At 38.0% G+C, this 71,257-nt stretch overlaps 6 protein-coding genes and 3 long non-coding RNA genes across 11 annotated transcripts; 5 read left to right on the forward strand and 4 right to left on the reverse strand.

Annotated features, from left to right (window-relative positions):
* Positions 1–1,892: 1,892 nt before the first annotated feature.
* LOC126622572 (3-ketoacyl-CoA synthase 4-like) lies at positions 1,893–2,963 on the reverse strand (the record flags this gene model as incomplete). Its single annotated transcript, XM_050291355.1, has 1 exon — positions 1,893–2,963. A coding segment is annotated over one exon (1,071 nt), but the record flags the coding sequence as incomplete, so codon positions are not given.
* Positions 2,955–3,978, reverse strand: LOC126621958 (zinc finger CCCH domain-containing protein 23-like). The gene has a single exon (XM_050290592.1). It carries the CDS (start codon positions 3,765–3,767, stop codon positions 3,225–3,227), a length of 543 nt encoding a protein of 180 aa, XP_050146549.1. The 5' UTR covers positions 3,768–3,978; the 3' UTR covers positions 2,955–3,224.
* Positions 3,979–9,808: 5,830 nt separating this feature from the next.
* LOC126621957 (uncharacterized) lies at positions 9,809–16,667 on the forward strand. Of its 2 annotated transcripts, XM_050290591.1 has the most exons (5): positions 9,809–10,025; positions 10,094–10,191; positions 10,454–10,806; positions 15,930–16,037; positions 16,108–16,667. In XM_050290591.1, the coding sequence occupies exons 3-5, from the start codon at positions 10,474–10,476 to the stop codon at positions 16,384–16,386; spliced, it is 720 nt and encodes a 239-aa protein (XP_050146548.1). In that variant the 5' UTR covers positions 9,809–10,025; positions 10,094–10,191; positions 10,454–10,473; the 3' UTR covers positions 16,387–16,667. The 2 variants fall into 2 exon arrangements, with proteins under 2 accessions (XP_050146548.1, XP_050146547.1); XM_050290590.1 differs by lacking the exon at positions 10,094–10,191 and having other exon boundaries at positions 9,811–10,025.
* A 1,860-nt stretch (positions 16,668–18,527) lies between these two features.
* LOC126621962 (uncharacterized) lies at positions 18,528–19,325 on the forward strand. Its single transcript, XR_007623239.1, has 2 exons — positions 18,528–19,137; positions 19,230–19,325. It is a non-coding gene; the product is annotated as an uncharacterized LOC126621962 (long non-coding RNA).
* Positions 19,326–28,146: 8,821 nt separating this feature from the next.
* LOC126621963 (uncharacterized) lies at positions 28,147–29,928 on the forward strand. The gene is made up of 3 exons (XR_007623240.1): positions 28,147–28,364; positions 28,446–28,926; positions 29,016–29,928. It is a non-coding gene; the product is annotated as an uncharacterized LOC126621963 (long non-coding RNA).
* On the reverse strand, positions 29,908–39,832 carry LOC126621952 (uncharacterized). Of its 2 annotated transcripts, XM_050290583.1 has the most exons (15): positions 39,335–39,827; positions 38,553–38,958; positions 38,278–38,455; positions 38,044–38,183; positions 36,754–37,603; positions 36,496–36,596; positions 35,844–35,988; positions 35,679–35,747; positions 35,537–35,582; positions 34,099–34,463; positions 32,959–33,038; positions 32,100–32,235; positions 31,157–31,331; positions 30,460–30,542; positions 29,908–30,365 (listed from the first exon to the last, which is right to left on the reverse strand). In XM_050290583.1, exons 1-15 carry the CDS (start codon positions 39,432–39,434, stop codon positions 30,240–30,242), a joined length of 3,000 nt encoding a protein of 999 aa, XP_050146540.1. In that variant the 5' UTR covers positions 39,435–39,827; the 3' UTR covers positions 29,908–30,239. The 2 variants fall into 2 exon arrangements, 1 of the variants encoding a protein (XP_050146540.1); XR_007623228.1 differs by lacking the exons at positions 29,908–30,365; positions 30,460–30,542; positions 31,157–31,331 and having other exon boundaries at positions 32,102–32,235; positions 32,842–33,038; positions 39,335–39,832.
* A 2,857-nt stretch (positions 39,833–42,689) lies between these two features.
* On the reverse strand, positions 42,690–43,289 carry LOC126622573 (uncharacterized). The gene is made up of 2 exons (XM_050291356.1): positions 43,138–43,289; positions 42,690–43,023 (listed from the first exon to the last, which is right to left on the reverse strand). The coding sequence occupies exons 1-2, from the start codon at positions 43,287–43,289 to the stop codon at positions 42,690–42,692; spliced, it is 486 nt and encodes a 161-aa protein (XP_050147313.1).
* Positions 43,290–49,876: 6,587 nt separating this feature from the next.
* LOC126624117 (uncharacterized) lies at positions 49,877–51,330 on the forward strand. Its single transcript, XR_007623986.1, has 2 exons — positions 49,877–50,339; positions 50,652–51,330. It is a non-coding gene; the product is annotated as an uncharacterized LOC126624117 (long non-coding RNA).
* Positions 51,331–56,518: 5,188 nt separating this feature from the next.
* On the forward strand, positions 56,519–57,835 carry LOC126624295 (CCG-binding protein 1-like). The gene is made up of 3 exons (XM_050293332.1): positions 56,519–56,945; positions 57,103–57,176; positions 57,270–57,835. Exons 1-3 carry the CDS (start codon positions 56,702–56,704, stop codon positions 57,582–57,584), a joined length of 633 nt encoding a protein of 210 aa, XP_050149289.1. The 5' UTR covers positions 56,519–56,701; the 3' UTR covers positions 57,585–57,835.
* The last annotated feature ends 13,422 nt before the right edge of the window (positions 57,836–71,257 follow it).

The following is a 71,257-nucleotide window of genomic DNA, read 5'->3' on the forward strand; positions in this document are numbered from 1 at the left end:
GTTGGGGATTCGGTGATGAAGAATGATATGACCGCTGCGGTGGTGGCCCGGAACCTTGTCACTCCCAAAGATAACAGACTACTCTCCAGGCGGTCTGATGAGTTGGCTGTTAAGGAGTCTTTGGCTCTTAGTGTGTAGTGTGCGGGTTCTGTGTCCAACATGGCCCAACGCCTATTTGCTCGAACCCGTCAAGTTGAATCGTTGGCGGCTGAAGTGATGAGTCTCAAACAGGAGATTAGAGGGCTCAAGCATGAGAATAAACAGTTGCACAAGCTCGCACACAACTATGCCACAAACATGAAGAGGAAAATTGACCAGATGCAAAAATCTGATGGTCAGATTTTACTTGATCATCAGAGGTTTGTGGGTTTGTTCTAGCAGCATTTGCCTTCGTCTTCTTGGGCTGTACCGCGTAATGAAGCTCCAAATGATCAACCTTCAGTGCCTCCTCCTTCTGGGGTTCCGCCGAGTACTGAGGCGCCATCTGATCAACCTTGAAGATCCCTTCGTATAAATTTGATTTTTTTTTTTTAAGTATGTATAATGCAAATTTATGTAAAATTTCCAGAATAAATAAAAACTAACTTTATTTCTCTCAATGCATTTGCTATATACATACATATATTATGTACGTATATATATATATATATTTTTTTTTTATATTTTATATTTATTATTATTATTTTTTTTCACGTGGACTGATCCACCATTCCAAAACCCTTTCCCTTTCTTTTGCATGGTGCTAGCCACCGAGAATCCACCTTCTCTTTTTTTATTTTTTATTTTTTTATTTTTTTATTTTATTTTATTTTATATTATATATATATATATATATATATATATTTTTTTTTTTTCTGCTTTCACATGGTGCTGATCCACCATTCCCCTTTTCTTTTCTTGCACATGGTGCCAGATGCACCCCCATTTTTTCACGTGGTGACAGCACCACTTTGCTCCACCATCCTTTTTTTTTTTTTTTTTAATATATTTTTTCTGTATAAATTTGGGTGGTGGGTAGAGGAATTTGCAGGGAGCGGAGCTCGAGTTTGAGAAAGGGCTTCTCGGCCGGCTAGTCGTTTGACAGCGGTTTTTGAAGTTGTTGGCAGCTGCGAGGCAATAGACGGAGGAGAAGGAAGAAGGAGGAGCACGGAGGAGGAGGTCCGATCTGCCATTGATTCTCTCGCGGTGGTTCCACGCTTCGTCGTCCAGGGACCACGACCGCTACCTGTAGAGCAGAAAAGGTGGCGTTGAGGAGCTTGGTGGAGATCCTGGCGTCACGTTGCTTGGGGCGCGTTTCTTGCTACGACGGCGTCCTCGCACTCGGCGCTACTGAGCCGGGTCTTCCCGAGAGATCTGTCGCTGTCGCTGGCTCTTATGGTGGACAGACGCTGTGGCGGGTGGTCTTGATTTGGATCCGACTTGCTGCAACTTGAGAGAGGAAAGAAAACCGGAGCAGACGCCGAGGGAAACGATGGTTTGGGATATTAATGGCGCTGGCAGAGGATTGGAGGAGCATGACGGGCTCCTTTTGGATCTCATGTTGGAGAGCGTTGGGTCGACCAGACCTGAGACCAGCAGCGGCGGAATTTCTTCAGGGTTGCTTGCCGTCATCTGTGAGACCTCACCGGGGCCAGCTTCTGCTTGGGGACGATCCTGCAGTGATGAAGGTGGACTTGGTAAGACGGAGTGCCAAGACCGGCTAGTTGTTTTGACGGCAGTCAGGCGGATGATGCAGAGTTGAGATGCCTGAGTAGGTTCGAAAGCAACAGAGCTTCAGCAACGGAGGGCACGGCCATGAAGTTTAGATGGAGAACATGACGATGGCCGCTGTAGAAGACGAGCATGGATTGTGAAATATCTGATTTTGTCGGTTCTGCAGCAGCAGAGGCACCTTAGTCGATCCTTCCGGCGTGTATGCAAAAATGATCAAATGCCAGCTTGAAATCTGGGATATATGGCTTGACGTTGGACTTGAACAGCTTCTTAACCGCAAGTGATGAAAAGAAGAGAAGCTGCTCGCCTATAGGAAGCACAATAGGTCCCAAAGTGGTAATGTTGGTCTTAAGCGCCCCACCGACAATTGCCATTAAATCTTTCGACAAAGACACACCAGTCTTCCCCTTGTCAACCTGCTCCTGATAAACACAACGGAAAACTTTATCATTCGCGCCACGATGGGTCCTCACAACATGAACAAGCTTGTACTTAGCCCGCCTCCTATCAACGAACTTATTGGAAAACAAAACCGCGGAACCCCCAACACGAAACAAGCAATTGGGTATCAACATAGACTTCTTATTCCCAAAATACCAATTCTGAGTAATGTTCTCAGTACTAACAACAACAGCATAAGTATTCTGGTGGATTTGCAACAAGTCCTTGGCAAAATCAACAGCTATAACCCTAGCACTACAACCCATTCCCCCCAAATTGAAACTCCTAATATTACCCCCTTTTGAAGGTATCTCAGGAGGAAGTAAACCAGTGGGAATCACAAGCTTCCCAGAGTTGTTCTTGTATGCCTCCAAGTACTCTCCTTCAAACTCATAGCAACTCCGAATGGCGTAAACTCGACAAGCTGATAGAATCTTGGCGTGCCTTTCGGCATCACTTATGCCGAAATCATTCACTCCGTAAAGGCCCGCGTGCGTATGGACCACCTCGTGCTCTCGGTACGCGACCGTTGACTGAGAAGTAACCAGATCCGGCGGTGAAGTAAGGCTTTCCGGCGACGGCAGAATATCATCTGTATTACCATCTTTGCCAATCTCTACGACCCAATGAGCAGCAAAGTCGGTTATGATCCAATCAGGCAATCGATCCGCAATGGACTGCTTGATGGGTTTTTGCAGGAGGTCATATGCAATCTTCAAGTTGGCAGTGTTTTCAAAGGGGAGGTCCACCGTGGCCTCAGCTCCTTCCGGCAACAAGTCGGGATCTAACGGTGGAAATGGAATGGGGACTTATTGCACAAAGGGTTGTAAATCTGGTAAAGATTTTGGGGAGCTGCTTCCACGCGCTAGGACTCAGAAGTGGCACCTGAGAGAGGCTGTCGTCGTTTGTAGAGAAAGCTGCGGAAGAGATCGACGTCGCCCTAGTCCCTGTCGCTGAAGAAGGTCACCTCGGATCCCAATACAATCGTCTTCTCGAAAGTGGATCGAACCGCTCCGAGAAGGTTCACCAGACAGCCGTACGCGCTACTCCAACTGTATTGCGAGCTCTGATCAAGCTGGGGATGATGATGGCGGTGGAGACAATGGAGGTGACATCAGGATCGAGGTGGGGGACGAACCAAATGGATACGAGTCCAAAGCTCCCGACGCTTGGGTTCTCGGGCTCTGATCGGGCAGGACCCGGAGCTGTTCGGGTGTGTGGGCAAAGAAGCAGACCCGGCGGTTGCAGCGCAACCCATCCTTGCATGGCTGGGTCCGGTACCGGGCCGGGTGAAGCCAGCACTCGAAAACACCGTGAGCGAACTCGCACGAGTCACCCTTCGGGCAGTGGCCCTTGCGGAAGTCAGGGCATGCAGCGCCGGAGTAGTGGTACTTTCTCGGGTCGCGACGCCGGGCCTTCTTGCCCGGGTGGGCGTATGGACAGTCGGTCCAATCGTGCGACCTGCCGTGCGCGCACCTCCGGACCTTGAACTCGAACATCCAGAACTGATCGCAGGAGATCGGGTTCATTGGCATGTCCGGGTCCTCAGCCAGCGAGTCAGACTCATTAGACGGAAGGTAACGATGGAGAGCGGCGAGCGAGTCGAGGAACATTGGGGAGAGCGGGGAGTAGTCTCCTTCGTTGGAGGCATTGCCGTTAGAGTTACCGGAGTGAATAGGGATGGAGAGGGAGTAAATTCAGATCTTTGAGGCATTGAAGAGGATGATAGGGCCCTGTAACTTGAGGGGTGTATGGATCAAGAGAGGACCGGGCCTGGATTTGTTGTTGGTGGACTTGGGTCTTCTTCTTGGAGCTGGATTTGGACATGGGTTTGGGTCTGGTCGCTGCCACTTGGGTTTGGATGACCTCCTTTTGATGGGCTGGCTGGATAGAGGTCATATATACATATATATATATAGATATATATATGTATATGTATATAAAAGGAATCTGTATTTTTTTTTTTTTGTAAATACATAACATATGTATTCCATTTTTTTGTTGTAATAAAATTAACTCTATTTAATAAAACATTTTTTATTTATTTATTTATTTATTTTTTGATGTGACTGAACTTGAAATTGAATATTCAAGCTGCCTACGTACCCTTCCAAAGAAAGAGATCAAGTCAAAACGTAGTTCAAATACATAGATATTTTTTTGTATTTTCTTTTGGTGGTGCCGTTTGCAGTTTCAATTCGTGCAGGCAAGGAGCGTTGGTGTCATTTGCAGTTTCAACTCGTGCAGACAAAGAGCATTTGGTGCCATGTTGCAATTTCAGCTCGTGCAGACAAGGAGCATTTGGTGCCGTGTTGCAGTTTCAGCTCGTGCAGGCAAGGAGCGTTTTGCCATGCAGTTTTAGGCTCATCCAGGCGAGGAGCCTTGTGTCCTACAGTTTAGGCTCGTGCAGACAAGGAGCTTTGGTTCGTGCAGTTTAGGCTCATGCAAACAAAGAGCATTGGTTCGTGCAGTTTAGGCTCGTGCGAACAAGGAGCATTGGTTAATTTGTCAAGCAATTTTGGAGAGGCGTTCATCACAATCTTCATAGCAAGGAGACTTGACCGAGTGATTGAAGAAGTCTTCGGGCAAGAAATCGCGCATTGTGATGGCAACGGACGATCTTTGTGTTGCAATTTCATCATCTTCAGCACGTTCACGTTGCTTTGAAGGTTGACAAGAGCTGCTTTGCCCCCTTTCCGATTGGCAGACTTGTGGAGGAGACGTATGCTTCTTGTGCAATTTCTTAGGAGTGACTTGAGTCCATCCTTCAACTTTGCTTGTCTTGGAGGATGCCCCCAGCGGTTGAGGTGAAAACTTTGAGTCGGAAGAGCCAGAAGTGAAGGTGGTATAGTTTGACTTCACCACATCGTCAAGGTCTAGCTCGATGATTCCTTTATGAGCCAGCTTCATGATGAGATCTTTCCGCACGAAACATTTTTCTGTCGGATGACTGATGAAGCGGTGGAATTTACAGTACCTTGGACTGTCAGTGCGATTCATCTCTTCTGGCCGTTTGCACTCAGGCAAACTAATCACCTTATTTTCCAGCAAGTCTTCTAACATGGCAACCACATCAGAGTCGGGGAATGGATAAGTCATCTCTTCAAGCTCCTTCAAAGTGCGTCTACGCATCTCTTGATCACGAAAAGCTTCGGTTTGAATCGCCTTGCCTCGTGTAGGGATTTTGACGGGAGTTGTGTTGACCGTCATTGCTTCCTTGGTGGGTTTCCACGCAGTCTTCTCCAACTTTGGCCAAGAACTTTGTCGTTCTTGTAGTCGACGATCGGTTCTTTCTTCCCATGATGGGCGATGCTCAACTCCATGTCATGGGCGCGAATGGCCAATTCCTCGAAAGTCCGTGGTTTAATGCCTTGAAGGATGTATTGCAAACCCCATTGCATGCCTTGGATGCACATCTCGATTGAAGAGGTTTCCGAGAGCCTGTCTTTACAGTCGAGGCTTAGAGTGCGCCATCTGTTGATGTAGTCAATGACTGGCTCGTCCTTCCATTGTGTTGTGCTCGTTAGCTCTAGCATGCTCACAGTGCGGCGGGTGCTGTAGAAGCGGTTGAGGAATTCCCGCTCTAATTGCTCCCAGCTGTTGATAGACTCAGGCTCTAGGTCCGTGTACCACTCAAAGGCATTTCCTTTCAGCGAGCGCACAAACTGCTTGGCGAGGTAGTCTCCCTCCGTCCCCGCGTTGTTGCAAGTTTCGACGAAATGTGCAACTTGCTGCTTTGGGTTTCCTTTTCCATCAAACTGTATGAACTTTGGTGGTTGATAACCCCTTGGCATCCTTAGGGCATCAATCTTCTTGGAATAGGGCTTCGAGTAGAACAAAGAGGTATGTGAGCTCCATTCGTACTGTGCCTTGATGGTGTTGGTGATCATCTCCTACAGCTGCTGGATAGAAAGAGATCCCATGAGTGCCGCTGCTTGGTTTGGCTCCGGCTTCACATCGTTTTTCTCCACCTGAGGCTCCTCTTCTTCGTCATCTATTCTCTTTAGTTGATCATTATCTGGGTTGGGGTTCTCGTCGTCCCGTGGCTCCAGTCGGCTGACGAGTGCAGCGATTTGCAAGTCTTTTTCTTCCACAGTTCGGGTTAGCCTTGCGATTGCTTCATTCATTTGAGCCAGCTGCTTATCGATTGAAGTTGCTCCAATGGTCATGACTTGCATGGCTGAACTGCCGCTCGAATCGGCATCGGAGAGCATGGATTCGGAGTATTTCCTTGGACTTTCGCCCCTTGGTGCCCTTGGTGAGGCTAAGGTGATCAAAGGCTCGTGCCTTGGGTGCTCTTGTTCCCTTGGCAGAGTTGATGCAGAGGTGAAAGAGGCGGCAGAAGTAGCTCTTGTCTTACTTCTAGTCGTGATGCCTAAAGTGACACCACTTGCGACGATGACGCTCTTGTTCTTTGCGCCAGTTGCGGGAACAGTTTGAGCCTTCCTTGATGCCATTAATTTTGGAAGTGTGCTCGAATTTCTTGAATGGAGAAAGAGATGAGAGGTAGAGATGGTCCCACTGGGCGTGCCAATTTGTGAACACGGAAAATTCCTGAAACGAAAGAGACAAGAACAACGCGCACAAACAAATATTTGTTTTTGATGATTTTGGGTTACAATCTCTCTCTATTTTGATCCTCTGATTCGATCTCCGTAAGGTGTGTATTTGTGGATGTGTGATTGATCCAAAGGGTCGTTGGGCTTGATCTAAGGATGAACGTTCTTCAAGGGCCGTGGACTTGATCTTGAAGGTGGATTTGAGCGGATCTTTAAAGGGGCTTTTGGGCTTGATCTTTGAAGAACAGTGATGAACGGATCTCCAAGGGCTTTTGGGCTTGATCTTGAAGAACAGTGATGAACGGATCTTCAAGGGTTTTTGGGCTTGATCTTGAAGAACGGTTGGATGTGTGGATTTGTCGACGTTGTTGATCCAAAGGGGCGTTGGGGCTTGATCTTGGATGAACGGATGATGAACGATGGTGCTTTCTTTAAGGGCCGTCGGGGCTTGATCTTGAATTGGTGGATGGTTGTTGATCCAAAGGGCCGTTGGGGGCTTGATCTTGGAAGAATGATGAACGAAGAACGAAGAAGGCTTTCTTCAAGGGCCGTCGGGGCTTGGTCTTGAATTGGTGGATGATTGTTGATCCAAAGGGCTGTTGGGGGCTTGATCTTGGAAGAATGATGAACGAAGAACGAAGAAGGCTTTCTTTAAGGGCCGTCGGGGCTTGGTCTTGAATTGGTGGATGATTGTTGATCCAAAGGGCCGTTGGGGGCTTGATCTCGGAAGAACGATGAACGAAGAACACTTTCTTCAAGGGCCGTCGGGGCTTGATCTTGGAAGAACGATGAACGAAGAACGAAGAAGGCTTTCTTGATTCTTCGGGAACCTGGATGCTTGAGAGCTTCGGAGTTTCAGAGCTTCAGAGCTTCAAGGTGTAATATGAATTGGTTTCCCCTCAAATGAGTGAATTAGCCTTCTATTTATAGAAATTTCCAAGGCCTAATTTTGAATATAATATTCCAGATGAAATAAGTCGTTTCTGCCAGGTGTTGACACGTGTCCTGTTTGATGACTTTTCCAATTTATTTCAATTTTTGTTTAGACACATGCTACGTGTAAAATTTATGTAATACATGAGCGTTGAAACTTTGATTTATCGGTCAACATTTATTTACCGAAATTTCGATGTCTACAATGACGGCCACTCATAGTACAAGTATAAGGCCTTAAAGGCTGAACTCCGAAGAACTCAGAGGTACCTTGGTTAATATCCAGTTATTTGTATGACAAGCATTCAACTATAATAGGGTGCTTGAACAAAGTATGATCGTCAGTTTAGCAGGTTAATAATATAACTACAATAGTGTTTCCCTGTTTTAGACTAGAAGTCTAATTAAACAAACACACTAAAGAAAGAAAAGAAAACTTACTTAAGACTTGGAGATTGCTTGAATATGTACACTTGAACTTTTATTGATATATAGAATGTTTACAAAAAGAAGTGTTTACAAAGGAATGTTTACAAAGGATGCTAGGAAGGTTTTGGATACTTGAGTGTATGAGGATTGAAGGATGGTGTGTGTATGGTGTGTCTCTGCTGTGTTGTTTCATGTGTTCTACATGGGAGAAAAAGCTCCCTTATTTAGAAATCTAATTCCTAAACAACAAACTAACTTTCCATCTATTTACAACTTTTTGAGTAGTGACAGCACACTGTTTCTGAAAGCTGTCAGCACTGGTTCTAGAATCTAGCTGACTTGTCTTTGCTTTAATGAAGGTCATGTGAATCCATGTTGTCTTGGCTGCTGCAATATTTGCCACCTTGGTTTTTGTATTCCAATGTGATCTGAAAATGTCAGTCTTCTTTTCTCTTTTTTTGGATGCATTCTTTGGAAAAATCATGTGAACTTTGCTATGAACATTGCTGAATACTGAGCAATCTTGTATATATGTTTGAGGGGCAAGATCGGCATTTTTGCAAAATTTTGTCCTAATGATTAAAATGAATTTTTTTTGGGGTTTTTAGTTAGTTTTCCATTATTTGTATGGGATGTAACTTTTTCACTCTCGTTTCTCTTTATGAACTCATATTTTTCTTAAGCCGTTGAAATTAGGTTATTGAAAAAAAAAAGCCTTATAAAAAAAATAAACAAAGAGGGAACCCAGTGCAGAAAATAAAAATAAAAATGAGGGTGGGAAATCACCTTAAGTTTTATTTAGTACATATATTCAATTATTTACTTATTGTTAGACTTAATTACAAATTTTGTCCTTCAATTTTAGTTTTTGTTCCACTTTGATCCTCCAACTATTTTATCCCACCTGAAGTTCGAAAAAGTTGACATGATTAGTGGCATGCACATTACAAGTCGGTTGTTTTCGTGCGAACTGACCATGTACGGCGTCAACTATATTAACAATGAAACTTTTCACACCGGCACCAAACTGTGAGTGTTTACTCCAACCACAAAGAGAGATGAGGGAGAAAGAGATGGATGAAAGAATTAATTGGGTTCTAGGTTGATAAAGTGTTTAGTGAATCTGAAATTTAGTCAGTTTTAGTGGCAGTTATAAAACACAACTTCATACCAAACTGGCATATTTAGGTTGACTGGTTGGTTGATTTTGTTTGTTTTTAGCATAAATATGTACCAATTCGTTAACATACCACCAAGCTATTTTTTATTAACATAACGACACTGAGCTTTTATTGCAGCCTATGCTACTGAATCAGCGGCCGTGTTGAAGAGACAATGATTTCATTTGCAAACATCTATCGGCGGAATTAAATATATCACGAGGTTACCCGATATTGTAATAATCATTGATCAGCAAGACGAATATAGAAGTGATTCGTGCTAATAGATAAAAGATATTTTGGTCAAACAGTTGAGTTATCGAAATGTTCCATCAAAAGTCGATCACCTTTTGTTCCAATCCATCGAAAAACAAAAAGCAAAAAAAGTCGCCTTTTGTTCTTATTAGATACATTGTTAAAAATTCAGGCACCAACTTGGGATGAAATAAAGGATCAAAGTGAAAATAAAAAAATAAAAAAAAAACCCCAAAAATGTAGGGGAAAAATTTGAAATTACCCCTTTTTTTTCCTTAAAAATTTGGTATGCCTGCCCCGCATTACCAAACTTCCATAACCGTTTCATAGACAAGATCCAGGTAGTCTGCCGAAATAACCGTTTGGCGTGTATCGAATGAAAACAATTCCAAAGGAGCGCAATCCGAGGTTCTTCGTGGAAACCCTTATGAGAACTTTTGAATGCCTGTTTATTTTTCACATGTAATTCCTTACAATTGTTGCTGCAAAACTTTGTGAGGCATTGGAACAACATTCTTCACCATTTTGCATATCGGTACGTTTTATAATTTAGTCCTTTTTATATATTTGTTGAGTTTGTTGTAATCCATGCATGCCTTATAGGAGAATTTCAAGGTGCAAAGACGTCCATTCACACTGCTCTAATCAACTGGCTCAATCGGCCTCTATTGTTTGAGAATCTTGCAATGTATCATAATTTGGTATCATTGCGTTCAAGCATTTTAAATTCCAGATGTTTTTAACCATAAAAAATAAAATTCTACGAGTTTTCTTGTCTTTTTCATCCTGGATTGTTCATGATATCAATGTTATGACTTAGGAGCACTGTGCTATAATTAAACAGCAAGGCACATTGTATTAACCGTCACAAATGTATTCCTTCTTTGAAGAAGTCACGGATATTTCTTTACAACATTATTCCTCATGTTATTTTCATCATTTAATCGATTTGAATTGGTGAAGGTGATCAAGATCTGACCGTCATGGGGAAGATAACAATGGCGAAGAAGAAGAAGAACACGATCATGGTCACACCATTGATGATGGTAATGATGACGATGTATGTATTTGTTGGAGATGCAGCTGATACAAACAGTGTTTATGATCCATGCTCAGATGCAAAAATCCAGAGATTAGATGGGTTTACTTTTGGCCTTGCATTTTCAAAAAAAGACAAGTTCTTTTTTAATCAGACTCAACTTTCTCCGTGTGACAAGCGGCTTTCGCTCACCGGAAATGATGCCCAGCTTGCTGTGTTTAGGCCTAAAGTTGATGAGATGTCTTTCCTAAGCATCAACAACAGCACCTTCAGTCCGGTGTGTAATCCAACTACTTAGCTTGATTATCTGGTTAGAATTAAGATATGTGGCCTCTTTTTATTTTGTTTAATTGGTAATTATTGTTATACGATCATGCTATGGAAGCAGAGATACAATTCATGTTTCTATAGTTGCACTGAGAAAAATCTCAACTGCTTTCTGTCACATTCGGAGTTTATCGGGCACCAAATTCTGAATTTGCAATTATATGTATGTTTGGAATCGAAAAGTTTTTTCCGGTTTATGCTTCGTTGGATGTGTGGGCACACGAGAAAGGATAAGATTAGGAATGAGGATATCCGGGGTAAAGTAGGAGTAGCCGAAATTGAAGGAAAGATGAGAGAAAATCGGTTACGGTGGTTTGGACATGTGCAAAGAAGGCCTACTGACGCTCCGATTAGAAGATGCGACTATGGGACAGGGGTTCAGGGCCGAAGGGGTAGAGGAAGACCTAGGAAAACTTTGGAAGAGACTCTAAGAAAAGACTTAGAGTACTTGGATCTAACGAAGGACATGACACAGGACCGAGCACAATGGCGTTCTAAGATCCATATAGCCGATCCCACTCAGTGACTTGGATTTTCCAAGTCTCAAACCGAGAAGTTTTCCTCACTCAGGAAATTAAGGGAACACTACCTCAACCTACATGCTCCACTCACAAAGCTTCAACAAAAGAAAATTCAAAGAACTTAGCGAAGAAGGCTTTGGTGTATTTAACACAATACGTTGAAATGAAGGAAAGCTTATTTATTGATATCCCCGATAAGCTACAAATATGTACATATACATAAGTCAAAATAAACAAACAAGAGGGAGCCTTCACAAAGGTTGCTTAGGAGAAGTCTCAGCAGTCGGTAGAGCCCCAGAAAGAGAAGGCACCGGAGGGGGATCATTCGGAGCCTCAGTACTGGACAGAACCCTAGAAGGAGGAGGCATCAGTGGTTGATCATTTGGAGCTTCATTACGCGGTACAGCCCCAGAAGACGAAGGCAATAAATGCCTTTGGAATAAACCCACAAATCTCTGATGATCAAGTAAAACCTGACCATCAGATTCCTTCATCTGGTCAAGCTTCCTCTTCATGTTTGTAGCATAGTCATGTGCGAGCCGGTGCAACTGTTTATTCTCATGCTTGAGCCCTCTAATCTCTTGTTTGAGACTCATCACTTCAGCCGCCAATGATTCAACTTGGCGGGTTCGAGCAAATAGGCGTTGGGCCATATTAGACACAGAACCTGCACACTGAACACTGAGAGCCAGAGAATCCTTAACAGCTAACTCATCAGACCGTTTGGAAAGTAGTCTGTTATCTTTGGGAGTGAGAAGGTTCCTGGCTACCACCGCAGCGGTCATATCATTCTTCATCACGGAATCCCCAACGGTAAGAGGACCAGTAGGGGAGACGAAGGATGGACGCCATATGTTGTCAGGAGAAGGCGGGGCTGCCTCTTCAACAAGGTTCAAGTCAAAACGACGGTCGGAGGGGCCAGACATTTTCAAAGGTGTTGAAGAGAGAAGAGGTCGGACAAATCAAGATCTTAGAAGTGCAAGAATGGAGCTTCTACTGGTGGAGATTCAAGTGTGCTTTGGAACTTAATGCCAGCCCCTATAAAAATCTGCACTCGACGGAGCTTTAGAAATCGAAGAGGCGCCTGCTCAGAAATCGAAAAGGCGTTTGCTTTCTCAAAAGCAAGGCTGCTCAGATACCACGAGGGTCGATCTCAGAAATCGAAGAGGCGTTTGCTTTCTCAAAAGCTGGGCTGCGCAAAGACCACAAAGGCCGATCTCAGAAATCGAAGAGGCGCTTGCTTTCTCAAAAGCTAGGCTGCTCAGAGACCACGAGGGCCGATCTCAGAAATCGAAGAGGCACCTACTTTTCCAGCCTTGTCAGCACCTGTCACACGCACACTCAGCTTTGCGGAAATTATGGGTATTCGGTCGAAGACTTCTGGTGAAGTAGAAAGCACATGAGTTTTACTGTTCAATCACCCACTTCCCACACGCAACAGTAGCTCATGGGTACCACAGATAACTTTGCCAAAGCTCTCTGCCAAAGTTGAACACGTGAAGCTTGCAGTTCCCACTACATCGCTCTGACCAAGAAGGGTAAAAGAATAGCAAAGAAACAACACTAACAAAGTTTAGACACATAAATTTTGAAGGTCTAGCTACCATATTATTACCCACAAGGGTAAAGGAACAGTACCACTGCTGGATAATTGGAAAGTCCCTGTGTGTCAACCTCTGTGCTTCATGGCAAGGTAGACTAGCAAACATGCCCAACCTTTAATCACATTCGAGAAAACACTCCCAACAAGATTGCTTGCTCCAAAATCGAAGAGGCACCGTCCTCCGAATCTCGAGAGCCAGACTCCCAACATGACTACTTTCTCAAAAATCGAAGAGGGTAAAGGAACAGTACCATTGCTGGATAATTGGAAAGTCCCTGTGTGTCAACCTCTGTGCTTCGTGGCAAGGTAGACTAGCAAACATGCCCAACCTTTACTCACATTCGAGAAAACACTCCCAACAAGATTGCTTGCTCCAAAATCGAAGAGGCACCGCCCTCCGAATCTCGAGAGCCAGACTCCCAACATGATTACTTTCTCAAAAATCGAAGAGACACCGCTCTCCGAATCTCGAGAGCCAGACCCCCAGCATGATTGCTTTCTCAAAAATCGAAGAGGCATCGTTCTCCGAATCTCGAGAGCCAGATCCCCGATAGGATTGCTTGTTCGAAAACCGAAGAGGCAACACTTTCCCAACTTCAAGAGCCGGATCTCCTTGGATAAAGATGTCTGTAATCTTCACACGCAACATCAGCTTTCCAAATACCACAAACCACTTTTTCAAAGTGCTCTGACAGCGTTAAAACATGTGAAGATGACAGCTCCCACTACCGTTCTATGACCAAGTAGGGTAAAGGAATAGCATTACTACTTGTTGTTAAGGAGACTCCTATATATGTCGACCTCCATCCCCAACGGACAGGCAGACCTGTAAAAATGCTCAACCCTTCCTCATATCTAAGAGGGCACTCCCAACGAAGCCTTTCGAAATATTCAGCTTTCTTTCCCCCCGATAATCCCTCTGCAAACAAGCTATACTAGAGCAAGAATATCTCATATCATCAGGGTTAAAAGCAAGAGTATCCCATATCATGCTTTTTCCCTGTCTTTTCCTTGGACCTTGTTCTTACCTGCAAGACAAAGAGAAAGAGAGCAATCAGTCAGTACTTGGAATCAAGCTTCCAGCCAGGAACTGACTGCCTGGAACCCCGACATTGCTCTCGAGTACTCATCTTCAACATCTTATGCTTCCAGGGAAGATACCGCATCTGCCTGAGGAACAGATAGGGCAAGGGAGAAGGATACAAGGAAGCATGTGGAGACAAGCGTAACAGCACACGTGCCGATACATCCATTACTCTGTCAAAGCAAAAGTATCCCATATCAGCAGGGTCGAACGTACTCTAGATTTGATGGACTTGTTTTGACCCTCAAATTCTTCAGTCGGCCTTATACTCTGGAGGAAACCAGAAAACCCTCCAGCTCAGTTCAAGAATAAGCCTGTGGAAAGTTACTTCTTCAAAAGCAAAAGTATCCCATATCATCTCTTCTCATTTTCTTCTCTTTATCCTTCATGCTGCCTGCAAGATAGGGAGACTGTGAACAATCAGCCGGAGCTATGATTGCTTACCTTGTCTGTCACCTCTTTCAGCAGATCCCCTAGCTCGGCGACTTGGGGGACTCCTACTACATGGTTTGTATCGCGCTTGACCAAGCCTGAAACTACAAGTAAGCTTCAAGTGAAATTGATACATTACCTTGTGCATCTCCACCAGTTAAAGATACCACCCCGGGATGGAGGAAGAGTACTTCCAGAGAAGATGCCCCATCTACCTATGAGACAGATAAGGCACGTCAAGACGATACCACACTCCGATACTTAGAAGTTTCGTGATTACGAGATCATTCTCCCACAATATTTCCTAATGTCTTTTGTACTCACTAAAGGAGAGCTTGAACCTATGTACTTGTGTAAACCCTTCACAATTAATGAGAACTCCTCTATTCCGTGGACGTAGCCAATCTGGGTGAACCGCGTACATCTTGTGTTCGCTTTCCTATCTCTATCCATTTATATACTTATCCATACTAATGACCGGAGCAATCTAGCGAAGATCACAAAAAGCGACCGTTTTCGCTACCTAAGATCTATCGTGCAAGAGAACGGAGAATTAGATGGAGATCTCAACCATAGAATACAAGCTGGATGGATGAAGTGTAAGAGTGCATCCGGCGTGTTGTGTGACCGTCATAGGTCACTGAAGCTCAAGGGAAAATTTTATAGGACGGCAATAAGGCCAGCGATGTTGTATGACACAGAATGTTGGGCGGTGAAGCATCAACACGTACAAAAAATGGGTGTGGCGGAGATGAGGATGCTTCGTGGGATGTGTGGGCACACGAGAAAGGATAAGATTGGGAATGAGGATATCCGAGGTAAAGTAGGAGTAGCCGAAATTGAAGGAAAGATGAGAGAAAATCGGTTCCGGTGATTTGGACATGCGCAAAGAAGGCCTACTGACGCTCCGATTCGAAGATGTCACTACTGGACAGAGGTTCAGGGCCGAAGGGGTAGAGGAAGACCTAGGAAAACTTTGGAAGAGACTCTAAGAAAAGACTTAGAGTACTTGGATCTAACGGAGGACATGACACAAAACCGAGCGCAATGGCGTTCTAGGATTCATATAGCCGACCCCACTTAGTGGGAAAAGGCTTTGTTGTTGTTGTTGTTGTATGGTAGCCCTAAGATAAGGGTTGTGGAAATGGATTATGAAATTGCTAAGGGGTGTCAAAATCTTTGAATTTTCCTCCCTGCAATTTTGATTGCTTTAAAGTAAAATATCGCTTGCTTCTATAAAGGTTGAAAAGACTCAAAACCTACTGGAAACCCTAAATTTACATATATATAGTCCCCTTCTATTGAGGGTTCCCTTACATAACACCTTATGGTATCTATATATACATACATATAGCCTCTAAAGTGAATGTGGTAGTTTTATCTCCTGCATGAGTCAAATTAATTTTGATGATTTTCCATAAATTCCTCTACAGATCAAGGCTGGTGGGTACATGGTAGCTTTTGCCGGACGGAAGTATGCAGCAAGATCACCCCCAATATTGGTTGCTGATGACTCACACACCATAACAAGCTTCACCTTGGTACAATCTCTCTCTCTCTCTCTCTCTCTCTAAGCATCAGCAAGCATTGAACTTGTGTTTCGTTTTGCAGGTACTTGAATTCGAAAGGGGGACTCTTCTTAATTTGTATTGGAAGAAATTCGGGTGCAAGGCATGCTCCGGGGACTATTCTGTGTGCCTCAACGATGAAGATTGTGCTGTTCCAAATTCAAAATGTAAAGGCAGTGGTGGATCTTTTGACTGCAACCTAAGCATACAGTTGGCCTTCTCAGGAACAGACAAGCATCTTCAAGTGCTTAACTCCTGGTATGAGGTGAAAAATCTTCGGAAGTACTCACTCTATGCCCTATTCTCCAATCTTCTGCAGTAACAATGCAACTTAATATGTGGTGATGGGTTCAAGCTTGCAAGCTTGAATGTGGTGGTTGTATCGAAGTGTTTCGTCAAATGGTGTCTAACTGCTTGTATGATAGATATTTACCAGTTCACATTTTCTAGGCGCTAAATAGTTAAACCTATGTGCGACGTCTTGCTTGGTACTCCCCGAGTAAAGAGGGCCTAGAATCCAAAAAACTCGGTGCTCAAATGGTTAAGGGATTTGTAACCCAGTTTTACAACCTGATAAGTTTAACAAATTTAGTCATTACTTCATGCTAATTTGTCGCCTTTGTCTTTCGTTTTCATTATGTACCAAAATCACCGTGCCAAAACTATGTACTGAAAAAAATATATGTAGGTATATATGAAGTTAGTGTATGTGGGTGTGTGAGTTTGTGCCTGTGTTCTATATATTTCATGGGAGTAGCTCATTAAGGTTGAGAATAGACCTGGCAGTTTATGACACAATACGATAACACGACACGAATATAACGGGTTTTGGGTCAACACGATAACTAATCGGGGTCATTATCGGGTGACACGGTAAGAACCCGTTAATAACGGGTATACACGCGGGTAACAGGTAGGTAACTTGTTTCAACCCGATAAGAAAAAAAATTATTTTGATAATTTTAAACTTTAATTACTAAAAGATTTATTATAAAATAGAATAGCCATATTAATATATACAATATATTCTATATTAAATATAGATTATATAGTTTTGTATTATTATTCTATATAATTTTAAAAAAAATGTTTTGGTCATCATTTATTTTTAGGGTAAATCGTCAAAATGGTCCCTGAGATTTGCATAACTCATCACTTTGGTCCCTGAGATTCCAAATCGAGAAAAGTGGTCTCTGAGATTGTCCACCATCCATCATTTTGGTCCTTCTGTTAAAAATTCCGTTAAATGTCCCAGAGCTCTTGGCCGGAAGTTTGGGCAATTTTTAAAGCTTCGTAACTCAATCATTTCTTAACCAAATTCAACCCATAATATATCAAAATGAAGATAGGAAAGTGTAGAATAAGATTATAACTATTTCAAAGCCCAATAGTTGCCGAAGATGGCCAGAAAATAGCCTCAAAGTTGACTGGTCCGAGTGAAAACTTGAAAAAAGTTTTGGTCATTATTTATTTTTAGGGTAAATCGCCAAAATGGTCCTTGAGATTTGCATAACTCATCACTTTGGTCCCTGAGATTCCAAATCGCTAAAAGAGGTCCCTGAGATTGTCCACCATCCATCATTTTGGTCCTTCCATTAAAAACTCCGTTAAGTGTTCCGGAGCTCTTGGCTGGAAGTTTGGGCAATTTTCAAAGCTTCGTAACTCAATCGTTTCTTAACCAAATTCGACTCATAATATATCAAAATAAAGATAGGAAAGTATAGAATAGGATTATACCTATTTCGAAGCCCAATGGTTGCCAGAGATTGCCGGAAAACTTGAAAACTCGCATGAAACTGGGTAAACTTTAAACGTTCATAACTTCTTCAATACTCAACAAAATCATACTTCTTGATGAGAAAAAGAGAACGGTACCTTTTTTGGAGGCTAACTCGCTGTGGTTTGGCCGGAAAACAGCTCAAAAGTGGCTGTCTTGGTCTCGAGTTAGCCACTTTCGAGCCGTTTTCTGGCCAAACCATAGCAAGTTAACCATAAAAAAAGATACCATTCTCTTTGTCTCGTCGAGAAGTATGATTTTCGTTTCGAATTACTTGATTTCGTTGAGTATTGAAGAAGTTATGAGCGTTTAAAATTTACCCAGTTTCCGGCGAGTTTTCAAGTTTTCACTTGGAACAGTCAACTTTGAGGCTATTTTCTGGCCATCTCCGGCAACCATTGGGCTTTTAAATAGGTATAATCTTATTCTACACTTTTCTATCTTCATTTTGATATATTATGGGTCGAAATTGGTTAAGAAACGATTGAGTTACGAAGCTTTGAAAATTGCCCAAAGTTCCAGCTAAGAGCTCTGGGACACTTAATGGAGTTTTTAACGGAATGACCAAAAAATGATGGATGGTGGATAATCTCAGGGACCACTTTTATCGATTTGGAATCTTAGGGACCAAAGTGATGAGTTATGCAAATCTCAGGGACCATTTTGGCGATTTACCCTTTTATCTCCCTACTCCCGTTACCCTCTCTCCCAACCCGCCGCCTGTTCTTCCTAGCCCCTCTCTCCCGTCGTATGTTCTTCCGATAACCTCTCTCAGTATCTCTTTTATCCTCCTTCGTGCAGTGGATGCTTGGACGGAATCATTCTTGATCTTGTCATCTATGCTCTGGTCGTCTCTACATCTTTGCATTCTCCAGATTCCACTCCAGGTTCGATTTTGTTTCTACATCTCTACATCTCTGTTCTTTTTATTTGTTTAATGTTGTATCTTCATAAAACTTATGTTTTTGTTTCTTATTTTTCATTCGAAATTATGAATTTTCATTTCTTGAAAAAAAAACCCATGTTTTGTTTTTAAAATCTGATAATCTTTTATTTGTTCCAACATGCAATGATTTAACTTTGGATTATATGACTTGTTAATTGATATGGGGATTCTGGATTTTAGCTACTGATATATGATTTACTTTTTCTGTTGAAATCTGCTCAGGGGGTATTTGAGTTTCTGCATTTCATTTGCTGAGTCTGTGTTTACTGCTTGTTAAGTACATGATGTGCACCCTACTGCTTGATGTAAATTTGTTTAAAACACAAGTGTTTTACCAATCTCACAGTCTTGTGTTGGACCAATTTGGCACATCTCCGTGCATAGTAGCTCGTTTAGTTTTATCAGTATCATACTTATCCCCTTATTTGGTTTTTCATTTCAGAGATTTCTTCTTTCTATGAGTACATTTTTCATGAATTACATAGCTATTATGTGGTCAATTTGAAATGAAGCAACAAAACATTATAGTGTTGTTATATTTCGTTTGCCTATGGATATTGGTCTTTAAACATTTACCTTATATGCTGTATTGAATTGGAAGACCATAAGAAGGTCATGTTTACACTGCATGCCCCAGACCTAGAGTCTCGTTTGTGTCGTAAACTGAAGAATTTTGTGACATTTTTCTTGTGCCATCTTTTTTTATTTGACGTCTCTTCATTCATACGCTGTGAACTCAATTTATTGTCCCTTTTTTTTAACAGGGAGAGATCTATAATTATTCTGGATGCGGTAATATTCAATTCAATTGCAACCATCCTGTTGTGCGCCAGTTTATTGTAGATGCTTGAGGTAGAATTTCCTGCATGTTCAGTCTCAATTTTATCAAATAGAATTTCTTATCATTTGAAATATGCATTGGTGAATTTGATGTGGAACCTATTTATAGCTCCCTGAGATACTCTGCATTGCATAATTACATTGTGAGCTCTGAGATCTAAAGTTGTGTAATAGTCATGTAATAGTGTCATTCCATAACCCAAGTGTGCTTCTAAATCATATCATTTTGTCTATATGACAATCTTCCTCTGTAATTAATAATTATTATGGAAAGGAACTAGCAAATTGCTGTTCTTATAAGCTCAATTATTCCCACTGGGCATGGGCTTGCAAACCTTTTTTTCACTCAAAAAAAGTATTATGTTTTTTATTTGATTATTTATTGGTTTAAAATATATTTTCGTTAATAGGTAACAGGTTAGGTCATATTACCCGTTAATATTATCGGGTCGATTTCAGGTCAGGTCATTTTACCCATTTATTTTAACAGGTGTTACAGGACACGACCCGTTAAGATATCGGGTATGACACGAAAACAACACGAACACGGGAAACACGACATTAATGCTAAGTCTAGTTGAGAAGGTTCACCTTTTTACACATTACCAGTGGGTTCCCAAGCTTTCGCTTGACGGCAGCAATTGCAGTTGCAAATGCCCTGACAAAATTATTAACGTGCTTTTTTTTGTCGAACAAAATTATTAACGTGCTTAATGTGGTCTTTTTGTCAGTTTTCCTCGAGGTACATGGTGCATGTACAATCTTTTCATTCATTGCACGTTTTAAGAAAGAATTGGAACTTAAAAAAAGTGTTACTTTCAACAGGTAAGTTATGAAAAAATTTACCTCGTGTATAAGCAATCTCCACAAAACTGCCCTTGGACCAAGTAACACTTCCAGCCCTGTGTATGATGACCAAGAGTTTTTTGCCTGCAAGGAAATATGTCATTTCGGAACATAGTTTAACAAGAGGACACTTTTGAGTCACGAAAAAAATCGAGGTAGTTTTTCCCGCAAAGGTATAAAAATTGTTGTACTCTTCACCAGCTTCATTTTGACATATTATGAGTCAATTTTGGTATTGATCGGTTTCCTGCGAGTTGTGGCTGTCGGTCGCCGCATAGCGGTGGCACATGGTCACAATGACCTACTTTCCCTTCTTAGGCTATTTTCGATGCCCTGAATCTGTTTTTGGCATCTGCTTGACGTAATTCCACTGTTTAAGCCTAGTTTCGTAAAGGTCCTTCACTTGACCTTTGTGGTAGATGAAATTCCAACTGTTGGATCGTCATGAAATTATACTATGTTGTTGTGCATATTATTGGAGGATCTTGGGAACTTGTGCATCATAAATTTAATGTGCAGCTCATCAAGATTGAATTACGTTGGGTTGTTGACCCTACCATTGATTCAGAGTTGAAACTTTTGGTCAATATATCCTAAAATCATTATTGAATGTTGTAGTTGACGTGTATAACCTAGAATTAAGTGTTTTATCAATAGAATTCTAAGACGAACTTGGACTTTGTTTAGGCGGTAATTGTTTGTAAGCGCCTTGATCTTTGTGCTAGCAAAGATTTATAAATGTGTTTTGCTATGGATAATTGAAATGTTTGTGAAATAAGAGGGCTAGTAGAGGACTGTTGACCCATGGTTAAGGAGAGTTGTGATACCAAACTTGTTTATACCATATTTAGGGCCTCGTATTTAGACCTCGTATAAATACTCGAGGGACTTAAATGTAATTATGTAATAAAGGAAGGGGCAAATATGTAATTAGGGGAGGAGCCCTTATTCTATAAAAGGGCCTCCTTACCCTCACAAACCCTAAGCCTCCTCACATCCCCTAAGCTCTAAGCTCTCTCTCCCTCTTCAACAGAGAAATATAATACAATCAGTGTGGACGTAGCCCAAACCTTGGGGTGAACCACGATAACTCTTGTGTCATTTACATTTCATGCAGATTCACGGTCGGATTTACGTTGTACCAAGACCATCCGGTTTTGTGCATCAACATTTGGCGCCGTCTGTGGGAAACGACACAAAAAATTATGTCGGTTCTCTCTCAATTTTTCATCTCACCACCGTGAAACCTTCACAACCTCACCACTGTCCACCGTGAATCTGCAAAACCCACATAGAAACACAAACTTTACACACTATGTTATTTACTCTGCACGCCCATTCAATATCTTCACCGACAAGATCATCCACGCCGTCCTTGACCACCTAGACGACGACTCATTTACCAGAAAGTTTTTCCCTCTCATCAGAGTCCGAGCGCATGGAAGCAGCTGCCCTAAAGTCTCATCCGCCGGAGTCTACCATCTCCGTCGAGATAGCTGGAAATTTACCGGAGCTCACTGACAAGCCTTTGCTGGAGTTTCCCATTAAAGAAGAGTTGATTGAGGAGGTCACGCAAGAGCCCTACACGGAGATAACAACTACTTCTGATTGCGCCAAATCATCTTCACCGGCAGCGACATTTCCGACGCCGTCTCTGGTGGTCGAGATGGGAAGAGCGAGAGCTGCGGGGCATCCGTTTCTGACCAGGCGTCAACAGTGATGGTCGGCGTCCAAGATGCAGAAGACATGGCGACAGCCACAGTCTGTCTCTCTCCGTCTCAGAGATTGAGATTCAGATTCACACCAGGCGTCAACAGTGATGGCTTGCCTTCACCTCCTCCTCCTCCTCTTCTTCTTCCTACCCTCAATCTGCTCCACATCTTCTTCTGCTCCCACCTTCACCGTTAATCAGTCCAAAGTCAAACAGATCTCATAAAACCCTGGTGCTTTCGTGTACGAAGATCTGCTGACAGACGCCGAATGCCATCCTTTGATCTCTATCGCGAAATCGGAGCTGAAGAGATCTGTTGTCGTTGGTAACTTGTTCGGTCAGAGCAAGCTCATCGAAGTCCGGACCAGCTCCGGAATGTTCGTCCCCAAGGATAAAGATCTCATTGTTGCTGGTATTGAGGATAAGCTCGACAACAAGGGGCTGATAAGATAGCTGTGTAACGGGTTCTCAACTGTGATGAGCGCTTCAGGTGTGAGCAGGATTGCAGGAGGGTTCTCGTTGAAGCCTAGGTTTTGCCAGCTACTAAGCTAGCTTTTGCTACTGATCAGTGCATGTTGCTCGTCTCTAATCGCGGGAATCAGTTGGTCTGTTTGATCAGTCTCGAGCTGGATGACTGCTCTGGGACTTTTCCATCCAAAGCTTGGTGCAGTTTTTTGTCCGGATTTTGGGACAAGTAACTCGGCTCCAGCGCAATGTCACGTGGAGTGGTCCATGTCTTCCCCCGAGTCCCACCATGTGCTAGTGTAAAACCGGGCCCAGATAGGAGGAAGGTGTTTAAAAGAATCAGGAGCTAGAAATGCTGTATTTAAATGCCGACATCCCACTATGTCTTCACAGGCCTCATAAGCTTTATCAATGCTTTTCTGAAATTTGGAGGAAGTGAGAGACTGAAAAGCAGAGGGAGAAAGTGGATGAGATGATTGAGGGCTCAATGGAGGATGTTATCCTGCCAGAGAAAGTGGATGTAATAATTTCGGAGTAGAGAGATAAAAGCAAAAGGGTGGTGTCTGTCCAAACAGCTATCATTCTAGAGAAAAGCAAGGAAAGCAATGGCAATTAAAAGCTTAAAGTCAGATGGTCTCTAAAGGTCATAGAACATGGGTGGACAGATATAATTGCGGAAGACTAGGGATAATCGTGGGGGACTCGTGGACCAAGCAGAAAGCAAAAGTACACCGCCCCCCTCTGAAAAATCCCTCTCTCTATCTAGTTTGTTTCACAACCTTCAAACAAAAGCTTTCACTTTCTCTCTCATCAGAAGAATCTCCAGAAGAGAGAGAACAGAAAAAATCCTCCAAGCATTCTCGATTGAAAGTTTGAATCTTTTCACATGGGTTGCTGTCTGGGCACCGCCGTCGCTAGAAAGTCCTCAACTTTAGGTGATCAGAAGCACGAGGCATTGTTGGCTGGGCTGTAGAAAAATTGATACACTGCGATTTTTGCTTTTAGGGGTTGAAGATCCGTTCCTCCTTCGCAGCGTGTGCTACTTCTAGTTGAGCGTCATTTCAGATTGAGCACTGCCTTATATCGAACATCAGTTCAAGAACAGCATCTAGTTACTTCGGCCCACATATGGACTGAATTTCAAGTCTCCAACCAAAATACTCTCTTGACTGAAGACTTGGGGGACTACTATTTATACCATATTTAGGGCCTCGTATTTAGACCTCATATAAATACTCAAGGGACTTAAATGTAATTATGTAATAAAGGAAGGGGCAAATATGTAATTAGGGGAGCAGCCCTTATTCTATAAAAGGGCCTCCTCACCCTCACAAACCCTAAGCCTCCTCACATCCCCTAAGCTCTAAGCTCTCTCTCTCTCTTCAACAGAGAAATATAATACGATCAGTGTGGACGTAGCCTAAACCTTGGGGTGAACCATGATAACTCTTGTGTCATTTACACTTCATGCAGATTCACGGTCGGATTTACGTTGTACCAAGACCATCCGGTTTTGTGCATCAACAAAACTCAATCCTATCTAGTTCCTTTGAGTTGTTCAAAATTAGGTTTTTAGAATGCTAGTTGGTTCCGTTGAGTGGTCAAGAACCGTCTTCCGCTTTTGCCTAGATTTCGTTGAGTGGTCCAGAATCCCTATTTCTATGTGGTTCCGTTAAGTGGTCCGGAATCGTGTTATGTTTAGATTCCATCGAGTGGTCCAAAATTCCTTTTCCTATCTGGTTCCATTGAGTGGTCTGGAACCGTATTATGTTCGGATTTCATTAAGTGGTCCAGGATCCCTTTCCCTATTCAGTTCTGCTGAGTGGAACATTGTTTTGTTCAAATTCAGTTGAACGGTTCATAACCCTATCTTCATTGGATTTTGTTGAGTGGTTTGGAATCGCTTTCCCTCTTCGGTTTCATTCAGTGGTCTGGAAACCTATCTTTGTTGGATTCTGTTGACTGGACCGGGATCCCTTTTCGTGTTCGGTTCCGTTGAGTGGTCCAAAATTCTGTCTTTATTGGATTTTGTTGAGTGGTCCAGAATCATTTCCCTATTTAGTTTCGTTGAGTGGTTCAGAACCCTATCTTTGATTCGATTTCGTTGAATTGGTTTGGAATCCCATTTCCTATTGGTTTTGTTGAGTTGGTACGGGAACCCTAGGTTCTTGTGAGTAAAAATTGCTCAAACCTATGCTTATGTGTGTAACTTAAGGTTATAATGATGTTATTTGGAATCCTAATAGAGAATTACGGCAAGCCTTATGGGAGTTTAGGTTTATTAAACTTAATGAAATGATATTTGATCTTAATGGTTGATTAACATAGTTAAATGTTTGTGCATCTTTGATTTATTGAATCGATTATCTGTTGTGGTTATGAAATTGTTGTTGGAAAATAGTGTGATATATGTGAAAGATGAAATGGCAATCCTGATTGTTAAATGGTTTCGTTAAGTAGTCTAGAATCATGCTTGTCGAGTTCTATTGAGTGAATCTAGAACTCTATGTTCTTTTGCTACGAAGCACCATAAGAAATGTCGGAGTTTAACAAAGGGTGAACTACAAATGGCTTGATCTCGTATTAGGGTACGTATGTAGTCTAATATAGAGGTTAGATGCAATCATGAAATGAAAGAAAAAGTTACTATGCTTTTGAAGCATTGGGTTGTCTTTTATCATGTCTCGGAAGTGAGGCATAATAGTTAAATAGGTACTGACGTCACATGTCGGTCCTGGAGGTTTCTCAGGATCGAGGCTTGACAATACTCACCTACTTCTTAAAATGTTGAAAACCTCATACCTATACCTCGTGAAATATACCCAACACATCCTAGAATGATCACCCATGAAGGTTAGGACATATCTGTTTCCAGTCACTATTGCAGTTTGTATTGGACCACAAATATCTGTGTAAATGTTTTCAAAAGGTTGTCTAGCTCTCCAAGATTTTCCTATCTCAAAGCTATCTCTATGATGCTTGCCAAAAGCACATCTTTCACAATTTTCCTTGTCTTTTTGCAGTTCTGGTATTCCTTAAACCATTTCTATTTTCTCCAGATCTCTCAAGCTTTGGAAATTTAAGTGACCATATCTTATATGCCACAGCTGATAGGAGCATATTTATGCGACTTAGTTAGCTTGTTTTTTTGCATTTATGTTGTTAGTTCATTGTTATTTATGTATTTTAAACTATTTTCGTGTGTTTGTAGATTCAAAGGGCTAAAGTAGCAAGAAAGTGCATTTTGGTGCCTTTTGGAGCATTTTTTGGCTTGGAATGGATAGCACATGCTTGGAGAAGAAGGATGGACAAAATTGAAGACCAAAGGAGGTTAGGAATGAGCAAAGAGATGAAGGAAATAAATTCAAGGCAAAAGAAGACAAGGAAACTCAGCAAGAAAAGAGGAAACATTAAGTTAAGTTACCTTATTTTGATTTAACCTTTCCTAAATCCTAAATTACAAAGGTTCCAGCCACAAGGAGAGTTCCCAAAGATGTTAGGACACCTAATGTAAGGTTCTAGAAGACCTAATCCCAGCAACAAAGGGATGCCGCAACACCTTTCCCTTTCCCTTGCCGTGCAAGGCATGCACTTTCCTTTCCTTTTCCTTGTTGCACATACCCTTTCCTCTTTCCTAAACCCTTGCCGCATATCCTCTTTCCCTTTTCCCTTGGATTCTGATTTGACTTAGCCTTTTTCCTTGTGGATTTAGAGTTAAAGTCCTTCTACAATAATTAAAACTTTATTATTCCTTTCCTTTGATTTTCTGCCGCACCCTAACCTTAATTCCCTAGGGTTTTGACATACTTTGCTATAAATAAAAGCCCTTGCCGCACCATTCAAATCATCCATTCACTATCATTCACACTTTTAGCCATTCTTCCATACAATTCATCAATTCAACCTTCACCCACACCTTGTGCCGCAGCAAAGAAGAAGAAGGAGCAGCCTTGGACATATTGGCTATTCAAGTTGGATTGCTGGACGTTCTTAGGTGTAATCTATCTTAGTTCTCAATGTTTAATTTAAATTCTCTTTGTTTTGCTATGAACATGAGAGGCTAAACTCGTTTTAGCTAGAGGAGACTTTGAAACCATGATTATATATGCAATATGAGTTGGTTATTTCCAGTTATAATTTGTGAATTGTGAATGCAATTGACTTAACTGTTTGATTCATAACTTATTCTTGTATGTTTATTAAGGAGGCCTACTTAGTTTGCATGCATGAATTTGATGGTAGGATATAAGGGAATTTCACATAATCGTTACAAACTTATATTCACAAGTAGTGAAGGTCGCTGGTCACGATCGTGTTAAGGTAAATTCCTGACATGGGTATCATGATGTCATAGTTACGAATGCCTTGTCAATGCTTATGATTTTCACAGAGCTTAATGATCTTTGCTTGTGTCTCTATTATGCAGTTCATGTAGGGAACTTGGGAAGAATAATTTGGTTGCCGATGCATTGTCCGTCCAATTCAATGACTTAAGGAAAATCTCAGGGTTAATTAGTGATGACACGGTTAATCTGGGGCATTGTCGTTCATGGTTTATTGAAAGAGTAACTAGAAATCAATTCGTATGCATATGTGTCATGTGTGGAGAAGGACCCTCTAGCTAGCCCATCATCCATTAATTCACCCAATTTCGTCCAAACTTTGTTTAAGTTTACAATCTACTTGTTTTAACTTTAATTTCGTCCAAAACCAAATTCCCCTTTACTTTATTGTGTCAAGTTAGTTAGAATCTGTCCGATTTGTGTTTTTAAGTGTTTTGAGTCAAGTTAAAATCAATTTTCGTCCAAATCACCTCTTAGTGTCTAGTTTGAGTTTATTTGATTGTTTTGTGCTATTTTGAGTCTTTTTAGTTTATTTTGAGTTCTTTGAGTCTAATTAAGTGTTTTCGAGCCTAATTTTATGTTTTTTTAAGTAAGTTTTAAGTAGATTAGCAATCACTCCTAATCCCCGGCCTAGAACGATCCCTACTTACATCTTTACTACAATTGTCAATAAGAGGGTTTAATTTGAGTGCTGTTTTATATCACATCAACAGCCAATGGTCTCTGTGACACTTGCTCTCACTGAGATAGAATTATGATAACTTACTACCAGTGGGAGGCTCCTATTTTCAGTCATTTCAACTCTAGTGACTAAGTTTTCCAAGCTTCTGTCATTGAAGATTTCAACCATTAAATCACAAAAGAGTAAGAAGCCATGCAGTATCATTTGGCGTACACTCAACAAATTCTCATCAAGTCCAGGTATCACATGACTTCTTTGATGTATCTCTTGTCTTTCTTTGTTTCAATCACCAAGGTACCTCTACCAGTGGTTCTCACAAGTTGTCCATTACCCATTTTAACTCTACCAGTGAAGTCTCTGTCAATATTGATGAGTAAAGACTCATGTGCAGTCATGTGATTGCTGCCCCCACTATCAATGAACCACATATCCTTGTTCTTCTCAATTGTAGTGACGTTGCAGGCATAGAACACATTCGTCTCCTCCTCAGCCTTGTGTGCGTAGTTCACGAGTTGACTTCCTTTTAGAGCCAGAGTTTTTGGACAAATGACCAAATCTGCTATACTTGTGATATTTGGTTTTTCCCTTGAACCAACAAATACCAAGATGACTTTATCACAGATTTGCAGAGAGGATTTGTACCTTTTACACTATTATTTACAACACCATTGTTTCTTGCAGGCAAGCTTGGTATTTCTTCCGACTTTTTACCTTTCCTTTTCACATCCTCTTTGAAATTACTAGACTAGTTGTTTGAGTTGCCCTCTCTAGGATTGGTGCTGAGAGACCGAAAAGCCCTTTCTGTGGCTGCATCAACATGCCTTTCTAGTCTTTGTTCAAAAGTTTTCAGGGAAGCCATCACTTCTTGCGCATCAAGTGTGTCTGTGTCTTTATTTTCTTCTATCATATTCACTATTGAATCCTAGGGTCTTGTCAAACTAATTAAAAGTATATGTACTAATCTCTCCTAGGTAGTTCTTCCCCAAGAGTTTTCATTTGATTCACAATATCAAACAGTCTAGTAAAGTAATATTTGAGGGGTTCATCCTCTCTCATGTGTGTATCTTCAAAATCACGTCTAAGAGATTGGGGTTTTACTTCAGTCTCCTTCTCATCACCTCTGTATTCTCTTTGCAGAACTTACCAAGCAGCTTTAGCTGTTTCTTCGTTTGATATCTGGGAACAGTTGCATCCGAAACTGCTCCTTGCATAATACCCAGAGCTTTGGCATCTCTCATCACATTCTCTCTCAGTGAGATTTTCTGAGCAACTGAGATTTCTTCTTCCTGTGTTTCATCATCCGACTCTGACAATTCATATCCATCTTGAACCATTTTCCAGAGAACCTGGGACTCGAAGATGGTTGTCATCCTTATCCTCCGAAAATCGTAGTTTTCTCCATTGAACTTCGGAGCTCCAACTTCATTGCTGCTCGACCGAGACATCCTTGAAGCCTTAAATCGATTTCTGGGATTTCAAGTATTTGAAATCTCCCCTGAAAAACAGCTTTCACAAATGCCTGGCTGTTGTTAATCGAACCTAGGCCTTTGACGCTATGTTAAAGTTTTTAATTTGCGTGTTTCTGTGCAAAGAAATTCGGCAAACAGAGAATAAGAAATCGGTGTAGAGAATGAAGGAATGAAGGTCACAGCTGTAAACATTGCAGCCTTAGCACTATATAATATATATATCATTAAAACAGTATTGCTTAGTCCCATTTTCAAATCATCAATCTTTGGGTTTGGAGTAGTGGGGTTTTGAGATTCTGTTGTTGGCGGGAGTGATGCCAAATGCGAAACAAATCACTTCCCTGATTGCAATGTGAATACAGAGGCAATCGCATACATGAATGCTGCTGCATTCTGTTTAGCACCTGCATTCATTCTTCTGTTTCACCCTCAGAAACAGATATTACTGTTTTGGGTTGCACAAGGGTGTCAAATGAATTGGGACTGAGCAGGCAATACGGAGTCTTCCTGTCGAGGGGTCTAGGGTTCTTGTCGTCCTTTGTCGAATCTATTGATAACAAGACTGATCGACTTTATATGTCATTCCGGATGTTGTTCGAGTACGCACAATTGGCTAGAGTTATACGAACACTATATCTGTCGACCAAAAAAATGCATACACTATATTTCGATGTGTTCCTTGTTTTTGATATTGTTTATGTTCGATGTAGTTGACAGTTGGGTAATTGGATTACTTAAATAGTAACGTAAAATGACAAGTTCAATGATCAATACTCATTGCTGCATTATGTAATGATGAATGCACCATCACTGGTCATATTTTCTTCAAACACAAATTATACACAAAGAAGACGACACCTGTACCCTACAACTACAATTTTGTACAGTTGAAATGCGAGAGAAAGTGAAAACACCACTATTTCTCACATTCCGAAAAGAATTTTCAGAAATTCTACAAAAACCAATACTACAGGGCAACGCCTGAGAAAATTGAGTCTCGTATCTTGAAATATACCTCGGTATATTGAGGTTTGTGATCATTGGGAAGATAACCAGCTACCATCAAGAGCAAGGATGACACAAATATATCGATCCACTATACAGTTTGATCAACACCCATCTTTTGATGAACATCAACAATAAGATCCCGCAGCTCAGGAAAAATTGAAACGAGTGACAGTTCAAGTATTGCGTATGCAAGTTGCTTTATGCAGATGGTAGACTGCACACCAGAATAATTCGGAACCATCACGTTTGGCTTGAAGGAAATGACGAACTAAATTTCAGCAGACAATATAAGAGGATGAGAGACTAACCTGAATGAAATAATAGATGTCTCTTGCACAACGTCTGTACTGCTTATGCCCAATTAAGCTAACCAAGGGCGCCGGAGTTCCATCTGTTAAAGTGGGGATCAGTTTGTTGTTTTTCATGTATTAGTCAAAGGAATTTATTAGATAATTAATTACACACATAATTCTATAGTACTCACACTAGTCGAACAATCATGGAATACTATAAATATGATTGTGTGTGTGTGGGTGGGTGTGTAAGAAAAATGCATGTACACCTGAATCAAGCCAGAAAAAATGTATATACTGAGAAAGTAACAGAAGATTCATGAGTTATGTCAAATTGTAAAGTTTCGCATGGAAAGTGATGATAAATTTACATCTAAAAGCAACACCAATATTTCTCAGTTGAAAAAACAGGGTCGAAATCTCAAACCATACAACTCTTAGAATCCGAAGTTTTAAGCGTACAAAAGGGCTGCTATTTTAAATAAATATAGTACAATAAGTTACAGAGAAAACAACAGATAGTACTTACCTTTGATTATGTAATCACAGAAAAATAGTTTACCTGAGCCTAAAAATTAAGTACCAACTTCTGGAACACAGATGTTTGACTAATAAAACACAAGGCAGTAACATTACCAGGAAGACTAAGGTAGCCACTTCAAACTAAAACACAGGAACACTAACCAGAAAATAGATAACGTCAACTACTCACCAAAGAGCATTTTCTTGATATCACTAGCTCTGCGAGCAGCCTCAAGCTGCTGCTCAAAAGACCCCGGTTTACCAGCCTTACTGCCGCCAAATTGACTTATATTTTGAAAAGGGTTTTGATTGCCGTCTTGAACATTGCCGACTCTAAGGAAGAATGTGCCATTTGGCCACAGAACCTAAAAAAAACACATGGTTTTATTTTTTTGTCAGAAAAAAACACAAGATTAGAAAGCAAAAATAAGCAACTCTTTTCCTTTCAAATTTCTAAATATTGTTTTTCCCTTTGACTGCAAGGATAATTATACATTGAAAAGAAATCTAGGAAAGACATGCCAAAGTTATGATGATGATTAAGAACTCGGAATTCACAGAAATTAAAACTGAACAAACAGGAGTACATTACGTCCCTCATTTCAAATGTAAGCAAAAAGTCTTCAAGCTTTGAGAAAGACAATTCTCAAGAAACAAAGAAAAAAATAACACCTCTATGTGTGATTTGTGCAGACAATACAGACGGTAAATTAAAAACAAAAACGGACTTTCAGTAGGAGTTTTATCTTTTAATGCTCAGCAATAGTCCCTTTAAGCAATGTAGATTTATTTTCTGTCGGGTTCTTAAGTCACATACAACCAAAATACAATATAAATAATTAATAGTGGGGCATAGTTTTGCACAGGGACTGAACCTGAAGAACGGAATCACCCAACGGGCCTCACCCCTCTCCCTTTCAGAAACATACTGAGGAATGCCCAAGAAAATGCGACTCCATTCACATATGAAACACAGTTACCATGATATAATGTGGTAGACAAATAAGCACCAACAAACGATTTGTATAACTATTCTATTGCAGTATTCATTTAAGATTTGAACTGTTACACCACTAAGGTTGTCTATGTTTTTTCAGTAAAATGAAGATGTTTATAATTGGTTCAGTCCTTACATCTTTAAGCCAATAAATTCCCGAAGCAATAATATCCTCCCTCCGAAGCCAATGAATCTGCCTCATAAGCCAGTCATCAATAGCATCGTCCATCATTAACTGCAATATTTGTTTTGACATCCAAAAGACCTGTCGTCTGCATGGACAAAAGTAAGCATGTGCGAAAGACCAGTTATTTAATCTAATTACACACGTTCCAGCACTACTCTTTATATAAAATTCCACCCGTAATTGGGACATTGTCCGCATACTAAAAGGAATAAAGAAAATAAGCTTATAAAGCTATAAACAGCTACTCATATATACCCAGGGAAAAGAATATAATACGTTCAGCAAACCATAGTTATTGAATAAAAGAGAAAAAGAAAAGTAAAATTAAAGAAGAACCACGCTAGAACAAACTCAGGAATAGAACATACTAAAGAATTATAGAAAATTGTTCATACACTAACAAGAAAGCAAAAAGTCGTTAACTTGAAAGAACAAATTCAATAAATGAGGAAATAATTGGGTGAGATGAGCAACCGAAAGAAATATAAGCACAATAAAGAGAAATGGGACATCGAATAACCAATCTACAAAAACTTTGCCCGGATGGCATATGGTGTTGGTTACTTTCAACATTTTCAAGAAAACAGGCTGGATGGCCGAATATTTTATTGTTTATTGGAAAAACGGGATAACAATCATGCATGTTCCTAATCTTTTATCCAAGATCAAGTTACAGGAGACGATGACATACCTGAAGTACAATCAGGCAAACTAAAATGATATCAAAAGCATTGATCGAGTCAATAATGAATACAGAATCATGCCTCATCAGGATTTTCCCTAAACCATCAAAGTATGAACAGCTCACCTCAGCCAGCCCCTTCTCTTAAGTTGAAATACCTTGTCCACTAGATTCAACAGAGGCACGCTAACATTGGGTGGAGTCCACTGAAAGAAAACAAGTTGTAAAGATGAATATCAGAGAGAATCAAAGATGTCTCTAAAAAGAGCTGTGATAAGTAATTAAAAAAAAAATATTGACTAAAACTGTGATCGTCAGATAAACCAGTAGCTTTCACTGAAAGATCTAAAATTAATACATGCAATTCACAATTACTTTGACAGCAACCTTTCACTAGTCAAGATATTATTTTCTTATGATTTACATGTCCATATAAATTTACTGAATCGCATTTCTAACTTCGTCTTTATACTGAATTTCCATGGGCAATCGTCAGTTAGAACCTTGAGTATGGTTGAACCCATCTCAAGGTTGGAAACTTTGAGAATCTTGGTGAACTAGATTAATTATTCTGGTCAAGCTGTGAAAAACTTGTCTAGCTGTTAAATTCAATCTATTATCTACTGGGCTAAATTTCTTGGTATACTTAATATTCATTCAGTATAAACGTGTCCTAGGTATTTACATTATAACCAAAGATAGAGAATGTGTTAAAATAGGAGAATGAGACCTATACTTTCTAACCAAAGATAGAGAATGTGTTAAGCTTAAAACAGGAGGATCCAAAGTCTGCATAGAGAACATTGTTAAAAAAAAATAACAAAGTGAAAAAGTGGATAACAAGATAAACCTAGTAAATAATTCATGGTATAAAATGATTAAAGCTATGAATAACTTGTGAGAAAAAGAAAATGAAACATGCCATGAAGAGGAGATGATGAAAATAGGAGAATGAGACACAAGATATCGAGAGTGATGAAAAAGGTCAGACATAAAGCCAATGCTATTGCATATAGCCGGAGCTTTTTTCCTAACAAATTGAGTCTACTACGGCATACTTCAAGATGATTTTAACCTGATCTATGTTGTACCTTAACATTCAGCCTTATCAAACAATATTAGCACTCTAGTGGCTTACATACCAAAAGAAACTTGAATCAATAAGAAATTACATACTGTAATCAACTAACGTATATTCGGATATCAAGTATCATGATAGTGACTATAATGCTTAAATAGAATGAACTCGGATGACAGTAGTAATACCTCAGGTGGCATTCCAATTGGATCCTCCAGAAAGCCACCCTTGCCAACTAAATCAGCTTTCTTCTCCAAACCTAAGGTCCTTGTATGTACAACCCGAGGTGGATAACCCTTGTAGTTCAATTCATTGTCTGAATGCCACCCATTTTCTAGGGTACCTTCCTCGTTATCTGAAAAGCTATTTGTTGACTCTGCTGTATTTTGCCTAAAAGCAAGGACACCTGTCTCATCTGCATTCCCGGACAAGTTCCATCCAGGAAATAAAGACGAGGCCTCAGACATGGGAGAACCAACAACCTTACGCATTAACCCATCTGAAACCCCTTTGAACTGGCGTACAATGTCATCCACAGCGTCATCCACATTGACTGCTTGAATCAAATAAAATATGAACTTAAAAAATTTACAAGGCAATAAGAAAATATGAGAAATCTCAATAGTATTAACAAAACTGCTAAAGAAACAAGCACATATATTACAATCTAGGACCATAAGCATTCAGGAGTGTCGACCAAAAGTTTTTGGAATCTTAGAAAATGCCTTGTTGAAGTTCTTTAACATATGTCATATATTGCTTTCTGATATGTACTTTGGTAATGGAGACTTTTGTTCTTAGTTAATAGAAGAGAAAAAGTTCGAACAATTGCCTTCTAAAGAATATCCTATAAACAATGTTGAATGGTCCACAACATATGAATTAAAAACCGTTCTGGGCCTCAGAAAATTAAATCTTGCAGGTAGCACAGCAACTCTCGGTTAACCCCTAATTTATGAGGAGCCTGTTCATCTCAGATCTCCATCCATGTAAAGTCCTCCTGATTAACCCCCATTAAAGCCTGATTTACCTTCTATACTCAATCACTAATTCGCACTACCAACCTTCCTCCACAAGATAACTTGAAACACCTTTCAGCATGATTACCCTTGCGGCCTAAGTAACCATATATTACAAAGCACTACACCTTTTTCTCAAATTATGGACAGCCTTATAAGTCCTATGTATATATATATATCAAAGCACAACTTAGTTTTTATACTGGGACTGACTACTAACAATCTATCATAATGTAACTGGGTATAACTTGTCAACAATATTTTTTCCTTGGGACATCGCTTAATTTCTTAATGTGCCTCAAGCTGGCAATCATTAATTATTTCAATAACTTTTAATGTTTAAATAAAGAAAAGGTGAACAAATTTCTGTATCTCTCATCCAACTAGCAGAAATTGATAGGGAGCATCCAAAAACTAAAAACAATTATATTGTATCAAGAATCAAACTAAGTTGATAACTTGCATTGCCAGCCACAATATGGGTGTGGGTGTGTGAATTGTGTATATGGAATTGGGTGTAGTGGGTACAAATTTGAGAGTAAAAAGAGACAACCCCAAAAAATATGAACGTAGTATGCAAAACAAAAAATTAAAAAAAACCACATACCTGCAAGAGTTCTCATCACTGAAGGAGATTTTCCAAAAGAGTAATTCTAAAAGCAACACAAAAGAAAAAAAGATACTGCTGAGAGAGAGAGATAGCAGAGACGATCATCTACTCAAAAATTCTATGTCAAGAAGATGAATACCTTTGATGAACCACTTAAAAAATCCCAGACTTCATGCTGTTCGGCAAGATTAGCTATTGACAACAGATCCTGGGAAAATACAGCAAATTAAAGCAACGACAAGAGAAAAGACAGTGAGAAATGGGGGAGGGATAGAAAAAATACAGTGAAGAACCTACATCATACCTGTAGATATTTGTCTAGCTGAATACATCGCTGATGAACAAAAGCATCCTCTGTGCTTGACGAGAATATTCTTTTGGGTGGTAAATGTAAAGTGTAATTTGGAATGTCTTTAAGATGGCGATGCAGTCGTTCAAAATTCCTATATCTGCAGAGAGAAATCAAAAATCAAAAATAAAAAATCAAAGGATAAACAAGAAAAAATCATATATGGAATATGGACCAAGTAGAAATAGAGACTTCAAGAACTTTCTTAACCTATGTAAGAACAAACAGACACTCGTCTTTCTCTAATGAGGATGCCTTCACTTTATCAAAAATAAGGACCAAATAATGGTACCCATCCAAGCAAGGATAAATTAACACTTATAAATCCCTTTAGCCATCTAATTGTCATCAATCAAATAGTCAAAGACAGTATTCCTCGTGAATACAGAAATGAACACGATGATCTAGGGTCTAAAAGATTCTGTATAGGAAGTACGTGTTTGCATCATGGGATTACACTGCAAGGTGGGGTCTCAATAATTTGGTCCTTACTTTTCTCTAAATGAGGACATCCTCAACAAAGTGAGTGCATGCATGTGTTGTGCAGACATGTGACTCTGCGTAATAAAAAGAAAATTGAAAAAAATAAAATAGATGAGAACGAAACCTTCTTTTCACAAACCAAGTTCTGTTTTCTGAATCTGTAACTGCAATTGAATAAACTGCAAAAGATTTTGACCCAAGTTTCTCAAAGTAGGCTCCCATAACCTACAGACATACATATTGAACAAAAAGTCAACTCAGATTCAAAGAAAACGTGTGATTCAACATATTCCAGCACTGAAGAAGCTGCAATGGTTGGCATCATGAAAACCTACGATATCTACTAAACATTTTAAAATTTACATAAATGTAAAATGCTTACCCGGCACCTGAGCTTGGGAACTTGTTGTCCCACACAGTGGACTAACATATCCGAGGCACTCTTACTAATATGGTCTTCTCTATGCCTGCCAAACTCAGGGCTATAGAATTCTGATATGATAGACCCTCCACCTTCTGTCAATGTTCTTTTTGTGTCTGGCTGGATTTTCAAAGCAGAAGTGCTATTTGATCTTTTAAGCCTGCTTTTATTTCCATCAGCAGCAAGGTTTCCAATGTCCTCCAATTTATTAACAAGATGCCCTTGATCCGCATATGATTCTTCGCTGGGATCTAAAGAGTAGTGTAGTTCCATTTTGGTCCCACCACTTAATTGAGTATCTAAACTTAATTCACTTCTTAGCTTCACAATAGATCTATCTTCCATTCCTGTAGAAATTTCATGCCTGTCGGCTACCATTTCGTTGCCCAGATTTTTAGCAGGTACAGCACTATCTATTCCAGAACACTCAGATATAGGTTCCTGAACTCTTCTTATCCTTTTCTTGTGCTCTTTTTTTTTGTAATTTCTCCCTTTTGTCCACATATTTTCAAGATTTTCAGGAGCAAGAACTTCAGTCCTTCTCTGTGTTGCAGCCTCTAAAACTCGTGCCCAATCAGCAGGCCGTGGCTGCAAAGGATCTTCCTGGAATTTATTATAATCTGAATACGCTTCTCTCTGGTGGTCACCTTTAGCCAATGTCATAACAGTGCTTTGGTTAAAGGTTGCAGATTTCCTCAGTGGAGAATCTTGATCATGTACAACCCCTGCAGCTGATTGGTCCCCACTTACCACTTTACTGATTTCCTCTTTAATGGCTAGCAAAATGTATTCAATCAATTCGTTGATATACCTGATTAAAGAGAAATTGTAAGTTAAAATGGCTAGGTTTCTTTAACAGAGGGAAGATAAATGTAAACGTATGTAACATTTCAACCAATTAAATTGATGGCGAATTTCATTATTACAATGTTTCTACGCATGCACAACCATTGGTATGATCACATGTTCCATAAGCTCTAAACAATGACATAAATAGTTTAGGAGGATAATAACAACAATAATATTACAACACAAGATTTGTACCACAGTTTTGTAACATATTTTAAAAAACCAGGACAAGAAATAAGGATTAACCCAGGCCATCGTCTCAATAGATACTAAATGCTAGATACAAAAGGTCAGTTTGATGCTTGACAATCCCTTTAAAAGAATTTAACACCCTCTAGGCAAATATAATAAGAAAACACAACAAAAGAATGATAACTCAATCATAAATATAATATAACATACCCAGGGCTTGCAAAACTCAAAACAGGTTGAATTACTAAGCTTGTTAGAAGTTCTCTGGCAATAGATCTAACCACTGGACATTGAGCTTCTCGTGGTCTTAACACCACAGCTAATACCCCACCCATTAGCCGCTGAAGAACCTATTGAAGATATAACCATCAGCCTATGGAAGACATATGCAAGAGATAAAATCCAAAAATAAAACTAATTTCTGTTGGAACAATCCACTCACACCTTGTACTCACTCTCGGGTGAAATCATTGCAGGATGGAGCACCTTCGAAGCCATGAGATGATGTTTTAACCTTTCATCTCTCTCCTCTGAAGACAACGTTTTCATAACATCAACACCTATAGCAGCTTGGTTTTTTCTAAAAAGTTCTATATGATCCCCTATTAAATCAATAATATCCCTGAAACATAAAACAACCATTAATTATGTTGCCTTAACGATAAAAGCTTCATAACAACTTGCAAATGGTTCACTTCTACAAGAAACAGAAGGGGTACCTTGTTAGCAAGTCAACAAGGTTTATCTCTTTAACTCTTCCGGATACTTCACCCAGAGCATCCATGATTATCGCGCGTATCTGCTCTGGCGCCTCCTTGTCCGGCGTAATATCTGAATACCACAAATCAATCACAAAATCCTTCAAAAGTTTGTCAATGAAATCTTTAACTGCATCCTCTACGATTGGAGAACCAATTTTCCTTTTCCATTTTGGTGGTGGAGTCCCAGTAGAGAGTCGTGGATCATTCAATGACAACTGTTTCTTCTCCAAATGAGACAAATATGATTGTGGACGAACAAGTTTTTGACTCTTCCAACGGAATTCCACGTTATTCATTAGAATACGTAGCATTGAAACCAATAAAATTGATATGGGTAAATTCATCCACATTGATTTACTCGAATCTGCAATGAAGGACAAAAGAAATGGAGTCAGGAAAAACACTTCTGAGAGTGAAAATCCAACCACATTGATTTCGCTAAGTTTACTATATACATGTTGAAGAAATCAGGAAAAATATAACCAAAATCAATGCATTTTCACTTAATTTTTTTCTCTCCGAAGCGAAACGGAGAATCGTCAGTTAGCACTGATTCCTAATTCTTGGAACAAAAAGCTATCATCTTTTTGAACCACACAACTTCCATACAATGAGAAATCATCAAACTCCTCCCCCTCCCTTCTCGAGAAAGCATCAAATTTCATAAATTACATCAAATTTGTAGAAAAATATAAACACAGAATCCAGAAACCCAAATTCTATGAAATTGGAGCACTTACAGGAAAGAAAGTATGTAACACAGAAGACAAACAGGGCCCACCAAACCACTCGAATCTTAATCTCCTCGACCAGATCCTCTATGCTATTCAAGGCCTTCATCTTTGTTCCCGGAAACCCTAGAATCCCAACCCTAATCCACTAAAAGCACAACGAAACTCCGACCAAAATCAAATTACCGCAAAATCCGAGTCAAATCCCTTGAAAATTCAAAAGCTTCAGCGCCAAGCAAGGTCGAGCGTGGACCCAGGCTGCTAGGGTTTTGTCTGGTTTGCCGAGCTTTCAGAAATTGCTTACGGAGTTACAGAGAGAATAAGAAGAAGACGACGACGACGACGAAGAAGAAGAAAGACTAACCTGGGGGATTTTTGTTTCGTTCAATAATTTTGTTTTCAATTTTGGTCAGCTGTTGGTGAGTTCGTTAACCGTTGGGCCGTATGTGTGTAACCGTCCTGGACCGGTTCTGGCTTCTCTGTGCTATCCGTGTTGCCATGATACAAGCAATTGGTGGGACAAACAAAAGTGTGGGCCCCCTTTCATGCATTTTAATGTGAGTTTAACCATTAAGACCATCTAAATATACTATAATTTTATATCATCTTATGCGGTAATTGTGGATATTTACGATTTTACTCAACGATTTTTATTAATAAAATAATTAAAAAATAATAACAAAACCTTCTTGCTCCAATTTTCAAGCCTCACCGTTGGAACTCCTCCCTCTTCGCTCTCCAATTTCACCATCCTTCACCGACGATTGATGGTGCTCGACCCCCTTCATCACTGCCAACTGGCCGAGTATCACTGGGAGCACCATCAGAAAAATTCTTTTTACAATTCTGACCTTCAAAAAAATTCATTTTTAAAATTTTGAATTACACACTCAGTGTGTGTACTGTGTACTGCTTCTAGTATTATTAATAAATGAAAGTGGTCCCTTCATCCAAGGAAAATGGAGTGTTAGTGGCAAACAAAGTCAAGGGTGGAGATTAATCAACAAAAAAAATCTAAACCATCCATGTACAAATAAATTAGCCTCTCACGCACTAATGTGCGTTTTTGCATCAGGGGTACTACACGCCCCTAAATGTGTATTGTGTTAGTTTTTTTCCATTGTAATTGTCAATGTATATGTTCGCGTCAGGAATTTCCGTCGGGGATGTTTCCTGGCCGACAAGCACACAGCTCCCCGGGAGGTTGGCGCCGTTTGAGGGCTGCTGTCGGGCTTCTGCTTCACTGTCGGGCTTTGTCAGGCAAGTCTCGTCGGGCAAGTCTTGTCGGGCAAGACTCTTCGGGCAAGGCTCGTCGGGTAAGGCTGAAAGAGAAGGACAGAGTTAACTTTGAGAAGTGCCTTTGTGGGGCCTTAGGTGTAGGCCTTGAGGCTCACAATCAAGGTTAACTTTTAGGTGCTCAGGCGTGCCACTGCCATCTTCAGCATGGCAGATGTAAAATGGATGTCGAGTTTTAGTTGTATATATGTATATATCCGAGAAACCGTGTTAGTTATAACAGGTGCCTTTGTGGGGCCTTAGGTGTAGGTCTTGAGGCTTCCCATCAGAATTCGTTCTTATACTCAAACTCTCTAGATCGCAAAACGGAATGAATCCAAATGGGTGCCTTTGTGGGGCCTTATGTGTAGGCCTTGAGGCTTCCCATCAGAATTCATTCCATGCTCAAGCGTTCTATGATAATCATAATATAATAGAAATAAAACTAAAGGGTAGGTCGATTACTTGCGCCCCAAGTAACTTCGGACTTCTCGTTTATCAAGGACTGTCGTGGATGGGCTGACTACAGCTTCGTTTTGAAGGCAAATCTGGCTTTAAGCAGAGTTTATGCTTGCATTTGTTTGTTTGATTGAGTGTCCATAATCCTTGTGCTTGGGCTCCTTTATATAGAGGTCTGGAGGAAACCCTCCTGCTGAGGTTTTGTACTTGCTCGAAAGAAACTTGGGCAGCTTGCATTTCATTGCTTGGGTAGCTTGCATTGCATTTGCCAACTTGCATGTAGAAACAATATTAAAAGGGGAATTTGCATCTCCACCACATGTTTTTAGCACATATTTTCCCACTTGTAATAGACTAACAATTAAAAGAAGCAAGTTGGCTTCTTTCACATGTTCTTTGCATCCACATCCGTATGTTGCCTTCCAACCATTTTGCAAGCATGCAATTTGTTGATTAAACAAAGGCTTGACAAACCTCCACCACCCAAACAAATTGGAAGAACAATATTATAGTGTCAAACTCCTCCACTTGCATCTAAATATCTTTCCAAATTAGCTTTCTTGCATATTAATCCTCCAAATGCCATATTTTACCCAAATTGCCCAAATAAGTAAAAATGGGTATATTTTGAGTGCAAACAGTATATGCTTTAGAAAGTATGATATTAAGTATGAAAGTGAAGCATGAAATCTAGAAGATGGCTACACATAATTAGAAGCAATAAATTTGAAGCTGTTGACATGGATACTCTCTCACACACAGCAGTGCCTATTACGGTGTTCTCACGTGCGTGCAAAAGATACTTTTTTAATCACAGTTACACATTTTAGATGTATTTATATGCGAGGATTGGTTCAATGTATAAAGACATAAAATAAAGGCGATTATCATCTCTAATAATACAGGCAGGAATTAGAAGTATTTTGTCTAGAATATGTTAAAAAAAAAAGTAATAAGTAACAAAGAAGATCCTTATAATTTAGTTGCAACTAAAATCTAAATAAAAAGTATAAAAACAATCCAAGAACTTCAATTGACCCTGATACACTTGACAACAAAACATATCATGAATTCATATCGTTCTGTCCTGTTGAAAATTTAATGTGTTTGGTTAAAATCAAATATTAGCATTTTTTGTAATTGAATTGCATTAAAAGTTGAAAAAGGGAATTAAACGTTGAAAGAAAGAATGTAACCTTATGTTGAATTCGAGGGAAGCAAAATATCTTTGTACACAATATTTCTTGCGAAGACTCCTTCGTGACCGTGTAATTCTCCTTTCTTTACCAAGACTTTTGTTGTAGACGCTGAAACTCCTCTTGATAAAGCCACGTACAATTGTCCATGACTGAATATGTGATATGGTAGATAAATACCCACATTTGGTATTGTCTGCCTTGTGATTTATTTATAGTTAGTGCAAAACTCAATTTCATTGGAAACTGTTTTCTCATCATTTCAAATGGGAGTCCTGTGCTTTATGTGGTCTTTAAAGAGATTCTTGGTAAAAACACTCTAGTTCCAACAAATTGTCCAGATAAGATTTTGGCATCAATTAGATTATTGTAAGCTCCATGGCAAGCCAGTCTTGTACCATTGCACAACCCATCTTTGGATTTTTCAAAGTTAACTAATGAAGGGGCATTCCACCAGATGAGATTGAATTCAAGAATTCTTGTTGATACAAATTTCTCACATCGTCCTCAACTGAATCGAAAGAGTATAAGATATGTTCAGTCCCCGAAAACTTATCGATGATCATTTTATTGAGTTTGTCAGCATCCTCATTTTTTGGTGTTATAATTGCTCTTTCTACCAAGTATCTTGCATCACATACATGACATTCTAAATCAAGGAAAACTTCATTAACCAATTGGACAATGGATTCTTCACCATTCCATGGAATGACCATAGATGATGGTAATTGCATCATGTCGTCTATCATAGTTTCTTGTTCCCCATTACTGACATGAAGTAAGAACTCTGAAAAATCTTAATCATTGATGGATCTCATGTTGTGCCTAAGACGAATGATTTTCACGTGTTCCCAAAATGAAGCATTAATCATACTTGCTTACATCAATTCAGACCTTGTACCTTTTGGAACAACTGGAACAACTTGTCGAAAATCTCCTCCAAAGATCATGACCTTTCCTCCATATGGCAGGTTAACGCCTATTATATCTTTGAACGTTTGATCGAGAGTCTCAAATGCAAACCTGTGTGCCATTGGTGCTTCATCCCAGACAACAGCTAATGTTTTTCTTATCAATTCTGCCAAATCTGGCTGAATACTAATAGAACACGTGGAAGATGCATCTAGACTGAGGGGAATTTTAAATCTAGAATGTGTTGTCCTTCTGCCTAACAATATGGTTACTGCAATTCCAAATGTTGTTGTTGCCAATATAATATGACCTTTGCTCCTTAAGGTTGCTAACAAAGCACGATATAAGTATGTCTTTCCTGTCCCTCCGGGACCATTCACAAAAAAATATGGCATTGTCTCGTTGTTCAATAGCAGACACAATCGAGTTATATGCTGCCATTTAGTCTTCATTTAGATTTTGTACCACATTGTGGTCTGCTTCAGAGATGTCAAGTGAAACTTCATCTTGTATTATCCTTGGAAGTGTGTTGTCTTTAACATAATCTTGTGTTATTTGGGGTAGATCATAATCAGATACAGACTTACTATGTTGCACTAATAGCCCATTCAAGTCTTGCAAAAGCTTGTTCAAGATAGAAGTATTATTTGTAATACTTGAAACATAATAATCTTCTACCATAAATGAATGAAATTCATCCCACAATCTTCTTACTCCATGTGGATCACAATAAACTAAGATGGTAACAAACAACCTTGGCAAAGCTGACGGCATTCGAATGTTAGAGGCCTCACAAAGACATCGTCTAATGCTATCATCATCTTCTAGCAAACCTCGTTGTTGTACTGCCTTCTTAAATGTTGGTTGTACGATGTCATTAACTGTTCTTAAATTCTCAAATGATGTTGGTCCTCTAACATGATTAAGAAGGATGCGTAAGTGGAATTTTTCACCCTCATTCGGCGAGACTGCATATATCCAGCCAATAACTTTATGGTTATTCATCCTCTCACTCCAGAGTTTATCTCTTTGACTCCATTTGAATTGTTCAGGGAACTCCCGGTATAAGTATCGTTGTGCTTCCGGGCAAGTGGTATTCTTGGTAAAAAAACTTTGTCAGCATAGTCATCGAGTTTGTGTCATCTGCCAAAATATCTACTACTCTTTGGTGAGGGTAAAAATGAATAGTTTGTCCTTCAAGAAGATGAATTTGTAATCGTTCCACTGATGGATAAAGTCGATTAGTTACAAATTTGAATATTCTCCATAAAGCTTCAGGTGCACAAACCCATCTTGCATCAACAAACTGCTTTATTTCATCTTGAATAGGTTCATGATGGACTTCAAAAGCTACTCAGTCAAGACCTTTATAAACATATTTGTACAGATACTTAACACTCTTAATGCTGCAACAAATCTCAACATTAATATGACAATCGTATCTGAGGATAGCCATGAGTTATACGGAAAGACCTACCGATTATCCACCATTATACATGCATTATGATCTAATGGGACTGGATCATGATTGCCTCTTCTACGATAGACTGGATAAGAATCATTTCCTTGAACTGTAGTTGGTGCAAATGGCTTAGGATAATTTCGTTTACAACTACCACGTTTCATACAGGGTGACCGTGAATTGTGTATTCCACATGGATCATGTATCATATGCCTTAACACGGCACCATACAATTTAGGCTCTTCATTTGGATTTGGTATTTCAGCCCGTACCACCTGATCATAATCATCTGAACTATTAAGCTTATCATTTTCTTCTAACATGAGAAGCATGTGAACATGGGGGAGACTGCACTTTTGAAACTCAATGACATATACATATGCAAGAACTCTACCTAAAACACCTTTTTTTTTATAACATCATTCTTCAACTCTTCAAATTTTGCACGAAAAACCCTTGTAAACAAATCTGGTCGATCTTGTGGTGCTTGGCCAGGTACTAGTTCATCACTTATTTCTTCCCAAGTTAGATTACATATCATTGTTAGGAAAATATCTGGTCTTCCATATTTTTGAACCAAAGTCATTGTATCTTGATACCTTTGATACATGTCACGGGGACTACCAACAAAAGATATGGTAATATAGTCCTAGAACAACCAACATCTCCTGTATATGTTTTGTTATAAGTCATTAATAAGTCTAAATATGTTTGTTTTGTTTCAACCCATTAATAAGTCTCATTTAATGTGACTGAACATGAACATGAAGAATATATGTTTTAATTATAAACTGATTAGCTTCCTACCTGCATTATTTTGTCCTGCAATTAATGAGTCTTGTAGTCCTCGATAAAATTCAAATCGAATTGTGTGTTGATTATCACACATCCATCTAAGCTTTTGTGATTCGATCTTTACGCAGTTGTCAACTACATATACCTATAATAGGCGGCCACCACAAAGTAGAAGCGATTTATCGTGTTGACGGATCTAAAATGATAAAATTCATTGTTCAACATAATATAAGTTTTAAAAATTAATATTGTATTGATAGAGATGAAGGTCTTAGGTTACCTGAAGAACATACGAATAATAGTCACAAACATCACTTTTTTGCTGTTGTTATTTCAAGTATTCACATCCCATCCATACGTTCCATAAGGTAACAACAATGGATATTGTAAGGGGTCATAATAGCCTACACAGTCTTTGATACTCTTAAGTTGACCATCTGTAGTTTGCACAACAATGTCTCAACCTTTAATGTTCTCTGATCCTTCACCACCTACTATGATTGCAGCAACCTAAGATGCAGACGGTATACAATATTGTCGTTGATTCGCGGGCTGTTCCTTGATAATCAATCTACAACCTTGCAAATCTTGACGTTGCACAAGGTGGTGAAATGTTTGCACAAATGGATTATATTGATTCAAGATTTGTTGGATTTTTTCAACCACATCTCTGTTTAGTGCTTCACTTTCTCTCATCTGAGTCTATTTCATGAGATGTGTCATATATATACATTTGTAGGAATCTCGGTCTACTATCTCTAATAGGCAAGAGACTTCCAATCTTTTGATATATGGAACCTTAAGCACGAAATGTGTAAATACCCATCTTCCTGTTGCTAGGTTTTCGTCAACATGAACTCCCATTAAAGTGAAGGCAAAAATGTGGTTGTAAGCTCGGATATTCTGCCTAAAATGTCTTCCCTCGGCAGATTGGTTGCAAAAGAGCTCAGTCATCTCAGGAGGGGACAATGTTAATGGTAGAGCAAGCTTTCCACGTAAGCAACACATTTCAGATGTTTCATGAGAGAACAAACGAGCATGACAATCTGGATGATGAATCAATTTCATATTGTATATTTTACCCTATTCTTAGTATGTTTTGGTAATTATTTTGGTAGAATTTTGATACTTTGATTTATATTTTCAATATAGGACAACCGACTTTCTCTGGAGCAAAACATGATTGAATAGAGGAATTTTAGAGTAATTCTAGTTGGAGGACGTTCGTGAGTCAGTTAGCTTGATCGTATCAAAATATCAGATTCGTCTACCAAGCGATGATTTTTTGGCAATAAAATAAAGGAGCAATGCGCAGTGTTGGAATAGTGATATTTTGGGCTTGACTTGCGGTTTTGGAGTCCAAGATGACCTCGGATGGGTTCGTGGCCTTCTAGAGATATGTTCAGAATGTCCCAATCTTCAAAACAAGCTATCATGGGCCAGATTTGGAGGATATTGAGACTAAAACGTGGCTGGACAATTACTTGGCAGATTCTCCTAGCTTAATTAGAATTTTATTTTCTAAGATATTTTATTATTATTCTTAGTTTCCTGGTTGGAATAAAGGACTTGGTTTTTAGGGTTTGTGTGATGGCATAGCAACATATATTGCTTTGTCATCCACAGTTTTTCTCGACGCTTTCTTTTATGCAACTTTGGAGACAGAGATTAATTGCTAGGGTTCTTGGAGATTTTCTACTTTAAGGTGTTTTCATTCCTTTTATTCTTAATAATATTTTATATGACTTCAATTATGAATATGCGTCACTAATTCCTTTTGCTAGGGCTAAGCCTGGAGCCTTAGCATGAATATGTAATTTTTATTTAATTGCTTATGATTGATTGCTTGCATACTTTGAATTCTTAATCACCGTGGTTAAAACTATCTAATTGTCTTAATATCTTATCACCATTAGGATCTTTAGAAAAGTAATTTGATGCAATTTTGGTCGGAAGGTTCCCTGAAATTGACGCTGGCTTCTTGTGGTTAATAATTGTAATTTCACTTAAGATGAATATCACGTCTTAAAGGTTGTATGGTTTTTCAAAGGGTTTTCATAAACCATAATGAGTCTCTCATGTTCAAATTTGATCCGAACGTCCGGACAGGTTGCATGGTAGATATACGTTCTATGTTGGAGGTTCCAAGTAGAATATAAATTAGGAAAACCTAACCTTCAAAGTGGCATGTGTAGATCATAAGTGATTGGTAAAAGTTCTTAGGATTGCTAGGTGATAGTGAAACCCTAGTGCTTTCTTAATTTGATTTCTCCAAAACTTTTCTTTTTCTTTCACCTTTAATATTGCAGATTGTTTTATTTTTATTAATTAAATTCGTTTTATTAAATTAGGTCATAAAAATCAATTATCTCAAATATCTATTTTACAATAATTAATTGGAATTTGGTTTGTTTCGAATTATTTAATAATCCCTGTGGAGAGCGACATTGCGAGATCCGTTTATACTACAATAACCTTGTCATTCTTGCAAGTAATATAGGAGTTTTTAACCCATTTGCGTGTGTGGTAAAATCCCTAACACTGGACATGTGGTTGGATTTGGCATGTGAAATCTTGGGATTTCGATGTTTTCATTAAGGTTTCTAGCACAATTATGAATTGGTATTGTTCTCATAGTATGCTATTGAGGTGGTACGTCCTCGTTAGGCTGGATCTCATTTTCATTAATGAGATTCAAATCATCTGCTTAAAAAGGAAACATTAAAGGTGTTTTATGATTTAGTGAGCATAGTTGAAATTGTAGGTATTAATATTCAAAAACTGATACCTTCATTGATGATGGGTGGATAAAAATGATTCATTGGAGTATTCAAATTGAATGATTGCGTTGTTGTATTTTCTGTTATAATAAAATGAAATGGAAGGTAATAAGTGGTGTTTACAGTAATGATGATACTGCTAGTTATCTTTTTCAAAGTTGTACTATGGTAGTTTATGCGATTACCATTATTAGTGAAACTTTGAATGAGTCCATCCTAAGGCAAGTGTTTCCTATTTGATCGGGCAATTTGCCTTATATGAGTTAAGCGCATTGTTCTTGGAACTTGATTGTTGTTGCCTTCTCCAAACGGCACTATGTTGAGTCGTTCAACATGATTGCTATTGCCTTCATTGAATTGTACTATGTTAGGGTGTTGAACTTGATCGGTACCGCCACCAAATAACATTATGTTTGAACGATGAATTTGTTGAACACGATAATTGGATCGTCACCATGCTAAATAAACGTGTCTTTGCCTTGAACTCTTTGAATTATGTCTCATACGTTGTTGATCCTGCCATTGCTCTCGTTGGCTTTGTCTCTCATCAGTAACATATGCATGTTGTTGCTGTAAGCCAAGAAACGTAATGGTGCACGAAAAATATTAGTAAGCATATAATATTATTTAAGTACCTACATACTTTTTTTTTCCTTTTGTTTTTGTAATTGAATCAATGATATACATTACTTTTTTTTTTCTTTTCGTTTGATTGAGAAGTTCTATTTTTGAGAAATGGGGCCAGCTTTTCGCGATTTATAAGATTTGGGCGAAGGAGGGGCCGAAAAAAGAAAGAAACTGGTGAAGGAGGGTATGTCCATGATGTCTCTCCACGATTCAAATTCCTCATCCTGCGTAACTCACAGAATAAGGTGATTAAACTTATCTCTGAATCTAGGGTTTACTAAAATTTAGTGAAGGGTTTAGGGCAAATTAAGTATGTAGGTAATCTAAATAAATTCAAGGAGAAATTAGGTTCAAATCCTTCTTTTTATTACTCTATTGATTAAAATTCTATTCATTTTTAATTTTTTATCAAGGTCTTTGGGTATTAATAACATCATTAATTATTTGAATAATAAAATATTTATATTTTTAAATATATTCTTTTAGTGTTAAAAATGTTACAATTAGTATATTTATATTTATGGCTAAATTTTTTATCATATATTTTTATTTTTAGTTTGTACCTATTTTTAATTTGCAAATATTTTTTTAATTTGTACCAATTTTCTTTTTATTTTTAATTTGTACCCATATATTAGTTTCTTTTTGTGCCCATATTTTTTTAAGTTTTATTTGTATTTGTACCCATATATATACCGTCACGTGACATTGTATATTTAATTAATGATAGAAAAATTATATATGGTATATTTCTGTTTCATGCCTAAACTTTGTATCATATATTTATATTTTTAGTTTGTACCCACTTTTAATTTGCAACATTTTTTTTAAAATGAAAACTAATGAAAAGGGCTTCAAAACTTTAGACTTTAACCAAAAACCATATAATAAGTTTATTTAATGGTTAGGACAAAGCCCAATACTTAATCAGTCCAATCAACATGGCCCCGATGATTTTTTATTTTTTCTGTTTGTTATTTGTCCGTTAGTTTATTCATGTCATGAAACTATAATTTGCGAAGCATTCGAAAATCTCATAGCTGGATCATTTAAGAGAGGAGAAAGATAACAAACAACTGCTAAAATTGCCGCCGATTGCAACCAACCCATGTATGCAGTTAAAGCCCTTCAACTCCTTCAACATTGCCTTCATGATGAGCGGCGCATTCTCGATCCTCTTCTTATGCAGCTTCCTCGAATTCCGCACCTGACCCGTTTACCCATTTAATCGGCGCATTTAGGAAGTGGGGTGCCAAAGTGGGTTGCTCCCGTTTGAATGAGAAGCACAAGCAGCTGCAGTTCTGCAACAAATTCACTGCGAATCAGAATGGGGGGAGTCGAAACTGGAGCATGTTAGCGTGTTGGTGAAGGTGTGGACTTGGATTACTGATAATTTGGATAATTTGTATTCGTGTCCGTGTGGGTTGAGCTGTTTGTGGACTAAATCTTATGTTCTTGTTAACAAGCCTGATGCTTTGCTGTTTGAGACCACTACACCTCCCCTTCAGGTACTCCATTTTGTTTTCTTAATGTTTTGCAGTAGGTTTCGATTTATTCGTGTTATATACTAGTACAGAATACGCATGAACCATGAGTTTTTAATTTTTCATAATGAGAAGTACAAAAAGTAAAATTATATTTGCGCTTGAGGTAACGAGTTTGTTGCTGGAATATTTTTGTATCCTTTGAACCCCTTTTTCTTAAGCTTGATTACATTATCTACTCTTTACTTACCAAATGTATTACTCGTTGAACCAAGCTAAACAACAACCGAGGCATATTTACTCATGAAAAAGTTTCTTGGTTTCGACTTTGTGTAGCTCAAAGAAGGAAGGGATTGGAAGATGTGCATCAGCTGCATAATTGAATTGAGGAGAGAGAGACTGATTTCTTGCCTTCTCCAATTCCTTCCTTCTGGGATTTGTCTTGGTATTCTGCAAGGAAGGCTGAGATGGAAGTTATCAGGTCCGAAATGCTCGATAGGGAAAACATTCAGAAGTTTTGGGATGAGAAAATGAATGCAGAGAAAACCCGTGGTCTTGAGGTGGAGAAGGCTTATCTTGCTGCCCTTAGTGATTTGGAACAGGAGAAGATTATCCAAGAAAAGAATTTTGCCGAGATTTAAGGGATAAGTCCGCTATGGACTGCCAGAGGCAATTACTTCTCAGTCCCAAGGAAGAGGTCATTAAGATGTCCAAAAAGCTTGCATCTGAAAATGTTCAGTTTCATAAATAGTGTTGTTTCGGTTTCATAAGTAGTGTTCAGTTTCATAAATAGTGTTGGCTTAGTTTCATAAATAGTCTTAGTTGCATTTGAGTTGTAAATCCATGAAATTATATTCGCAATTTGATTTCTTTCAATTGACGCGCTATAATACTATATTTGTTATATATAAATTATACTATATATTATATGTATTATTCTGGTTTAGATTCATAAATAGTCAATTTCAGAAATAATGTACCCGTGTTCAGTTTAATAAATAGTCAGTTTCAGAAATAGTGTACTAATGCTCAGTTTCATAAATAGTCAGTTTTATAAATATAGTTAGTTTCAGAAATAGTGTAGTCAGGTCTAGAAATTGTGTACCCGTGTTTAGTTAGTGTACCCATGTTTAGTTTTATAAATAGTCAATTTCAAAAATAGTGTATTCGTGTTCAGTTTCATAAATAGTCAATTTCAGAAATAGTGTACCCGTGTTCAGTTTCATAAATAGTCAGTTTCAGAAATAGTGTAATCGTGCCCAGTTTCATAAATAATCAGTTTTATAAATAGTGTAATTATTTTCAGAAACAGTGTAGTCAGTTCTAGAAATTGTGTACCTGTGTTTAGTTAGTGTACCCATGTTTAGTTTTATAGATAGTCAGTTTCAGAAATAGTGTACTCATGTTCAGTTTCATAAATAGTCAATTTCAAAAATAGTGTGCTCGTGTTCAATTTCATAAATAGTTAGTGGACCCATGTTCTATATGTCTTTTTTCTTCTTCTGCATTCTATATTTTCATTTTCTTTTACTTTATTCAATCTAAAGATTAAATTTCCTAATGGGTATTATAACATGAGCTGGAATCATGGTAATGAGATACACTCAAATGCTTGATAAGCTTCCCCTTCTCTTTCCCATCATGTATATCCTTCCTGGTGTATCCTCAATTAAATGGTTATGCATGCAGAGCATCCTAATGATGATCTCGGGTTTCTTCCGCTTGCTACCAGATCTTCCTCAGCTGTTTGGGATACCAATAGACCACTCCAAGTGGTGGGACTCGGCTGCTATTCCCATGTGGTCTGCGACATTACCGGGGCCTTATTATGCGTGGACAGAGATTTGTAGACTATGAAGAAGCGACATTGAGGAGGAGAAAGAAGGGAATGAGACACGTTACATCAAATTACCAATTTGATTTCAAGTTCTTGAACTGTGTTCCTTCTGTCCCTTCCCCTTTGGAATAGGCTGGCACAACACAGTCTGGCAGGTCCCACACACCACAACTGTTTGCGAGTGACTGAGCATAGTGGTTCTGCACAAACATATTCGATTACATTCACTTTTAAACAACAAATAAATACTCTTATTTCCTGGCACATATTTAATAAATACTTAAACAAAAACAGCAAAAAAGGATAAAAATTCACATGTTGAAGCACCCCTGGCACTTGACATCCTATTCAAGTTCAAAACATTCGAAACTAGTATCATCACACTTAACATTCAAAACTAAACAAACTAAATACAAAACTCATCTTTCGACAAAAAAAAAAAAAAAAAAAAAAATACAAAACCCAAAATTTGAGGGAATAAGAATAAATACAAAACCCAAATGCGTAAGCATCCATCGATTAATATCCATATTATAAAGAAAGAGTTGGGGGTCTGTACAAGCCTCTTGATCTTGTGCTTCCTCTTCTCAAGCTCAGCTGGTGGATGGAGCAAATCGATTATTGTTCTGAAGCACCATCTTGATTGAAATTGAAGATCGTAGAAAATAGCGGCAACCACGAATGGAAGACTCTAGGGAGCGAGCGAGCTTGCAACGATGGCTGGTGCGAGAGCAATTTTGATCTGGTATTTTGGTTGAAACTTTAGGTGGAACTGGTTTCAAAGGAAACCATGACAAGGCAATCTCTGAATCTGCTAGAATATCCGTACCAAACAATCCTTCATTTAATTCACCTAAGGCTGGCTTCCGTTGGGGTAATTTTGGAAACTTAATTTTGTTCATTTTGGGCTCTATAATCCAGCCCGTATGAAATTTGGGGCTCTTGTCCTCATGATTAATTTTGAGTTGTTTTTTATTAAAGAAAACTTTAGGATGGTTTTTTATTAAATTAATCTTGATTCAAGCTCTTTTCATTAAAGTTCCATTTTTTTAAATTTGTAGTATTTTCTTTTTAGTTTTATTTTGTACCCATGTATTAATTTCTTTTAGGGCCTATATTTTTTAAAAATTCATTTGTACTCATAATTTTTTAATCTTTTATATGTACCCTAATTTATTTATAATGTACCCATTCTTCTTTATTAATGTACATATACGAAATGTACCAATTTTTTTGTAAAATGTACCAATTTTTTTGTAAAATGTACCAATTTTTTTAACACTATGGATACATTCTTTTGCCATTTATTATTTCTTACTTTTACATAGTTTTTATCCATTTATTCAATCAAAATGTTTGAATTCTTTTATTGTAACCATTTCTAATAGTATTATAATGAGGGATTTTAAATTTATAGGATTATAAATCTCATAAAATATCAAACAATTAATGTCAAAACTATAAAAATATAAATATTAATAGTAATATAATGAGGTGTACAAAGTCAAGAAACTTTGATCAAACTTTGAATACCATTAAGGTTTTAATAAAAAAATGTTTAGAATTAGGGATTGCATCCAAAGTATCCCTAAGTATCCAAATAAACCGAACACAAAATAGAATCCCTGGTTCACCTTAACCAAATTCACCATCAAATCCAAATCGAATCCCTGGTTCATTCAACCAAATTCACTTAAACAAATTAAAAGCATCTAACTAAACCAAACACAAAATCCTTTTTTTTTTTTTTTGGTCATTCACTTTATGAATTTCAAATCCATTCCAAGGAACTACAAGTGACTTGATCCCTCAAAAGGGTACGTAAGCAATATAGGCCTTTGCCTAAGTACAACCATAAAATTGAACAAACACTCAAATTCCCAAGCTACACTTTATTCATATTAGAATTAAAGGGTATTTCCTTTTTAAAGAAGGATTGTAATTAATAGACTCATAGTCTAGAATGGGTCGAACTCAAATTAATATAACCCTACTCAAAAAAATAAACGAGGGTGAAATTGTGCCGAGTGGATCATTTGTTACACTAGGTGTACAATTTTTGCTCAACAGTGGGCGTGCCAACTCGCTACCAAGCGAATAAGATGGATGTGGTGGAGTCATGAACCACGCTACCAATTTCTTCATCGAGCAACTTCGGCCGCCGAGACAAACAATCTTAGCCTTGGATTCTATAACATGAACACAAGGTTATGCAACTTACTACGAACCTCTGGATCTTGTTCAGCCGCTTCACATATATTGGTAAAAATATAGGTGCGTCGAATCAGTATCAAACTATAGGGACAAAAATACTCAAAGGAGATGAGCGTCTTTATGGTGAATGTTGTTCGACCGTTTGAATGTTGAACTCTAAATGATACTTTTGAGTAACCAATCATAGAACACCCACTTCAGCGAGAAAAATGATGAAGTGACATCGATCGGCGAAAGAATAAAAAACTCTTTGTTGTCTAAGACTTGGAATAGATAATCAGTCAAAAGAGGAGAAAACACTATTTAACCAAATTGAAGAAACTCTTAGACCATGCTGATTATAAGACTCCAATGATGTTTAGCCAAATTGAATTTGTGTCGGTTTGTCAATCCAGTGATGTTTAACCAAACTGAATTTGTGTTGACGAGTTAGTATAGCAATTAGTATTTTTCTGAGGGGTGTGAAAGGGTTTCGCATACAACATTTGTTTGTATGTTGAGTTGAAGGTTCTTTCTATATTCCCAACAAGCTTGCATTTATAGAGCACCATGTTACTTGACGGCTTGATCATTGTGTAGAGTCCAATTGTAATCTTAGCTTATAGAATATCATCTTGATATGTTGACTCAATCTCTGATGAAGTAACTTGAATGTGAACTAACACTTAGTGCAAATCTATCCAGTAACCACGCATGCTGAACATGGGATAAACTTGAAGACAAAATACACAAAGTGCACTGTTTCCACGTGAGTTACACTATCTATCCAGGGATAAAGCCTCCCAATATGAGTATGATCCAATTACTGTGTGTCCCATATCACATTGATTTTTTCTATTCAAGGAATCAAGGGATTAACTCAACTGAATGCGATAAAGTCTACCAGAGCGCATTCTACACATTTCAGCCTCATCTTCTAAACTCATAATATATTTCTTCAAAATAATTACTACGATAATTAAGGCTGGTAGTACGTAATATGGTAAAAAATATTAATTCATCAAACGGCCTCAATTAAGCGAATCGATAATGCAAAACTAGGTATAAATAATTTTATTCATCCAACAGCTTAAAATATATAGACGGAATGTGTGCAAAAACGAGTCCAAAAAGACTCATAGTAATAAAGTTCAATACCAATTTATCAATGATCTATTTTGTGTTTGATCGAATTGTCACCCCAATATCCTTATATGCAAAAAAGGATGTAAAAGTCGAACCAGGTCATTCAAATATACAAAAGGCAAAACAAGCAAAAAAATTGGACCCTTTTTGTTTGTATATTGCCTCCACAAATATCTCCAGGTACAAAATGGTCACTTCAAAAAGAAAAAATCAAAGTACGCAGACTGCACCATGTGTCCCTGTTTATTCTCTTCCCCGCCCACTGATTCGCACAACCCGCCGCGTGTTGCTTATTCCGACATCACTCATTCCACCACCGATAATCCGGTGCCACATTGACGCTTTCTACCAAATAATTTGGATCATTGAAATTTGATTCAACAGTTAAAAAAAATACAGGTTCACTTTAAAAGTTATAATAACTTTAGCTGTTAAATTAAATTTTAAGGGTTCAGATTGTTTGATGATGATGATTTGGTGAATGGAGTCTGGAGAGGATCCCTTTCCGCAAAAAATCATGAAACCAAATTTTGTAAACTATATTTGCAATCAATTGATGTAGTTGTAAATTATTAGATTATTAATTAAGTATCGATTAATGTGTTTATCTCTTATTAGTGACATATCATTTAATTTAAAATTTTGGTTTTGCTAGAATTATTTTTAGAGAAATGTTAAATAAACTTTCTCAAAATGAGATTCTTTATCACTCTCCATCACCTCATGTTTTTTGAATAATTTTGATATTAACATTGAGATGTGATATATACACAGCCCTTTTTACTTTTCTCACACCCTTTTAATTTTTTGGCTGTCGGATCGGATGAATTGAAGAAGATCAAATGACATAAATTAACAAGAAATGTAAAAGAAGTAAAAAAAAATGTGTAGATAGCACATCCTTAACATTACCGGAAATATTTTGTTAAATCTTTCAAAAAAAAATTATATAAAAAACATAATTTGACAGTCTCTTTATCATTTTTCTTGGATTTATCACCGCTCAAATATCCTATCTGAGACTTAATCCTTATCCACTCGGCCGAGCCTTTCTCGTATAAAATAGCATCTCCCCTGTAATCCACAATCCAATCCAATGATTCCAATCCAATTAGTGCAATAACCATCTTCTGAGAAGAAGAGAGACCAGCGTCCGCAGAAGCAAAATCCAAGAGAGAGTGGGGATAGTTTTTGCGCGTGTTTGGACCCAATGATAAAGTCAGTCATGCTTCGCTCTTGTCCGTCGTCTTCTCCTCTACACCGAGAAGCTTATCCCACTACACGACTGTCTCCGTCGTCGTCAACGGCAACAACGCCCAAGTTCGCGTCCACTGTCTGTTGCTCGTCGAGAAATCCCTCTTACATTCCGAAGCTCGAGCCTTTTAGCCGGTCAAAGTTTGACCGCGGCATTAAAGACCCGCCCCTGATTGAAAAGTGCGAGAACGAGCTTTCTGGTTCGTACCCATCTCGTAAATTTCAATTTTTTGATCTTTTTATTAGTTTATCTGAATTGGATTTTGATTTTGTTGTATCGGGTCCTCGTTTTCATTGCATTTTATGAATTTTTTTTTCTTTCTATTTATTGATTCGATTTCTGTGATTTTGGCTCAGAGTACTGTTCGACGCTCCAAGGAGACGAGTCCTATGGCTGCTGGAGAGCCTATTTCGAGCTCAAGGATCTCGAGGTATATGGTAGATTTCATCACTTTCTTTTCCTGTAAAATACAGACTGTTTGGTTGCTGAGAAAATGTTGAAAGTTAAATATTTTTTGGTGCAGAAGGAGACGCCAAAAGAGGATGTGGAGAAGCTGATTCTCCAAGCAGGAGGTGTGAAGACGTTGGTGGGATGCCTACACGGGATTGCAGCAATCCAGAAAGACAAGAAGTACGGATTTAACTCGTCAAAGCCGTCGGTTGTGGGAAAAGAAGCGGAGAGACTCTGTCCCATACCGGATGGGTTGCCGAAATCGGCTGAGGAGATGGAGGAAGAAGAAAGAGGAAGAATGCCGGATTCACCCTTCACTAGGCTCCTTAGAATCAAGGGTACGCACCCTGCATGGTACTCCCCCACCCCTGACCATGAAACTGATTGACGGGGACTGAACGGGTAGGGACGGACGAAAATGCACCGGAACAATGGATGGTTGAACGTGCGGTCTCTGGTAAATAATACAAAAGAACGAGGATCCAACGGTTAAGGATCCGGTGCATGCTAGAAAATCACGAAGCACCAAGCTCTTTTTATTTTTGTTGGATCAAATTAAACTACTAAGTTGGATTTGTGTATATGTGTGTATCATTTTATGCTTACTGGTTGAGGAATGTGGTGAAACGATTTTTTTTTTTTTTTTTTTTTTTTTTTTTTTTTTTTTTTTTTTGAGTAGAGGACTTCATTCTCCGTAAATTTTTCAATCAAGTTCAATTAAATAATTATCCAAGCCTAAGCCGATTGTTTTTTTGATAATTTTGTTGGACATGAGAGGGACTGGCCGACTAGTGCCTGATTGCAATGTTAATCTTATCTTCTTTTGTTGGCAAAACATAAACATAGGACTTATCTTCTTTTTCTTTTGATTTTGCAATCCATAAAATTCGAACCTAAAACCTTTCACAATAAAATGAAATGCCACAAGAAAGTAGTACGGAATGGTTTCTAGAGGGACGGACTGAAGGTCTACTTCAAACAACATCCTTATCTTCTTTTATATAGGGCTGGAAAAAAATCCCAAAAATCCCAAACCGAACCAAAAAATTCCTGAAACAAAACCGAAAAAATCCCAAACCGAAATTCTCGAAAATTTCGGTACCCAATACCGAACTGATCCCGAAATTTTGATACGAGAATCAGTCTCAAGTTTTTAGGATTTCGGTATTCCTAAACCGAACCAAAAAAAAATATATATATATATATATATATATATTGTTTATTTTTTAAATATATATTTAGAATTTTAATAGCCGTCAGATTCTGTTGAGATTTAATCTCAACCATTGAATATAAATTTGATTATTTGATTATTTGATACCTTGCCCCTCCTTAATAATTCTTCATCTTGATGGTTCACATATGCATTGAGATGAAAGATTTATGTGCTATATAGAAATTTAAGCTGGCGTATTATTTTTTACGTTACAATTGTACTTACTAGTTCTTTTTCCTTCCATCCATTATTAAATCCATTTTTACTTACTGGTGTACACGGACTCAAATTTGTGCACGTACAAACATGCCTTGCCATTTGATTGGCAGATTAGTAGAAACAAATTGGCAAATTGAGCCCAAAGGCATAATATGTCAAATTTTAGTCCAAAAGCCCAAAAGCCCAAAACCATTTCGGGATTCCCGATTTGTCCCGAAATCCCGAAACTATTTCGGGATTCCCGAAAATTTGGTTTGGGATCGGTATTGAAATTGGGATTCCCGAAAATTTCGGTTTGGGAATCGAGATTTTCGGGAATCCCAATTTCAATACCTAAATTTTCGGGAATCCCAATTTCAATACCGATCCCAAACCAAATTTTCGGGAATCCCGAAATAGTTTCGGGATTTCGGGACAAATCGGGAATCCCGAAAATTCTCGAAAATCTCGATTGCCTTTCATATACAGAGGCGCAAAGAGGGGCGGGTAGCTGCTCCTCTAATCAGTCGGATCTAGACGGGATTAGGCTGGTCTAGAAGAAGTTGGGCGACGCTATGCAAGGATAACCTGATTTATGTGAAGGATAGAATCGGAAAGGTATAGTTGTAGAACAGCGGCTGCAACTAGGGCTGGAAAAAAAATCCTGAAAATTTTGATATCAATCCCAAATCGTTTGGTATAGGAATCGGCCTCTCATTTTCCCTTTTTTGGGAATCCCAAACCAATATATATATTATTTAATCAAGCACCAAGCCGTTCCTCCGGCCAATAACTTTTGTTCGGATTTTGATCCTCTCATGAGCTAATGGAGAGGATCCTCATGACCCATCATCTTGAGCCGTTGGATTTTTATCCAACGGCTACAAATAGGGGGGTCCCTTTAAAGTTATAATAATTATAGCCGTTGGATAAAAATCCAACGGCCCATGATGATGGGTCAGGAGGATCCTCTCCATTAGCTCAAGAGAGGATCCAAATCCCTTTTGTTCACGACCTTTTCCTTTTTTTATTCTTTCTTTGTCTCATTGTTTGCCAACTTGGTTCTTATTTCTTGAAACCATCATGATTTCTCCTTTTTTTATTCTTATTTCTTGAAACCATAAGATAAGAAACCATCTTCTTTTTTGAAACCATCAAATAAGAAAGGATAAATTACATAGTAATCCTTCAAGTTTGAAATCTATTATTACAACCTTTTAGACCATCTCCAATGGTTGGGCTAAAAGCTAAATATTTTAGCTCGAAAAATTTAGCTTTTAGCCCAGAAATAGTTTTTCTGCTCCAACCATTCTGGTCTAAAATTTTAGCTCGGGATTATTAAAGAATGAACTTAGGCGATTTTTTTCTTAAATTAATTTTTTTAAAAAATATGTAGACTATCGTAAATTAATTTTATGAACATTTTAATCTAAAAAAATTTAAATTCCGATAAATATTGAAAAATCACTAAATGTTTCACATAGCAAGTCTTCAACTTTCACCAATCTTTCGACCCTGGGCTAACTTTCAATTCACCAACCATTCAACACCAAATTTTTAATTCACCAATGGTTCATCACCAAACTTTCAACCTTCACCAACCATTCAACTTTCATCAATCATCCTCTATATAAACATATGTCCAATATTTGTTGATCACATAACCTTTCAACCTTCAATCATCCTCTATATTCACCAATCTTTCAACTTTCAAAGAGTTTTTGTTTCCTAAAAATCATCAATATATCATCAATGGGTGATAGAAGAAGGCATAGCATGTCAATGCAGATGGCACAATACCAAACAAAGATCGAGATTGAGGATGCAGAATTGTTCAACGCCGAAGTTGAACTTGTCAACCCGTTTATGCAATCTGAGCACCATGGCGAATCTAGCCATCATGGTTCTGTCAAGGGAAGTTCATATATGCAGCGTGATAGAGAAGAGTGTCAAGACCGAATGATGAAAGATTATTTCATCGAGCGTCCGAGATTTCTTGCTCATGATTTTCGGAGGCGGTTTCGGATGAAGAGAGAGCTTTTTGAAAGCATTTTGAACGTAGTTGCCAATCATGACCACTACTTTGCAAGGAGGCTAGATGTTGCAGGCCGACATGGTCTATCACCTCATCAAAAGCTCACATCTGCTTTTCACATGCTAGCTAATGGGTGCTCTACAGACTCAACTGACGAGTATTGCCGACTTGCAGAAAGTACTGCTATTGAGAACCTGAAGCGCTTCTGTAAGGCAATTGAAGGCATATATGGAGCCACATACCTCTGCAGGCCAAATCGTGAAGACTTGAAGATGCTTCTATGCAAGGTAGACAAAAAAGGATTCCCTGACATGATAAGAAGTCTCGATTGTATGCATTGTGAGTGGAAGAATTGTCCAATTGGTTGGGCTGGTCAATTCAAGTGCCTTCATAACAAGTCAACCATCGTGCTCGAGGCCGTGGCGTCTTACGACACATGGATTTGGCATGCTTTCTTCGGCGCTCCTGGATCAAACAACGATATCAACGTTCTTTGGTCTTCTTCTTTGTTCGATAATGTTGTCAATGGATGGGTACCGGAATTTCGATACAAGGTAAATGGTAATAGGTATGAACTAGGTTACTACCTAACTGATGGTATTTATCCTAGTTGGTTTACCTTTGTCAAAAGTCTTTCTCATCCCGATAGTGCAAAGAAGAAATTATTTTCGCAGAGGCAAGAGTCTTACAAAAAGGATGTGCCAACTGCACCATCTTCGCTAACAAAAACCCATGCCAAACATAAAGCAACATCTTCCTCACAGGTCCAATTACGACCATCAATATGCTCTCTTGCCATGTTGAACAATTTGGAAATGGAAAGAGTGGAAGAATTGTAGGAGAAAATTGAATTTTGTATGGATGTTTGAACAAATACATAGGTATTTATATAGTTTTTGGGTGAATTTTGAGTTAAATAATTTTTTTTAAATTATTTTAGCTGTTGGATTTAAATTTGGGCCATTAGATCTTTTTTTTACCGTTAGATTTGATTATATTCAATCTCAGCCGTTGAATTCAATGTATTTTAAAATAACATATTTAAAAAAATTAAATTTGAATATGGACTGTTGGATCAACCAACGGTCCGTTAAACCAAGCCCTTGGATTCAAATTATAGCCGTTGGGATTTTTGGGTGGCCGACAAACGGCTGACAACAGGGCCCACCCCTATTGGGAAAGGTTTGCGAGCGCACTACGTGGGCACTTTGGAGAGTGACCAGGCTGAGATTGGCCCAATTGCCAGTGAGTCCAGTCGCACGGAGGGGGGGAATTTTAGGGGGTATTTGGCCCAGCTTTAACATTTGGCATTTAGCCCAATGTTTTAGCATGGGTTGGAAGATTGTTTGGGGGGGGAATTTGGGGGGTAATTTAGCATTTAGCCCACCATTGGAGATGGTCTTACAACATCTTTAAAACATTTCACTTTCATATCTCACGTACTATTTTATTTCAAAATAATACCTCCGTTAGATTTTTTTATCCATTGATCCATTAAGCACTGACGTGGCCGCCAGATTTGTGCCATGTGGCAAAAATAATAATTTTTTAATTTTTTTTTTAAAACATGAATCTTCTAAACAAAATAAAATCAAAAGCTTAAAGAAAACCCCCACCCCCGTGACCCCCCCTCGAAGACCCTACATCCGCACCCACCCTCTTCCCTCTTCTACACACCCTCCACTCCTTAAATCCACGCCCATTCCTCCCACCTCACGAACCCAACGATGGCGGTGTAGAGGGGATCTGGGTTTATTTTTATTTTTATTTTTCTAGGTTGCAGGTAGAGGGTCAGGGGGAAGAAGATGAAGATGGGGGAGAAGAGAGGGGGTAAGACGAACTGAAGTGGTTTTTTTTTTTTTTTTTTTTTTTTTTTGGGTTGCAGGGGGAAGAAGAGAGGAGGATGATGGGGGATAAGGTTTCAGCTTTTTTTTTTTTTTTTTTTTAATTTAGAAGATTTAGGTTTTTTTTACCAAGTGGCACACATTTGGCAGTCACGTGACACAATTGTGGCAGCCACATCAGCACTTAACGATCAATGGATGAAAAATATAACGGAGGTATTATTTTGAAATAAAATAGTACGTGAGGTATGAAAGTGAAATGTTTTAAAGATATTGTATGAGGTTGTAATAGACCTCAAACCTAAGGGGTTAGTATATAATTTACCATCATGGTTTCTTCTTTCTTTTATTTCTTGAAACCAAAAACCCTCTCTTTTTCCTTCCATAGTTCCACTGTCTCCCTCAAATGCAGAAGCAAGCATTCGTCTGCTTTCTCAATCTTCAAAAGCAGCCATACCTGTAACTTGCTCTTCCCTAAACACCATACCCATTGCAGCCTTCGTCTGAGGAACCCAATCGTTCTTCCATGACATCAGATCCATTGTTACAAGCCTACAAAGCAGAGTAGCCCTTTGATGGTGATTTCGTTTGGCAAGACATGGAAAAGCTCACACATCAATGATGATCAATACCTTATTCTGTTCAATGCACTTCGCATAGCCCTCCGACTCCTGAAGGTAGCAAAGACAAGCCCAGGAATGAGAGGGATGAAGATGGGGGTGGGGATGTTGACGAATCTGGGATGAGGTGTGGCCGTGTGGGCTGGTAGGGAAGGTTAGAGGTCGATGAATCCCGTCACGAACGCATAGGCGAAAGCTGTTTGCGAGTCCGAATTATAACGGTATAGTTACGGACGTTTAAAGTTGTGTTGCTTAAAAAAAACAAAAGAGAAAGCCACGGGTATGGCGAGAGAAGAAAAGAAAATGAGGGAAATGATCCCCCCCCATTTGGTCAACCCGTGCACCCACAAAAAACGGTTTTGACCTGGCCAATTTCAGGCCAAAATCCTTCATTTTCCAGGTGTTTTGCACTCATTCATCATCTGCAACCTACTTAGCTACCTTCCTCCTTCCATCTCCACCAAAAATCAAGAGTTTTTAAGGTCTAATTCGGGTAGAACTCCACCGGTGAACCTGGGTTCTCGACGGAGATTCGTCATTCTGGTGAGTATCACCATTCACCATCACCCTTAATCAACTTCCCTTGGACCCAGGAACAAGACCCAATTGGTGGTTGGGGCGTTGGAACACCAAGGGAGCCGAATTGAAGAACACCCACTTTAGGGTTTCGATGGGTGCGAGCCAATTTGAGGGATTTCCTGGCCAAATTGGACTTGGCCACATGTATAAAGTTTGCTCTACTCCTTAAGATCTTCATTTCTGTAATTTTTGGTAATTTTTAAAAATAATTGAATTTTTCCGGCGAGTCGGGGCGGCCGACCGCTACCCGCGGCGGCTTATGCGACAGCATCTGACCAGTGGACCTATGTTGGTTGGATAGTGACTTGAATATATGAGATATGTTTATTATCTTAATTTCTTATATTGGTATCAATTGTGAATATGAATTGGTCTTATAAATATGATTTCTATTGAAATGTGATTTATATATATTTAGCCATCCTATGCTTATTAAATAGGATTTGGCTTGTGCATTGATGAAGGTTGTGATACATATTGTTTAACTATGTTTTTAATAATGTGGTTGATAATTATGATGAATGTTATGACAATTATGAAATTTGAAAAATTGTTTGATAATATTTTGGATATGATTGCCAACTGAATACCTATTGAACTTGGCATTACTACCTAGCATGGGATGGAGATGGAAGTCAGGAGATGAGTTAGGTACTTTATTAGATTTTTAGTAGAAATAGTAATTAAGGGAATTCCTTGTGTTGTGCTCCATATGACTAGATGCTGGTTAATATGTGGAATCGATAGCGTGTATTGTATAATTATGTATAATGTGTGATGATGAGATTACACCATGTAGTAGTGGTACATGGATGATCCTGCTTGGTATATCCGCGATGGGGGACCATACGCATTCTAGAGGTGATGATGATTAGTTATACTTGGTACATTTGATAGGCGATCATATTTAGTTTGGTTCCGTTGAGTGGTCAGGAACCCGAGGTTGTGGGATTTCATGGAGTGGTCTAAAATCTCATTATTTGGAGAAGTAGGCTTGGCCTAACTGTGTTACTCTAGCCTTAATTTTATATGTATTGTGACAATGGTTTCGAGAATCTTGTGAATTGAGTCAGAAAAGATGTTGGACGTCTGGGTGACTCTTTCGGGATTTTCTATGATTCGATTATGATTTAATAAAGTATGAATTTAGAAGATATGGAAATGATTGTTAGCATTTTGATCAAATTAGTTAACTAATGTAGCTAGAGAACGGTTTGTGCTTCGTCAGTTCTTTAATATGATATATGTTGTGAATTGCGATATCATGTTGAGACATAATGATTTATTTGTTGGATGGAAAAGAAATCGTGATTCTTCATGGGGGTTAGCTATGTAGCCCTGAGTCTAGAAATTTATGTTGGTCAGGTTCTAATAAATGATTGAGGAATGCTATGTTTTTCTGCTTAAACTCAGTGTGATACATGTTTGATTTTGTGAGAGACTAATTACGAATGGCTTGATTCCAAATGAGGGTATGTAGGCAGTCAAACGAGGAGGTTAGATACAACCATAAAGTATACAAAAATTGTAAAGCAATTCGAGTATTGAATTAGGCTTTGTAAATATCCTGGAGGTGGGGTATGTCAGAGATACGGGTATTTGTTGACATCACGTGTCGATCCTGAACATATATCGAAATCAGGGCATGACACGTACCGAACCATCCCTAACTGCAACATGCGAAGAAGATGAAAATGTCTTTGATATCCCTACACGACGCTGTTTCTACAGTTTGGAGTTGCTTTTGTTTAATTTTCATTTGTTTATCTTATTTCCTCTCTCTAAACAGACTCCACAATCTTGCTTACATTCCGTCTCCTTTCCTTTTCTCTCTTACCCAACCATCTTCAGACTTGCTTTATTATCCTTATTTCTTTTTTTAACGATTAATTTGTATTCCACCATATTTTAAGACCCCACCGTATTTTATTAAACTTATGAACAAACGATATTATCTATCTTAAGTGAAGGGAGGTGGGTTCAACTTCATAATGGGCTAACAATAATGTAGTTCAAATTCGTCTTTGGCAAAAATCGAACCTAAAACTGCTTATTTACAAGTGAAAAGAAATATCATTAGACCGTAGTACTAAATGGCACCATATTTTATTAAACTTATTTCTTTGTTATCTTTCTTTGTTTTTTTTTTTATTTAAGACCAACCATATTTTGTATCACACCAACATAAATATTAACCGAAAACTGTCACATTATACACATACATTCTTCTTTTAAAAAATGGAAAACTAATGAAAAGGGTTTGAAAACTTTGAGTATTAATGATAATGACAAAATAAAGGGTAAAATGAATAGTATAAGATTTGACTTTTTAGTGTAAAAATGTGGTTTTTCGTTAAAGTGAACAGTACCGTGAACTTTTCGTTAAAACTCTCTTTAAAAAATTACATATTAATCAATGCTTATATATATATAATAAAGTCTTCTCTAACAATGCGATCTTTGATGATGTGTGATTGCCCTTTCCAATATGGGGTTTGAGGTTGTGGGTTATCGCCATGGCGGAGAAAGATGCGATTTTTGATGTGGGTTTGTGAGGAATTTGAGGGTGGAAGTGGAAAATATGGTTGAGTTTAATTGGCGGATTCAAATTTTGATGGGTTCGTGTGGTTGTCCTGGACTTGTGGTTGGAAGGGGGAGATAAGGCACCAAAGCCATGTGTGATTAGAGGAAAGTATTGAACCACACAACCTCAAAACCCCTTTTAGAAAGGGTATCTATATTTTTTTCGTTTTAGAATTTCTTTTATTCTCATCCTTTATGTTTTTTTAGTACAATCGGCTTACATATTGTCTATTTCTTTCACAACCCAATTTTGGTCTAGGATTCATGTTACCTTTTTCATGCCAAAACCTATTATTATCATTATTATTATTATTAGGGAAGTGTTATTGGCACTAGGCCTGGCAATTCCTGACACGACCCGATAACCGGACACGACACGACACGAAATTAACAGGTGTTCGGGTCAACACAATAACGAAACGGGTCGTTATTGGGTAACCCGATAAGCACTTGTTAAGATAACGGGTTGGTTCGGGTATACACGTGGGTAACACGATACACGATAAGCAGAATATTAATTTAATAATTTTATAACCCTAAAAAAATACTATAATAATTATATATATTAATTTAACAATTTTATACCCCTAAAAACTATAATAATTATATATATATATATATTAAATTAACTATAATAATTATAATAATTATATATACTATAATAATTATACCCCCAAAATATTAAATATAATAGTTATATATATATATATATATATATTAAATTTTAAATTAAATTTTATACCCCTAAAAACTATAATAATTATACATATAAAATAAATAGATTTAAATCTACTTAATAAATAAATATATATATATACACACACACACCATTGAACTTCATGAGATACGAATTATACGAAACTAATTTCAACGATCCAACCATCAAACTTGTTTGTATATGCTTCGAGATTGCATCAGCAAAAAATTACAAAAAACAAACATTCACAGATCAAGTAACGAAACAAAACTTTTTGACGGTTATAAATGAAAAATCACGATTTAAAGGTTATTTAACTCCGATTTTGATGATTTTTTACAGCTACACTCCTTGACCCTATATGAATACAATGAATGAATTTGATCTTCAATTTAAAATATTTACACTAGGGGATACCAAAAAATCTTATGTTATACTTGATGAAAGTATGAATAAACTTTTAAGTGTTAGTGAATCTATTGTTTTGATGAGATACGCATTCTATGAAACTAGTTTCAACAATCCAACCGTCAAACATGTTTGTATATACTTCAAGATCGCATACGCCAAAAATTGCAAAAAAAAAACATTCAAAGATCAAGTAACGAGACAAAACATTTCGACGGTTATAAACGAAAAATCACGATTTAACGGTTATTTTAACTCCAATTTTGATGATTTTTTACAGTTACACTCCTTGACCCAATATGAATACAATGAATGAATTTGATCTTCAATTTAAAATATTTACATTAGTGGATACCACAAAATCTTATGTTATACCTGATGAAAATATAAATAAACTTTTAAATGGTAGTGAATCTATTGTTTTGATGGAATACGTATTCTACGAAACTAGTTTCAACGATCCAACCGTCAAACTTGTTTGTATATACTTCGAGATCGCATACGCCAAAAATTGCAAAAACAAACATTCAGAGATCAAGTAACAGGACAAAACTTTTCGACGGTTATAAACGAAAAATCACGATTTAACGGTTATTTTAACTCCAATTTTGATAATTTTTTACAGCTACACTCCTTAACCCTATATGAATACAATGAATGAATTCGATCTTCAATTTAAAATATTTACACTAGGGGATACCACAAAATCTTATGTTATACTTAATGAAAATATGAATAAACTCTTCAAGTGTTAGTGAATTTATTGTTTTGATAAGATACGCATTTTGCGAAACTAGTTTCAATGATCCAACCGTTAAACTTGTTTGTATATGCTTCGAGATCGCATACGCCAAAAATTGTAAAAAAACAAACATTCAGAGATCAAGTAACGGGACAAAACTTTTCGACGGTTATAAACGAAAAATCATGATTTAACGGTTATTTTAATTCCAATTTTGATGATTTTTTACATCTACACTCCTTGACCTTATATGAATATAATGAATGAATTCGATCTTCAATTTAAAATATTTACACTAGTGGATACCACAAAATCTTATGTTATACTTGATGAAAATATGAATAAACTTTTAAGTGTTAGTGAATCTATTGTTTTGATGGAATATGTATTCTACAAAACTATTTTCAACGATCCAACCGTTAAACATGTTTGTATGTACTTCGAGATCGCATACGCCAAAAATTGCAAAAAACAAACATTCAGATATCAAGTAACAGGACAAAACTTTTCGACGGTTATAAACGAAAAATCACGATTTAACGGTTATTTTAACTCCGATTTTGATAATTTTTTACAGCTACACTCCTTGACCCTATATGAATACAATGAATGAATTCGATCTTCAATTTAAAATATTTACACTAGTGGATATCACAAAATATTATGTTATACTTAATGAAAATATTAATAAACTCTCAAGTGTTAGTGAATATATTGTTTTGATGAGATACGTATTTTGTGAAACTAGTTTCAACGATCCAACTGTCAAATTTGTTTGTATATACTTTGAGATCGCATATGCCCAAAATTGCAAAAAACAAACATTCAGAAATCAAGTTACGGGACAAAACTTATTGATGGTTATAAAAAAAAAATCGCGATTTAACGGTTATTTTAACTCCGATTTTGATGATTTTTTATAGCTACACTCCTTGACCCTATATAAATACAATGAATGAATTCGATCTTCAATTTAAAATATTTACACTAGTGGATACCACAAAATCTTATGTTATACTTGATGAAAGTATGAATAAAATCTTTAAGTGTTAGTGAATCTATTGTTTTGATGGGATACGCATTCTACGAAATTAGTTTCAACGATCCAACCGTCAAATTTGTTTGTATATGCTTCGAGATCGCATATGCCAAAAATTGCAAAAAAAAAAAACATTCAAAGATCAAGTAACGGGACAAAACTTATCGACGGTTATAAACGAAAAATCACGATTTAACGGTTATTTTAACTCCGATTTTGATAATTTTTTTACAGCTACACTCTTTGACCCTATATAAATACAATGAATGAATTCGATCTTCAATTTAAAATATTTACACTAGTGGATACCACAAAATCTTATGTTATACTGGATGAAAGTATGAATAAAATCTTTAAATGTTAGTGAATATATTGTTTTGATGGGATACGCATTCTACGAAACTAGTTTCAATGATCCAATCGTTAAACATGTTTGTATATACTTCGAGATTGCATATGCCAAAAATTGCAAAAAACAAACATTCAGAGATCAAGTAACGAGACAAAACTTTTCGACGGTTATAAACGAAAAATCACGATTTAATGGTTATTTTAACTCCGATTTTGATGATTTTTTACAGCTACACTCCTTGACCCTATATGAATACAATGAATGAATTCGATCTTCAATTTAAAATATTTACATTAGTGGATACCACAAAATGTTATGTTATACTTAATGAAAGTAAGAATAAACTTTTAAGTGTTAGTGAATCTATTGTTTTGATGAGATACGCATTCTACGAAACTAGTTTCAATGATCTAACCATCATACTTGTTTGTATATGCTTCGAGATCGCATACGCCAAAAATTGCAAAAAACAAACATTTAAAGATTAAGTAACGGAACAAAACTTTTCGACGGTTATAAACGAAAAATCACGATTTAACGGTTATTTTAACTCCGATTTTGATGATATTTTACAACTACACTCCTTGACCCTATATGAATACAATGAATGAATTCGATCTTCAATTTAAAATATTTACACTAGTGGATACCACAAAATCTTATGTTATACTTAATTAAGCTTTGAGTTCCTTTGGCAAGGTTTAAACTTTTGAGAAATGCTTCAGAACCTTGAAAACAAAAACGCTTTCATTTTGCATATCCTTGCACATTTAATATTTGTAATAGATTAGTAGTGTATGAATGTATTTTTTATGAGGCTCTTATTTTCGAGTGTAGATGTAGTACTTAAACGACAATGTGTTTTAATATTTTGAAGTAATATTTATGTGACAATGTGTGGTATGTGCAAATTTAAGAATTTTTTTTTTCTTAACGAGTCATAACGGGTCGGGTCACTTTACCCGTTGGGTAAAGTGACCCGACCTGTTAAGGACCCGTTAAGATAACATGTGTGACACGACACGACCCGTTAAGATAACATGTGTTACACGAAAACGACACGAACACGATTGACACGACCCGTTTGCCAGGCCTAATTGGCACTCTGGAAATCTCATTATACACTCCTCACAGATGTATTTTTCTTTCTAAATATAGAAAGTTTGGAGTGTAGAATGAGATTTTTGAAGTGCCAATAACAATTCCCTATTATTATTATTATTATTATTCTTTAAACTCTTTGTCGGTCATTTTACAAACAGACAAACTTGTAATTAAAATTTTCATTAAAAAGAGAGTGAGGAGATAAGGCCTTGAGGTGAGAATAATAACACTCTTACATGAGGGACATTGGGTCAGTGATTAATTGAGGGACGCTGCTTGGGAGCAATGACTCTTTCAACTGCCAAGACAATTTGACATTTACCAAAATAGGGTAATGCTAGGGAGACTAATTTTGTGGATAAAATTTGAAAACTAAATATGTGAAATCCCGTTCCTGGATTTCACTGTTATAATCTACATATTCGTATTATTGAGACTTTATATTATTTTACGACAAATTATATTAATTTATTTGAATTAGATTTTAAATTAAACTAGTTGCGAAGTTGAAGTTTGGAAATTAATTATCTAAAATTCGTAGACCTTTCGAGGTCACAATTTATATTTTTGGATAGATCTCGAAACCACGAACGCATAGGCGAAATCAGTTGCGGACATCTGAAGTTGTGTTTCTAGACTATAGA

This window comes from Malus sylvestris, chromosome 5 (genome assembly GCF_916048215.2).
Source record: "Malus sylvestris chromosome 5, drMalSylv7.2, whole genome shotgun sequence".
Classification (NCBI taxonomy): Eukaryota; Viridiplantae; Streptophyta; class Magnoliopsida; order Rosales; family Rosaceae; genus Malus; species Malus sylvestris.

Coding starts and splice junctions, on each gene's coding strand:
- LOC126621958 (XM_050290592.1), bottom strand. CDS start 3,767: ATGTTCCTCGACTCGCTCGCCGCTCTCCATCGTTACCTTCCGTCTAAT.
- LOC126621957 (XM_050290591.1), top strand. CDS start 10,474: ATGGGGAAGATAACAATGGCGAAGAAGAAGAAGAACACGATCATGGTC. Junction 10,807..15,929: donor ACAACAGCACCTTCAGTCCG/GTGTGTAATCCA, acceptor ATTCCTCTACAG/ATCAAGGCTGGTGGGTACAT. Junction 16,038..16,107: donor CCATAACAAGCTTCACCTTG/GTACAATCTCTC, acceptor TTCGTTTTGCAG/GTACTTGAATTCGAAAGGGG.
- LOC126621952 (XM_050290583.1), bottom strand. CDS start 39,434: ATGAAGGCCTTGAATAGCATAGAGGATCTGGTCGAGGAGATTAAGATT. Junction 34,464..35,536: donor AGTGATGAGAACTCTTGCAG/GTATGTGGTTTT, acceptor TGATTCAAGCAG/TCAATGTGGATGACGCTGTG. Junction 30,543..31,156: donor TATCAAGAAAATGCTCTTTG/GTGAGTAGTTGA, acceptor CCACTTTAACAG/ATGGAACTCCGGCGCCCTTG.
- LOC126622573 (XM_050291356.1), bottom strand. CDS start 43,289: ATGGCACACAGGTTTGCATTTGAGACTCTCGATCAAACGTTCAAAGAT. Junction 43,024..43,137: donor GGTACAAGGTCTGAATTGAT/GTAAGCAAGTAT, acceptor ACTTCATGTCAG/TAATGGGGAACAAGAAACTA.
- LOC126624295 (XM_050293332.1), top strand. CDS start 56,702: ATGATAAAGTCAGTCATGCTTCGCTCTTGTCCGTCGTCTTCTCCTCTA. Junction 56,946..57,102: donor GTGCGAGAACGAGCTTTCTG/GTTCGTACCCAT, acceptor ATTTTGGCTCAG/AGTACTGTTCGACGCTCCAA. Junction 57,177..57,269: donor TCGAGCTCAAGGATCTCGAG/GTATATGGTAGA, acceptor TTTTTGGTGCAG/AAGGAGACGCCAAAAGAGGA.